Source organism: Hordeum vulgare, chromosome 5H (genome assembly GCF_904849725.1).
Source record: "Hordeum vulgare subsp. vulgare chromosome 5H, MorexV3_pseudomolecules_assembly, whole genome shotgun sequence".
In the NCBI taxonomy this organism is placed as follows: Eukaryota; Viridiplantae; Streptophyta; class Magnoliopsida; order Poales; family Poaceae; genus Hordeum; species Hordeum vulgare.
In genome coordinates this window covers 560439642-560510866 of record NC_058522.1, presented here as the reverse complement: position 1 = coordinate 560510866, position 71225 = coordinate 560439642, and the positions used below count along the sequence as shown (strand labels likewise).

The 71225-nt window shown below is 47.3% G+C and overlaps 3 protein-coding genes, 1 non-coding gene and 1 pseudogene across 7 annotated transcripts; 3 read left to right on the top strand and 2 right to left on the bottom strand.

The window, feature by feature from the left end:
- Positions 1–33596: 33596 nt before the first annotated feature.
- On the bottom strand, positions 33597–38587 carry LOC123397303 (annotated as a pseudogene).
- Positions 38588–39833: 1246 nt separating this feature from the next.
- On the top strand, positions 39834–41774 carry LOC123452979. The gene has a single exon (XM_045129731.1). It carries the CDS (start codon positions 39863–39865, stop codon positions 41567–41569), a length of 1707 nt encoding a protein of 568 aa, XP_044985666.1. The 5' UTR covers positions 39834–39862; the 3' UTR covers positions 41570–41774.
- A 95-nt stretch (positions 41775–41869) lies between these two features.
- On the bottom strand, positions 41870–43547 carry LOC123452980 (germin-like protein 9-3). The gene has a single exon (XM_045129732.1). The coding sequence runs from the start codon at positions 42984–42986 to the stop codon at positions 42333–42335; it is 654 nt and encodes a 217-aa protein (XP_044985667.1). The 5' UTR covers positions 42987–43547; the 3' UTR covers positions 41870–42332.
- A 10554-nt stretch (positions 43548–54101) lies between these two features.
- Positions 54102–59565, top strand: LOC123452978 (putative pentatricopeptide repeat-containing protein At5g43820). Of its 4 annotated transcripts, XM_045129728.1 has the most exons (4): positions 54102–55937; positions 56646–57042; positions 58005–58056; positions 58904–59565. In XM_045129728.1, exon 1 carries the CDS (start codon positions 54181–54183, stop codon positions 55792–55794), a length of 1614 nt encoding a protein of 537 aa, XP_044985663.1. In that variant the 5' UTR covers positions 54102–54180; the 3' UTR covers positions 55795–55937; positions 56646–57042; positions 58005–58056; positions 58904–59565. The 4 variants fall into 4 exon arrangements, with proteins under 4 accessions (XP_044985663.1, XP_044985661.1, XP_044985664.1 ...); XM_045129726.1 differs by lacking the exons at positions 58005–58056; positions 58904–59565 and having other exon boundaries at positions 54102–55902; positions 56646–57122; XM_045129729.1 differs by lacking the exons at positions 58005–58056; positions 58904–59565 and having other exon boundaries at positions 54102–55929; positions 56646–57122.
- On the top strand, positions 58480–58575 carry LOC123400581. The gene has a single exon (XR_006610805.1). It is a non-coding gene; the product is annotated as a small nucleolar RNA snoR1 (small nucleolar RNA).
- Positions 59566–71225: the final 11660 nt, after the last annotated feature.

Genomic DNA, 71225 nt, shown 5'->3' with positions numbered 1-71225 from the left:
GGAGGTGACGAAGAGCTCGTCGTAAAGGGTTACGTCGATGCTAGCTTCGACACAGATCCGAATGACTCTAAGTCACAAACCGGATACGTATATGTGTTGAATGGTGGGGCAGTGAGCTGGTGCAGCAGCAAGCAAGAAGTCGTGGCAGCATCTACATGTGAAGCGGAGTACATAGCTGCTTCAGAAGCAGCTCATGAAGGAATTTGGATGAAGGAGCTCATCACCGACCTTGGAGTGGTTCCAAGCGCGTCGGGTCCTATGACACTCTTCTGTGATAACACTGGAGCCATTGCCATAGCCAAGGAGCCCAGGTTTCACCGGAAGACGAAGCACATCAAGCGCCGCTACAACTCCATCCAGGACCATGTCCAGAGTGGAGTGATAGATATTTGTAAAGTACACACGGATCTGAATATTGCAGACCCGTTGACTAAACCTCTTCCACGAGCAAAACATGATCAACACCATGATGCTATGGGTGTTCGATACATCACAATGTAACTAGATTATTGACTCTAGTGCAAGTGGGAGACTGTTGGAAATATGCCCTAGAGGCAATAATAAAATGGTTGTTATCATATTTCCTTGTTCATGATAATCGTCTATCGTTCATGCTATAATTGTATTAACAGGAAACAGTAATACATGTGTGAATGAATAGATCACAATGTGTCCCTAGCAAGCCTCTAGTTGGCTAGCTCGTTAGTCAATAGATGATCATGGTTTCCTGATCATGGACATTGGATGTCATTGATAACGGGATCACATCATTGGGAGAATGATGTGGTGGACAAGACCCAATCCTAAGCCTAGCACTAGATCGTATTGTTCGTATGCTAATGCTTTTCTAATGTCAAGTATCTTTTCCTTCGACCGTGAGATTGTGCAACTCCCGGATACCGTAGGAGTGCTTTGGGTGTATCAAACGTCACAACGTAACTGGGTGACTATAAAGGTGCACTACGGGTACCTCCGAAAGTGTCTGTTGGGTTGGCACGAATCGAGATCGGGATTTGTCACTCCGTGTGACGGAGAGGTATCTCTGGGCCCACTCGGTAGAACATTATCATGAGCTCGATGTGACTAAGGAGTTAGTCACACGATGACGTGCTACGGAATGAGTAAAGAGACTTACCGGTAACGATATTGAACAAGGTATAGGTATACCGACGATCGAATCTCGGGCAAGTTCTATACCGACAGACAAAGGGAATCGTATACGGGATTGATTGAATCCTTGACATCGTGGTTCATCCGATGAGATCATCGTGGAGCTAGTGGGAGCCACCATGGGTATCCAGACCCCGCTGATGGTTATTGGCCAGAGAGGTGTCTCGGTCATGTCTGCCTGTCTCCCGAACCCGTAGGGTCTACACACTTAAGGTTCGATGACGCTAGGGTTATAGCGAATTGTTATACGAGATTACCGAAAGTTGTTCGGAGTCCCGGATGAGATCCCGGACGTCACGAGGAGCTCCGAAATGGTCCGGAGGTAAAGATTGATATATAGGACGGATGGTTTCGGACACCGGAAGTGTTTCGGGCATCACCGGTAACGTACCGGGACCACCGGGACCACCGGGGGACCACCGAAGGGGGGCTGCGACCCCAAGAGGTAAGATGGGCTAAGTGGGGGTGGGAACCAGCCCCTAGTTGGGCTGGTATGCCTCCCCACTCAGCCCATGGCGCAGGGGAAAGGAAAAGAGGGGGGGACCCTAATTTAGGTGGGCCTTAGGCCCACCAGAGGGGTGCGCCACCCCTCCCCCTTGCCCTGGCCGCCACCCCTTCCCCATCTGAGGGCTGCCGCACCCCTTAGGGGTGGTAACCCTAAGGGCTGCGCCCCCTCCCTCTCCCCCTATATATAGATGAGGTCCGGGGCTGTTTGAGACACGGTTTTAATCTCTCTCTCGCAGCCCTGCTTCTCTCCCTCCTCCTCTGTGCCGGCGCTTGGCAAAGCCTTGCCGGGAGACCTCGTCTCTCCACCAACACCACGCCGTCGTGTTGCTGGTCTTCTTCCCCAACCTCTCCCTCCTCCTTGCTGGATCAAGGTGCGGGAGACGTCACCGGGCTGCACGTGTGTTGAACGCGGAGGTGCCGTTGTTCGGCACTAGATCGGAATCGCTGCGAGTACGACTCCATCAACCGCGTTCTAGCAAACGCTTCCTCTTAGCGATCTTCAAAGGTATGAAGATGCTCTTACCCCTCTCTCGTTGCTGGTCTCTCCATAGGAAGATCTGAACATGCGTAGGAAATTTTTTGAATTTATGCTACGTTACCCATCACCTTAGTCGCAGGCCGTTTTATCCAGATCTTTTTCGCATTCATTTCTGTCTGTCCGGTAGATCCATAATCTATCGCTTGTCAAGTAAAATCTGTTTATAATCTCATACTTCACCACCTTGACAAGTACTATTGATGCTCTGAAACACCTCTCCTTCAAGTAGTAAGAGTTTCATAAGTCGCCTTGGCAGCCTGACCCGGACCTTCGTCGGCGGGTCAAAAACCTCCCTTAGCCATCAGGCAAATTGTTTTGGCGAGTCAAATGAACTTGTTTCACCATTTTCAGTAGATGCCTGGCGTGTTGATTTACCCGTAATTTTATCCCTTTGTAGCATGGGCACTGTTTTCAAAAGTGATTGGCTCCCAACCAAGGTCAATGATGCTATAGTTAATGACTATGTAAAAACGGGGAATCTAGACCCTCAAGAGGTTATCGGTTGGCGCACTGGGTTAGGAGAAGAAGTCCCCAATCCGAAGGAAGGGGAGATAGTTCTTTTTGTTGAACACCTTGAACGGGGCTTTAAGCCGCCCGAATCGAAATTCCTCAGAGACGCCATGACTTTTATGAATGTCCGCCTCCAGGATTTAGGGCCCAACTCGATAAGCAATCTATGCCAGTTCCAAGTGTTTTGTGAGGCTGACTTGCAGATGGAACCCTCAGTTCCCTTATTCTGGTACTTCTTCCACTTGCATCGCCAAACGGAATTTCACAAAGGCCCCAGCCTGGAGCTTGGTGGTGTCAACGTTCAGCGCCGTAGGGATAGTTCATTCCCGTCACTCGCCATGCCAAGCCATCCCAAAGGCTGGGGCGAGTCTTGGTTTTACTGCCGGGAGACTTCGCCTGAGGGAGAAAACAAGCTTCTCGGTTATAGGGAAGATCGCCTTCCAACAAATTTTAAACTCCCAGACAAGCTCACCGAAGAAGAGGAGTCAGACTTTATTCCAGTATTGTCCGAGTTAAGATCTCTAACAAACAACGGCCTTACTGGGGTTGACTTGATCCACTGCTGGGTCGAATGGCGTATCCTCCCATTAAGTCGCCGGGACGGGTTAATGTGCGAGTTTGACGGCACCCTGGACCATCCTCAGTGCTACTTCCACACGGCTCTGACAGAAAATGATATTGTAACCATCATCAAGAAGTTGACCGGCGAACCCGCGGAAAATGCGGCTAAATAGGTCTTAAACCTTTCTGCAAGATTAACCCGGCACCAAAGGTAAGTAACTTAACCCGCCCTTCGTTCTTATTCCTTACGTCTTACTTGAACTTATGACCTCTTATAAAATATGCCATTTCAGAAAGGCGATAAATTTTGGTCCAAGAGGCCAAAAAAGTTGGCCATGAAGCAAGCTAGGCCGCCTCCAAAGAAGAAATCCAAGGGCAAGGGCAAAGCCGCCGTCACTGAGCCATCTGAAGCCGATGAATCCCAAGTCGGCGACGTAACTTCGGAGGTAAAAAATCCATCCTCTTTTAACTCGCCATCCATTACTGATAGTTTTGTGTTTACACCTCTGTATCTCTTTTGTAGAATGAGGACAATGAAAGCCAGGAGGATTCCGTAGAGGTAATTTCTGTTTCCTCCGACTCACCTTCTCCTCCACCTAAGCCGGCCAGGCGAATTTGCGGGAAAGTTCCCTTCTCACACCCAAATGCTTGTTTGGATCCAAATTTCCTTTTGAAGAAAACGCATCATGCTTCAAATCGAAAAACTCGGAGTCATTCTGGACACTTGGTGTCCGGGTTACCAACAAGAACCAAGAAAAGGAAAAATGAGGTATCTTTTAATAACACTTCTTCATGTCCTTTTGGATCGCGTTTGTAACCTGCTCATATCTTTGAAGTATTTATTTTTGCAGAGTTCTCCTCCCACATCCGGCGACTCAGTGATGTCGGCACTTCCACCGATGATCCGTGTCCCTGGGTAAGCCTTTGATAACATTTACCTTTGGTCTGATGGTGATAATATCCATCCCTTTAAACGCACTCCTTCTCCTTTCAGGGCACAGACAAATAAAAGGAAAATTGGTGGGTCAACTCCCATTACAACTTCGGAGCCTATCGAAAAATCAGCGCCGATCCAGGATAACCCGGACCAAGACAAACCTGAAGATCAAGTGGATCTCCCCAGCTCGCCTAAGGAAACCATGGAAGCGCCTAACCCGCCAAGTCCATTGAAAACAGCTGAAGACCCAGATGTTGTAGTTATCACCGGTACTTGCTTCTCTAAACTGGCCACAACAGTTTTATCGAAGCATGTATCATCATCAGCTCAACCTATTTTTGAGCATGAACTTTCCAAGGCTAAGCTCTCCCAGTATGAGAATCTCGAATTCAAAGAACTTTGATCTGGCTTTGCAACTCGCCTGGAGGCGAGTTATGAGATGGAGAAGAGTCTGCTTCGATTGCTGAAAAACAAACATGAGGTACGTCTTGTTGTACACTGTATTATCCTCATTAACCCCTAAGGGCCGGGTCATCTGTAAAAAGATGAGCCGGGTCTTTGATAATTGAATAAAAAACTTTCGACCTGTAACCCCCAAGGGTCGGGTCATCTGTAAAAAGATGAGCCGGGTCTTGATAATTGAAGAAAAAACTTTCGACCTGTAACCCCCAAGGGCCGGGTCATCTGTAAAAAGATGAGCCGGGTCTTGACACTATATAATTTAGCCCCCAAGTGTCAGGGATGTTGCTTGCAATAATTCTGAAACTTTCCCTTTGATTATATATTTCGACAAGAATCACTTATCCAAACTGAATCATCATTTGGCGACTTGAAGAAAAGTTTATCCAATCAGTAGGACCCCCGAGAAAAATCAGAAGAGAAGTGTCAACTGATCCTCTCTGAAATGAAGAAGCTAAAAGCCGACTTGAAAAGGGCTCAAGCTGATCAAGATGTCTTAATAAAGTGAGCAGAAAAAGCTGAAGCCAAATTGGACACTGTGCAACAAGAGCTGTCCGGCTTAAAGCGACATATCTCCAACATGGCGCAAGCTGTCTTTGGTAAAAAAACCAAACCTTGACCTTGCACTTTGTAAATAAATAGTTTTGTATAAATCAATAACTATCATTACCTCTTGCACAGGTCTGAGAGCCGGCAATCTTTAATATGATTGTGTCCTGATGCGGAAGGCGATTTATACATTGACGGAGCAACTGTATACCGGAAGTGTGTTGACCGTGAAAGCAGTGATGGGCACCAAGGAACCCATAACGTCAATAAAAAAGATGCTTGGCTGCTTATCTACTCTTCCTCCTCAAATTGGCGAGCTAACTCGGTCAGCCGCCCAGAAAGGAGCACTCACTACACTGAGTCGGTGCTTAGCATATGCTCCAGAAATAAACCCAGAAGAAGTAGCGGCGGGCTTTCCTCAGCTCAAGGATGACAGATCAGAATTTGCTGAAGAGGACTACCAGCGTGTTGTTAAAGACTCACGTTTGGCGGCGACTCAGCTTGCTGCAAGCTTGGATTTATCAAAATACCAAGCCGCCTATGACAACAAGAACAAGAAAGTTGACCCGCCAACCTTTGTGACGACCACCTTAACTCCGCGTCGACCCAAGAATCCTTTTGACTTGGAGGCGGATCTCTCATCGGTGTTGAACGATGAAGGTGAGTTCGCCGCATTATCCAAGTGTAACTGGGTACTGGGCGACTTGTAAATTGAAGTCAGCCAAAGCTCGTAGCAGGCTGATCCAAGGACATCAGCAGAATAAAACTTCATAGATTTGGCCATGAGAGCCATGTAATAAGTCTTTTTAGGAATCAAACTGCTTCTGTGATATCTCGAAAAATCCTTCTGTCGCCCTTAAGGCGTTTTGAAATGCTTGATCCGTCGTTTGAGGCGTTTTTATGATGCTTGACCCACCATTGAGGCGTTTTCATGATGCTTGACCGCCATTGCTAGAGTAATTTTGATCATCGGCCTGTTTTAAGCTTGAGAACATATATCAAACCATCTCAGTGAGTAATGGGTGATAATAAATAGCAATCAGCCCAAGATATTTTGAGGCGAGTCAGATAAAAGTCTGAAAAACCTTGTGGCAGTGCCAGGAAGGTAAAAAATACCAATTTCGTCGGCTCATCAGGTCACGATAGGATAGGGCGAGTTAAATAAACTCAAGCGCCACCCAAGGGAGACTTTTGTATCAAAATCTCAAGTATTTAGACCGGCTGATCAGGCACGAATCAAGCTTCAGTGAAGGAGGTTCAATGAACCAATGGTCTCTCTATTTTCCATGTGAGGCACTTGCTGGTACCAGACATGTTTTAACCAAGGCGAGTTCAGGGTCCAAGAGCGGAATAACTCGCCAAGAGTTCACGGGTCCATATGGCGATTCGGCCAACACACAGTCCAGTATAACCATTTGTAATGCGGTAATTTTTCGCAGGCCAAATGGGTAGTAAGGCTGATCTCAGTGAGAGGAAGCCCCCAAGTGACCTATGTTTAAGGGAAAGACCGTCATAGGATTGTAGAAGCGTATACGCTATTACCACAAAACGACTTGAGAACAAACTATCCTCAAGTAAGCCGGTCTAATCCACATAATCATACAAGGCGCCTATGTTTGAATCGCGCGCTTGTGGCAACTTCGATCCTCTTTGGCTTATCGATACCCAGTTTTGTAATAAGCGCATCGTGGTGACCTAAGCTCTTTGGTATAGATAGCCTCCATGCTTGGGCGACTTGTTGATGAGAAAATAAAGATCCATACCTTCCAATAAGATGAATTAGCAGGAAAGCACCCAAGTCGGGAGGCGTTAATTTTATTGCTTTATAAGAAATGAAAAACTTACAAAACGTAAAGCTAATAGCTCAAGTGTAATAAGGCCGCAAGTGGGCTATTTCCAGGGGCGAGTTGACTCAGCCTCCGTGGTTGGATGATCAGGCCGTAGATCCACCAGATAGTAAGATCCGCTGCGAAGGTTTTTGCTGACGACGAACGGTCCTTCCCATGGTTGTGATAACTTATGCATGCCAGTACGATCTTGTATCAGCCGAAGCACTAAGTCGCCTTCTTGAAAAGTTTGGCTCTTGACTGGGCGGCTGTGATACCGTCGTAAGTCCTGCTGATAAATGGCCGATCGGGCTGTAGCCAAATCACGCGCTTCCTCTAAGGCGTCCAAAGAGTCTTGACGCGCCAGTTCATTGTCCTGTTCCACATAAGCGGCAACTCTAGGCGAGTCATGCCTTATGTCAGTGGGAAGAACGGCTTCTGCTCCATAGACCAGAAAAAAGGAGTAAAATCCGTAGACCCGTTCGTGGTGGTCCGGATGCTCCATAGTACCGAAGGCAACTCCTCAACCCAACACCCTGGGGTTCGTTCCAAGGGAAACATGAGTCGGGGTTTGATTCCCTGCAAAACTTCCTGGTTCCCCCGCTCCGCCTGTCCATTAGATTGTGGGTGAGCAACTGCAGAAATATCAAGCCGGATGTGCTCACGACGGCAAAACTCCTGCATCGCTCCTTGAGACAGATTAGTGCCATTATCAGTAATGATACTGTGCGGATATCCGAACCGGAAGATCAATTTTTTCAAGAATTTGACCGCTGTCTCCGCATCGCAAGCTCCAACAGGCTCTGCTTCAACCCACTTGGTGAACTTATCAACTGCCACCAGCAAATGAGTTTTCTTGTTGGATGACATCTTAAAAGGGCCAACCATGTCTAAACCCCAGACCGCGAAAGGCCAAGTGATGGGTATCATCCTTAGTTCTTGAGCCGGCACATGGGCCTGTCGCCCGTAACGCTGGCATCCATCACATCGACGAACTATCTCCTCTGCATCTGCATGGGCCGTCAACTAGAAGAAACCATGACGGAACGCCTTTGAAACCAAGGAGCGTGACCCGGCGTGATGCCCACAATCTCCGGAATGAATGTCATTTAGAATTATGCACCCTTCTTCGGAGGAGACACATCTTTGAAAAACCCCGGAAGTGCTTCGCTTATATAATTCGCCATTGATGATCACCATGGATTTGCTTCGTCGAACGATTTGGCGAGCCAACACTTCATCCGTAGGTAACTCGCCTCGGGCAAGATAGGCCAGATACGGAAGAACCCAATCCGGCATAACATGGAGAGCCGCCATGAACTGGGACTCAGGATCTGGTATTGCCAACTCCTCCTCTGAAGGCAACCTTACGGAAGGATTATGCAGAGTATCCAGAAAAACATTGGGGGGAACCAGCTTACGCTGGGAACCAAGACGTGAAAGGGCATCAGCTTCTTCGTTAAGGCGCCGGTCAATGTGATCGACCTGATAGCCATGGAAATGACCTGCCACATCGGACATAGCCCTCCTGCAAGCCGCCATCAAGGGGTCCCGAGAATCCCAAGTGCCTGAAACTTGTTGAGCCACTAGATCAGAGTCGCCGGAACATGTGACCCGCGTAAGGTTCATCTCCTTGGCGAGTCGCAAGCCGTGAAGTAAAGCTTCGTATTCCGGAGCGTTGTTGGTACATGGAAACATGAGTCGGAGGACGTAACAGAATTTGTCTCCTTGAGGTGATACCAGCACCACGCCAGCCCCCGAGCCTTCCAACTGTCTAGATCCGTCGAAATAAATAGTCCAGTATGTAAGGTCAGGCCTGTCTTCCGGGATCTATAACTCGGTCCAATCATTGACGAAATCAACCAAGGCCTGAGACTTGATAGCAGTGCGAGGGGTGTATCACACGTGGTGCGGCCCAAGTTCAATCACCCACTTGGCAATCCGCCCTGTCGCCTCCTGATTCTGGATGATGTCCCCGAGGGGAGCGGAGCTAACCACCGTGATGGGATGCTCTTGAAAATAATGTTTAAGCTTCCGGCTTGCCATAAAGACCCCGTACACTAATTTCTGCCAGTGTGGGTATCGCGGCTTGGAAAGAGTTAGAACCTCACTGATAAAATACACCAGGCGCTGCACAGGGTATTCCTTCCCTTCCTCCTTCCTTTCGACGACCACCGCCACACTCACCCCTTTGGAGTTTGTCGCAATATATAAAAGCATGGGCTCTTTCTCAGTCGGGGCGGCCAAGACCGGCGGGTTGACTAGCTGCCATTTTAAGGCTTCGAAAGCTTCATCGACTTCATCTGTCCAAACAAAATGGTCAGATTTCTTTAGCAATTGATAAAGGGGAATAGCTTTTTCTCCCAGGCGGCTTATGAAGCGACTTAAGGCCACAATACGACCCGCCATCCGTTGGACTTGATTAATATTCGCTGGTTTCCCAAGGGAGGTAACCGCTTCGATCTTGTCCGGGTTAGCTTCGATGCCGCGCTCAGACACAAGGAAACCCAACAACTTCCCTGCAGGAACACCAAAGACACACTTGGTGGGACTAAGCTTCATCTGATATACCCGTAGATTATCAAAAGTTTCCTTGAGATCTTCCAATAGCGTTTCCCTCCATTGGGTTTTAACCACAATGTCATCGACATAGGCATGGACGTTGCGCCCAATTTGGCCACGGAGGCAATTTTGGATGCAGCGCTGATAAGTCGCCCCTGCACTCTTGAGTCCGAATGGCATGGCCACATAGCAAAAAGCCCCAAAGGGAGTTATAAAAGCTGTCTTCTCTTGATCTTCCACGGCCATCTTGATTTGGTGATATCCAGAATAAGCGTCCAGGAAGCACAAACGTTCGCATCCCGCCACCGAATCAATAATTTTGTCGATGCGGGGAAGAGAGAAAGGATCCTTTGGACAGGCTCTGTTAAGGTCCGTGTAATCAATGCACATACGGAAGGTACATTTCTTCTTGAGCACCAAGATCGGGTTAGCCAACCATTTGGGGTGGAAGACCTCTACGATGAATCCTGCGGCCAAGAGACGGGCTACCTCCTCCCCGATTGCCTTGAGTCGTTCATCATTGAACCTACGAAGATATTGCTGAATAGGTTTTGCCTTTGGGTCAACATTAAGATGGTGCTCAGCGAATTCTCTCGGCACACCAGGCATGTCAGAAGGTTTCCATGCGAAGATGTCCCGATTCTCACGGATGAATTCGATGAGCGCGCTTTCCTATTTGGGATCCAGACCCGTCCCAATAGTGAACTGCTTGGTTGAGTCGCCAGGGACGAAATCCACCGTTTTAGTGTCATCTGTTGGCTTGAACTTGAGGGGCGGCTCAGCGTCTGTCGTCAGCTTTTTTAGGGGTGACATATCAGCCGGATCAACATTGGCCTGGTGATATTTGAGCTCTTCTGCAGCACAGGCGACTTCTGCGTAAGCCGCATCCCCTTCTTCACATTCTCTTGCAATCCTCCTATCACCATCAACCGTGATGGGTCCTTTAGGACCATGTATCTTGAGTTTAAGGTAAAAATAGCATGGACGAGCCATGAACCGGGCGTAAGCCGGCCGCCCAAACAGCGCATGATAGGGGCTTTTTAACTTGACCACCTCAAACATCAGCGACTCACTCCTGTAATTAGATGTTGTTCCAAACGCAACTGTGAGCCTGACTCGGCCTATGGGGTACGCCGATTTGCATGGGACGATCCCGTGGAATACCGTGGTTGAGGGCATCAAATCTTTCTCCAACAGGTTCATCCTTTGGAAAGTGTCTGAAAGTGCGTTATATCGACTAGAGGTGGGGTGAATAGGAGATTTTTCGAATTTCATCACTGAGGAAATTCCTTTTGAGGAAATTCCTCACTGATGACTAACTTACAGCGGAAAAATAAAGGATCAGAAGTGCAAAGTTTCACAACATCAGTTTTTCAGAGTGAAGAATGTGAAAACAGATTGCACAGTGAGCAGGCACGCAGAATACAGATGAGAAATGACTAACATGAAGAATTTGGGGTTGAGGAAATTCGGAGAAAGTCTTCAGCAAATTCTTCAAACAGTCACAGTGAAAGTCATCAACACATAATACGGGGAAGTAAAGAGTTGAGGAATTAGAACCCATTTCTCAGTGAAGACAATCATTGATGACCCAGTTCCAACTGTTGTGACAGTCGTACATCTGGTTTGGAGCGGCTTGGTATTGAAACCAAAGGACACCCAGTCCCGGGACACACAGTCCCTACCGTATTCTCCTTGAGCTAAGGACACACAGTCCTCGCCCAACACTCGTGGTAAGTCTTCAGGGCAGACTTCCAAACCCTCACAAACTTGGTCACCCGGTGATCCACAATTGACTGCTGGAAAGCTCTAGACCATGACGCCTAACCGTCTGGAGGATGCACAGTCCTCAAAGGCAAAAGGCTTCAGTCCCACACAGGAACAACTTCTTCAATGATGCTCAATCACTAGTTTTGGTTTGTGGTTTTGGTGGGTGGTGTATTTCCTCACTGATGAATTACTCTCGAAGGCTCTGAGGAATTGGGTTGCTCTTATGACAAGTGTCAGTTTCTAACGGAGCAGCCAACCAGCTAGTGGTTGTGGGGGGTGGCTATTTATAGCCTGGGAGGGGGGTGGCTATTTATAGCCTGGGAGCATCCCGACATGATTTGACACTAATGCCCTTAAATAATATGACCGTTGGAGTGGATAAGACCAGTGACTTGGCGTGGTTATCGAAACGGTCGGAACCCTCAACTGTGAGAGTCCTCATGTCACTCATATTCCTCACTTGAGGCTTTTGGTAGGATTTGGCTTGGGTTGAGCATCATGAGGAAATTCATTCCATAGTGTAACTTCGACCCCCTTTAATAGTACGGTGTTCCTATTACTCAAATGCGAAGAAAGTAAAACAGAAAGTGTAAATCTTCATGCTTCAAATTCTTGAGAATGATTTTCTTCAGGAACCACCGGACTTCTCATTATCAGTATCTTCATGAGGAATATCAATTTCATCGCGGATTCCTGGCGATTCATTTCTTCAGCTTCAGACCAATTTCTTCAACTGAAGACATATATTTTTAGGGGTCGATATTCTTCAAATATCTCAAACTCCTCAATGACTTATAGATCCTGTGTACACTTATAAACACATTAGATACTTAACCTATAAGTCTTCAAACCACCAAAATCACTAAGGGGCACTAGATGCACTTACAATCTCCCCCTTTTTGGTGGTTGATGACAATTAGGTTAAGTCTTCAACAGGGATTAAATATATGAAGTGTAAATACTCATTTGAGGAATTTGAAAACAAGATTCAGAGAGACTCCCCCTGAAGATGTGCATATCTTGAGGATTTTGATTTTCACAGCAAATGCACATTGATGATTTATATCATGGAGATCTCCCCCTAAGTCTTGTAAATCATGCATACATATAACATATCATATGAAGAAAATGAAGATGCATGATGGCAAATGGTATTTGACGAATTCCAGCATGCGTGCATTAAAACTTGAGGAATAAGCATGCTAAGAAAAACGTTCAAAAGCGTCAGAGTACCATCGGGCTTAAGTTACAACTCATTACATAAAAACTTCAAAAGAGCCAAGAGTTTGTGACTTAAATATAGTTTATAAGCCCCAAAAATATCCCGCTTGAAGACTAACTCTCGAGTTTCTCCCCCTTTGTCATCAAGTGACAAAAAGGGACAAACTGAGGACTAACGCCCGTGAAGACTTCATTTCTTGGCGGTTGAGGAAGAGCCGTGATGCTTCTTGGGAGTAGTCTTCTTCCTTGGGCCGGTTGTAGTGTCGAGCTATTCTTCATCAGATTCAGCAGTGTGGAATGAAGAAAAGGAGCTGTCTTCAAGGTCTGGCACTGGAATGGGCCTGAACTTCTTCTTGGGAGGCCACGACCAGTCAAAGTCTCGCTCAAAGTTCATTTCTTCAAGCTCAGTCTGAGTCTTCAGATGTGCAAGTGTAGCCCAGGTGCGATCGAAAACCTCATGCAGATAGTGATGGTTAATCTTCACAGAGTTCTGTGTTTCAGTGAGGGTTTTCAGAATGGTACCAAACCGGCGTTTGACCCATTTGTGGTTGCGATCCACCTTCTGGGGAAGACTGAGGAGGAGCTCTCTGGTATTCAGTACGCGAGGAGGAACGGGGCTTGCTGGACGAGTCTGAGTATCGTCCCATGAAGAATAAGCTTCTGGCTCTCTGAACTGGCCATCAAGGGGCCTGCTGCCTTCTTCAATCACAGATTTTCCTTTTCTTTCAATGGGCTCGAAAGTCTTCTTGTTGACCCGGATAGGAGGCATATAACCAACATGGTTTTGACAATCAGCGTGAAAGTTGATGCCTGTCCTTGTCCTGATGAATCTCATGATCCATGGGGCATATATATTGTGATCAAAGGGCACATGGCATTGTCGGCCAAAGTCCTCAAGAAGAAATCATGGATATTGATAGGAATATCGTGAATGATGTTGAAGAGGATATTCTTCATGAGCCCTACAACATCTTCTTCATCGTCATGGCCTTTGATCGGTGCGAGCACACTGCAGAGGATTCTGTATACAGAACGGGGTGTGTACTTGAGCTCGTGGACGAGGAAGGTTGTTCTCGAAGATTTGCCTGCAGCCAAAGGCTTCATGAGAACTTCCATCATTCCATTTGGCAGCTCACGCTCACCATAAAGCTTCACTGCCCCATCTGAGGGAATTGGTACGGGCAGTTCTCTGAGGAGTTCAGAAGCAGGAGCCTTGTAGTGAGTGTTTTGTGACATCCAGTCAAACACCCAAGTGTTGATGTCTTCAGGGTTGCCAGATATGTGAAGAGTGGCATAGAAATGAAGAATAAGCTCGTTGTTCTAGTCTGGTATGTCTCAGCACATTGGGAGCAAACCTGCATCGTGGAGTACACTGAGGACTGGCTCCAGGCAAGGTATTGCTTCAAGCTCAACATGAGGAATATGCCTGTGATGGAATATCTCGTTTCGTCCACAGAGCAGAGAGGCATAGTAGTTCATCTGAGTCCTTGTCCAAAACTTCAGATGCCTCATTTGAGGCTTGTCATAAGGGTTCTCACCGATGAAGTACATGGGTTCCTCAAAGAAATTTTCTTTCTGAAACTTTGGACGCTTAGAGAATGGCTGACGCTGAACTGGCTGAAGATTTTGCTGAGGAATAGGGGAGGAGACAACAATAGCAGTCTCTGGGTTGAGCACAATGAATGCATTGTCTTGGGCGGGTACATTTTCTGCAGCATTTTCCTCAGGGTGAGGAATTTCATCAGCTGGTACTTCATGCTGAGGAGATGATGCTTCTCTGGCTGAGCTTCAGGCTGAGGAATTTCTGTTTCTTTCTCGGTTGGAGGAGTTGGGTCAGCCTGTTCCTCATCTTGAGGAGTCTTCTCAGAATGTTGAATTTCGTCAGCATGAGGATATTCAGCTTGTTTTTCCTCAGCTGGCTTTGTGGCAGACGCAGTTACATCAGCTGGTGCAGCTGATGCTTGAGCAGTTTCTGTATAAGGAATAAGAGGTTGAGGACTATCGTCAATCTGAATTTCCTCATCGGTGTGTTCCTCAGGGGCGACATCCTTCATTTCCTCATCTGCCTTTGTAGCTGGGTCATCAATGACGACCATCTCATAGGAAGGGGCGACATTGAGAGGCACCGGGTCCAGAGGAGCAGTTTCTTCAATTTCTTTGAGGCGCTTTGCCTCTGTTTATTCTACTGCTGAGGAGGCTTTTCTCTTCTTTGCTTCCTTTTCAGCAACCCTTGTTTTCTTCACGTCTGATGCAGACGGAATTATCTTCTTCACCTTTGAAGCTTTTGGTGAAGGTGTTCTCTCTTCAGTTTCTTCAGCTGGAACAGAGTCATCAGCCTGCTTTGATGAAGCAGCTGGATCAGGAGCAGTCTCATCAGTGGCAGCAATTTCATTAGTTGGAGTTTCCGTGATGATTTCTTCAATGGCCGGTTCATCAACACGGCGCTCTTGGTGTACTTCCTCAGCTTGAGGAGTTTCCTCATCATGAGGAGATGCATCTGCTGGCTCCTCGATCAAGGGCTGAGGAGTTGGTGCTGGGGGTGCGGTTCTCTTGTTGTAGTCATCAACAGCACTAGTGGCCAGCTTGATGAAATTGCTCTTGAGGTTTTTGCGATCTCACAGCTTGGCATACTTGTCAGTCAATTTCTACAGCTCTGCCTGTGTTGTCACCAGTGCATCAGGAGTCAGTTTGAGGAGATTCTGCCTGAGGAATTTCTCCTTTTTGATCTTTGCAACCTTTGCCTGCCTGGCCTGCTGTTCTTTCCACTTGGCTTCATTTATGAAAGTGGCCACCATGTGGCTGATGCCAGGGGGAAGCTTCAAATCATCAATAGGAGTGTTTGGGTCCTCATACCAGATATTGATGAAGTCAAGGAGGACCTTGGGGTCCATGGCCAGAGGAATAGCACTGCCTGATGCTTGAGCTACTCTTTCTTGCTTGTTTCTGATGATGGCATGCAGGGTTTCATCATCATATTCATCACTTCCCTATGATGCAGACGGGACTGCGATGATTTTGCTGGGGCTGGGCAGAGGTGCAATTTCAGAAGTTGCCAAAGTCTTCACAGGAGGTATTGAAGACTTTGTCTCCGAGCTAGTTGCAGCTGGGAGTGAGGAGCTGGAGCTGGCAGTCGTAGGCTTCACGACTTGCTTCTGTACTGGTTTCTCTTGAGGCTTTGGAGGTGGAGCTGAGGATTTTGATGCTGAGGAGATTGGTGTTGAGGGCTTTGGCGCTGATGGTTTTGGTGTTGAAGGTTTTGGTAATGAGGGTTTTGGTGCTGAGGGTTTTGTGACAGAAGCCTGAGCAGCCTTCTCTTGAGGCTTTGGATCCCTTGGATTTGATGGCACAGACTGCATTTGAGGAATTTCTGAGCGTGAGGTTTCTGCAGCTGAGGAATTAGCAGCGCCGGAGGCAGCAGCTGAGGATTCATTAAATTTCCTCACTGCAGCTTCTGCCTGCCTCTTGAGCTTAGCCAGATGTTTTTCCTTTTCATCTCGATAGTCATCAATGGTATTGAGGCTTGAGGGATGTGCTACTTGATGATCCTCAAGTGGGGCCCTTCTGCCAGGAGGCTTCAAAGCGAATTTCTTTGCATATTTGGGAGTCACAAACCTGTACTCCTTCCATTCCTTCGCCCATCGGCGTTCAATCTTCTGCAGCTGTATCTTTCTCTTGGCCATTGTCTCATGTTCATCAGGCGTGCAATAGTCCAAGTAAATGTCCTCAGGGATATCAGCAGCTGTGTTTTGCTCAAGTTTCTTTCCTCCCTTCTGTTTTCTGTCTTCCTCCATTTTCTTCAGTTGAGTATTTTGCTGATGATTTTGAACTCTTGAGGATTCTGATGAGCCTTGAAGAGTTTCTTCCAGAAACGCTGCAAATGAGTTAATGTGATGAGAACCAAGAGATTCATCAGCTGACATGTGTGTACCTGTGAACAGAGTATAGTTGCGAGGAATTTGGAGAGGTCATATGCGTTCTCAGATTTGAAGAAAATGAAAAAGTTTGACAGTTTGAGGAATATAACCAGTGGTTGAGGAATTTGCCTAAGCATACTGTTCTTGGGTTCCAGAGTTGTACAGATCCGAAAATTCGCACAATTGAGGAATCTCGTGATAATCTTAGATGCTTAGCATAGTTCATCAATGATTGTGGTGATAGGTAGTGTTTGAGGAAACAAGTGCGCATCGTATCTTGAGGAAGAACAGATTTCACATAGAAGATGTAAAATTTTAGATCCAACTTGCTGTAAAAATGGGATATATTTACCCTAAAAGTTGTGCACGAAGAACACAGAAAGTTGTGTGTGGAGAGGCTCTTCGTTCGAGTGTCCAATGCACCCTAGCTTGGCGACAGAGGACGTCTACGGCGGCGGCGGACGAAGATGGTCCGACTCCGGCGTGGTTCTGGCGATGAAGAGGTCGAGGCAGTGAAGCTCTTCCTCACCGGCGACGAGACCACCAGCGGTGGCGCTAGGGTTCGGTGGAGTGTGTTGTGGCAGGAGAGCGATGAGGCAAAGAAGAGGATGCCGAGGGGGATAAGGACATATTTATAGCCAAAAGTTACTGTTTGGCGCGAAAATGTCGGACCAAATAGTCCCTGCCTCTACGTCTCCGCGGGACACGTGTAGCTCCATACGATGCGGTGGAGATAGTGGAGATTGTGGTTATCCGATCGTGGGAAGTGGGGGTTCAGTTACTGTGTCTTTAAAGAAACAATTTTTTTTTTAAGATTTGAGGATTTTCGTTACAAAATCATCAGCTGACAAGGACGCAGTGAGGATTTTGAACAAAGTTTCAAATAGAACGCATATGAAGAATTGAATAGACTAGATAAGTATAGCATAGAGGGAAAGTAGGGTCCGATCACATTCCCTTAGCAGAAACATCAACTTGAAGAAATAGCAATAAGTGAATGCTGTTGAGGACTAGAAATCACAGTCTATCTAGTCAAATGAAAGTCATCAAGTGTTTTTGAAGATTTTGTAATATATCATCACAATGAAGAACAGCTGTTTTGAAGAAAAACGCATTGTGAGGAAATTGATCTTTTGAAGAAAATCATCTTGAGGAATTTCACATTGGGCGGTGGCGTTACCCACCATATAAGAATGTTGATTACAGACGCCGCGTACAATTGTCATAGGGCCCTGAGAATCAATTTCTTCGTTAATTTCTTCACATTCAGAGTGACATTCTTCATTAGTTGAAGAAAATCGATTCATCATGTGTTTCACATCTAAGTCATCAACTTTGCATAAGTGTTAGGATGTGTGCATGTTTTTACAAAACATTTGAAGATTCTAAGATATTTAGCTTACACCGCAACTTGCAAAACCTTTTCTCATCCAAGGGCTTAGTTAAGATATCTGCCAGTTGATCATCAGTCTTCACATGGTCGATGAGGATATTGCCCTTGAGGACATGGTCCCGAAGAAAATGATGACGAATCTGGATGTGCTTGGTCTTCGAGTGCTGTACTGGGTTGTATGCAATCTTGATAGCACTCTCATTGTCACAGTAGAGAGGTACATTCTTCATGTTGATGCCGTAGTCCCTGAGGGTTTGCTTCATCCATAGCAATTGAGCACAGCAAGAACCAGCAGCAATGTACTCAGCTTCGACAGTGGAGAGTGATACGTAGTTCTGCTTCTTTGAGGACCAGCAAACTAGTGATCTTCCGAGGAAATGGCATGTGCGAGAAGTTGACTTGCGATCCACACGGTCACCAGCATAGTCTGAATCAAAATACCCTACCAGATGAATATTGGAGCCCTTGGGATACCATAATCCTAGTGTTGGTGTGTGAGCTAAGTATCGAAGAATATGTTTCACAGCCTTATGGTGTTATTCCTTCGGTTTTGCTTGAAAACGTGCACACATGCAAACACTAAGCATTATATCTGGCCTAGATGCACATAGATACAATAAAGAGCCAATCATAGAACGGTATACCTGCTGATCGAAATCTTTACCATTTTCATCAATGCCGAGGTGGCCGTTGGTAGCCATCGGAGTCTTGGCACCTTTGCATTCGTGCATGTCAAATTTCCTCAGAATATCCTTGAGGTATTTCTCCTGTGATATGAAGATTCCATTGCTTTGTTGACGAATTTGAAGACCTAAGAAGAATTTCAGCTCCCCTATCATGGACATCTGATATTCTTCACTCATCATGTAGGCAAACTCATCACTGTATCTTTTGTCAGTACAGCCAAATATGATATCATCAACATATATTTGACACACAAATAGCTCATTATCATAGGATTTTGTGAAAAGAGTTGGATCGAGTGAACCAGGTTTGAAGCCTTTCTTCATGAGGAATTCCTTCAATGTATCATACCATGCCCGAGGGGCTTGCTTGAAGCCATATAGAGCCTTTTTGAGTCTGAAGACTTTGTCTGGATTCTTTGGATCCTCAAAACCTGGGGGCTGAGCAACATATACTTCTTCCTCAAGCTTACCATTGAGGAATGCACTTTTCACATCCATTTGATATAAGATGATGTTATGATGATTAGCATAAGCAAGTAGTATTCGAATAGCTTCAAGTCTAGCAACAGGTGCAAAAGTTTCATCGAAATCTATTCCTTCAACCTGGGTGTAGCCTTGGGCTACAAGTCGTGCCTTGTTCCTCACCACTTGACCGTCCTCATCTTGCTTGTTTCAAAATATCCACTTGGTGCCGATGATGTTGTGCTTGCGAGGATCTGGTCGTTTGACGAGCTCCCATACGTCATTCAGCTTGAATTGAAGAAGTTCGTCTTGCATAGCTTGGATCCACTCCGGTTCCAGAAAAGCTTCAGCAACTTTTGAGGGTTGTGTGAAGGATACAAAGGAAAAGTGCCCACAAAAGTTAACTAAGTGTGAAGCTTTTGAGCGAGTGAGAGGACCTGGCGCGTTGATGTCATTGAGGATTTTGTCAAGTTCTACTTCGTTTGCAATCCTCGGATGAGCTGGTTGAGGATTTTGTCTGGGTTGAGGAAGCGGTGCTGATGCAATTTCCTGAGGAGCATCTTCTTGGTTTTTATCAGCGATGGGGATCGTTTCTTCATCAATTTCCTCAGTTGGGACAATGTCTTCAGTAGGCTTGAGCTTTATTGCTTCCTCAGGAGACAGCTTATCTGGATCAGAAGGCAATTGCTCTCTTTGCGAGCCATTAGTTTCATCGAACCGCACATCTACAGTCTCAACAACTTTGTTGTGATAGTTGTTGAAGACTCTGTAAGTGTGCGAGTCCTTTCCATAACCGAGCATAAAACCTTCATGTGCCTTAGGTGCAAATTTTGAGCTATGGTGAGGATCTCTAATCCAGCATTTTGCACCGAAGACTTTGAAATAACTTACATTGGGTTTCTTGTCAGTGAGGAGTTCATATCAGGTTTTCTTGAGGAATTTGTGAAGATATACCCTGTTGATGATATGGCATGCAGTGTTGATTGCTTCAGGCCAAAAGCGACAAGGAGTCTGATATTCTTCAAGCATAGTTCTCGCCATTTCAACCAGAGTCCTGTTCTTCCTTTCGACGACACCATTCTGCTGAGGAGTATAAGGAGCAGACAATTCGTGAGTAATACCAAGTTCATCAAGATAATCATCAAGACCAGTGTTTTTGAACTCGGTTCCATTATCACTCCTGATATGTTTGATCTTGATGCCAAAGTTCGTCGAGGCCCTTGAAGAAAATCGTTTGAAGATTTCCTGCACTTCAGTTTTATACACTATGATATGAACCCAAGTGTATCTGGAATAATCATCAACTATGACGAAGCCATATAAAGATGCTGCATTGGTTAGTGTGGCATAGTGAGTAGGTACAAATAAATCCATATGAAGCAATTCGAATGGACGTGTAGTGGTCATGATGGTTTTGGAGGGATGCTTGGATCTGGTCATTTTCCCAGATTCACAAGCACCGCACAGATGATCCTTGAGAAATTTGATTGATTCGATGCCGATGACATGCTTCTTCTTTGCGAGCGTGTGCAAATTCCTCATGCCTGCAAGACCTAGTCTTCGGTGCCACAGCCATCCTTCTGAGGTTTTTGCTAGTAAGCAAGTGGCTAGTTGAGGACCTGTAGAGAAATCAACAATGTACAAATCCCCTCTTCTTACACCTTCGAAGACTTTGGATATGTCAGATTCCATGATGACTACACATCTATATCTACCAAAGATAACAATCATATCAAGATCACAAAGCATCGAGACTGACATAAGGTTAAAATCAAGGGATTCAACAAGCATCACTTTGTCCATATGCCTATCCTTGGAAATAGCCACTTTGCCAAGTCCCAATACCTTGCTTTTACCTTTGTCAGCATATGTGATTTGCTTCAGAGGTGACGGAGTTCGTGGCATATTCATCGGTAAGCTTTTATCACCAGTCATGTGATGTGTGCAGCCACTATCAAGAACCCACTCAGTATTCTTGGGTTTGTCATCCTGCAGATGAATTAGTACAGCTTACCATCTCATATGCTTCAGTTTTGAAGAATATGATACTAATTTCATCAGATCAGTAATTTCATCATAACAGAAATGTATGGACGTTTGAAATATTTCTATTTCATCAATCATTAGCTTGCGTCCTATCAAGCATTTCCTCAGGTCTCCAGCAAATTCTTCAGATGATGATTTTCATCTGGAGACCTGACCTGCAGAAGTGATTAGTTCGATTTCTTCACCACCCACATCTGAAGGGGTGGCAAAGCGTTCATCATCCTGCGAGCACCATATGAGAAAGGTGGCATTGAAGCCAATGCACTTCTCTTAACAGTAGGGGGGTTAAAGTACTCATATGAATATGCAGAGAAGTGGTTTGAGGATTTATGAACATAATGATTTGAGGAGTAACGCTCATATTCATATTCCTTGTAGTTTCCCTGCATGTTAGAAGCATAAGCACGGGTACGAGCATAGTTTTGACCAGTTGAGGATTTTGATCCTCTTGAAGATTTTGGTCCTCCTGAGGAATTTGATCTGGGGTTCAGATTCTGCAGTTGTGGTGTCATGAGGACATTCACTTGAAGATTTTCAAGACAGCTTTTGGGAACGCAGATTTTCCTCAGAGGAGGGCCATTCCTGCAGTTAGTTCCAACATATCGAGCAAATACTTCACCAAATTGATTTTTGAACAGTTTATAGTTGGAATCAAATGACTCATCCGAGGAATAGGATAATTCACATGAAAAGCCAGTTAGATGAGATGGATCAAAAGGAGGCCCAGTAGCAGCAACCCATGAGGTTTTGGGATACTGCTCAGGTTTCCAATAAGATCCATCAGCATTTAATTTCCTCTCGAAGGCAATTCCTTCTTTCCTCGGGTTCCTGTTCAAGATCTGCTTTTTGAGCACACCACAAAGGGTTTGATGTCCTTTGAGGCTTTTGTACATGCCTGTCACGTACAATTCCTTCAACCCTGCATTTTCATCAGTAACATTTGTGTTTTCCTCAAATGAGGAAATATACACAACAGGTGCAGTTGAAGAATTTGTAGCAATGGTAGCATTTGATGATTCTGGTGAGAAATTTGCAGTTTCGCGTTCAATGCATTTAAGACATGGAGGAATAAATTCAACTTGACTAGCGCTGATCTGTTGAGCTAGTAATGAATCATTTTCCATTCGAAGATCATCATGAGACATCCTCAGCTTCTCAAGATCAAGCTTCCTTTGAAGAAATTCATAGGAAAGCTTCTCATGATCAGTGAGGAGTGTATCATAACGATCCTGAAGATTATCAAATCTAGACTGAAGACTTTTCATGTCATCAGTGAGGATTTGGGTAAGGTTCATTTCATCATTCAACAGATCATCACTTTTGTCTAGCAGTTTCTGAAGCTTTTCCAGAGCAGTTTGTTGTTTAGTGGCAATGATAGCAAGTTTACTGTAACTGGGTTTCTTATAATCATTAGGTTCACAGTCACTTCAATCAGAGGAGGAGGCATTATTTGATACCTTTGAACCTTTTGCCATGAAGCAATAGGTTGGAGCGAAGTCATCAGCATAGTCATCAGTATGGATGGTGCAATCATTTTCTTCAAGATTGAAGATTGACTTGCTGACGAAAGTGGTTGCTAGTGCAAGACTAGCCTGTCCAGATTCTGAGTCTTCTCCAGGACCCTCTTCTTCATCACATTCCTCTGATTCTGCCTCGGAGCACATTTCCTTGCCAATAAGTGCCCGAGCCTTTCTGAAACTAGTCTTCTTGTGTGATGAGGGCTTTGAAGATGAGGATTTTGAAGATTTCTTCTTCTTCTTCGAGTCATCAGAACTGTCATCCTTGTATTTATTCTTCTTTGATTCCTTTCCCCAACGGGGACAATCAGCAATGTAATGACCTGATTTCTTGCACTTGTGACAGGTTCGTTTCTTGTAGTCCTCAGATGAAGATTCTGATTTCCTCATGTCTCTTCTTGAAGATTTACCGAACTGACCACGTCGTGTAAATCTCTGGAATTTCCTCACGAGCATTGCAAGCTCCTGTCCAAATTCTTCAGGGTCACAAATGTTGTCATCTGTGTCTTCGTCTTCAGATGAGGAAATTGCTCTAGCCTTCAGTGCACATGGTCTGGAATAGCTTGGTCCATATAGATCTCTCTTTTCTTGTAGCTGGAATTCTTGAGTATTTAGCCTTTCTAGTATATGAGCTGGATCAAGCATCTTGTAATCTGGTCTTTCTTGAATCATCAGAACTAAAGTATCAAATGAAGAATCCAAAGATCTCAACAGTTTCTTCACAACTTCGTGATCAGTGATGTCTCGAGCTCCCAGTGCTTGCAGTTCATTTGATATGTCAGTGAGGCGGTCAAAGGTGTCTTGGTAGCTTTCATTGTCATGTCTCTTGAATCGATTGAAGAGATTGCGAAGAATATCAACACGAGAGTCACGCTGGGTTGATACTCCTTCATTTACCTTGCACAGTCTCTCCCAGATCAGTGTTGCAGAGCCCAAAGCACTTACTCTTCCAAACTGGCCTAGGCTCAGATGGCCACAGATGATGTTCTTCGCTTGAGAATCGAGTTGCTTGAATTTCTTCACATCAGCCGCAGTGACACTGGCACAGATAATGGGGACACCATTTTCCACAATATACCAGAGATCATTATCAATAGCTTGTAAATGCATTTGCATTTTGTTCTTCCAGAAGGGAAAGTTCTTTCCTTCGTAGGTAGGACATGCTGCAGTCACCTTAAACATGCCTGCAGTCGACATAACTAAAACTCCAGGTGGTTAAACCAAAATCACACAGAACAAGGGAGTACCTTGCTCTGATACCAATTGAAAGTGCGTTATATCGACTAGAGGGGGCGTGAATAGGAGATTTTTAGAATTTCATCACTGAGGAAATTCATTTTGAGGAAATTCCTCACTGATGACTAACTTACAGCGGAAACAGTAAAGGATCAGAAGTGCAAAGTTTCACAACAGCAGTTTTTTAGAGTGAAGAATGTGAAAACAGATTGCACAGTGAGTAGGCACGCAGAATACAGATGAGAAATGACTAACGTGAAGAATTTTGGGTTGAGGAAATTCGGAGAAAGTCTTCAACAAATTCTTCAAACAGTCACAGTGAAAGTCATCAACACATAATACGGGGATGTAAAGAGTTGAGGAATTAGAACCCGTTTCTCAGTGAAGATAGTCGTTGATGACCCAGTTCCAACTGCTGTGATAGTCGTACATCTGGTTTGGAGCGGCTTGGTATTGAAACCAAAGGACACCCAGTCCCGGGACACACAGTCCCTACCGTATTCTCCTTGAGCTAAGGACACACAGTCCTCGCCCAACACTCGTGGTAAGTCTTTAGGGAAGACTTACAAACCCTCACAAACTTGGTCACCCGGCGATCCACAATTGACTGCTGGAAAGCTCTAGACCATGACGCCTAACCGTTTCGAGGATGCACAGTCCTCAAAGGTAAAAGGCTTCAGTCCCACACAGGAACAACTTCTTCAGTGATGCTCAATCACTAGTTTTGGTTTGTGGTTCCGGTGGGTGGTGTATTTCCTTACTGATGAATTACTCTCGAAGGCTCTAAGGAATTGGGTTGCTCTTATGACAAGTGTCAGTTTCTAACGGAGCAGCCAACCAGCTAGTGGTTGTGGGGGGTGGCTATTTATAGCCTGGGAGCATTCCGACATGATTTGACACTAATGCCCTTAAATAATATGACCGTTGGAGTGGATAAGACCAGTGACTTGGCGTGGTTATCGAAACGGTCGGAACCCTCAACTGTGAGAGTCCTTATGTCACTCATATTCCTCACTTGTGGCTTTTGGTAGGATTTGGCTTGGGTTGAGCATCATGAGGAAATTCATTCCATTGTGTAACTTCGACCCCCTTTAACAGTATGGTGTTCCTATTACTCAAATGCGAAGAAAGTAAAACAGAAAGTGTAAATCTTCATGCTTCAAATTCTTCAGAATGATTTTCTTCAGGAACCACCGGACTTCTCATTATCAGTATCTTCATGAGGAATATCAATTTCATCGCGGATTCCTCGCGATTCATTTCTTCAGCTTCAGACCAATTTCTTCAACTGAAGACATATATTTTTAGGGGTCGATATTCTTCAAATATCTCAAACTCCTCAATGACTTATAGATCCTGTGTACACTTACAAACACATTAGATACTTAACCTATAAGTCTTCAAACCACCAAAATCACTAAGGGGCACTAGATGCACTTACAGTGTCGAAGTACAAAATGTTGATGCTGCTGCCACCATCCATCAGTACCTTCGACAAGGTATATCCCCCAACTTGGGGAGCCACGACCAACGCGAAGTCGCCGGGGTTGTCAACTCTTGGCGGGTGATCCTCCCTACTCCATGATATAGTCTGCTCGGACCAGTGGAGGTATCTAAGGAGTGCCGGCTCAGACACACTGTATGCTTGGTGACTCACCTTTTTATCACGCCTGCAAGCATTGGTGGTGAAAATGTGGTACTGCGCATTGCTTAACTGCTTGGGATTGTTGCGGAAGCCGCCATTATCATCCTGCCCCTGCGATGCCCCATGTGGGGATGGTTGCTGAAAAACTCCAGACGGGTTATACCGTCGCTGGTGATGTACTGGATACTGGCCACTGCTTGGCTCCGAGCCACCCTGAGCCCCAGGTTCGGGGAAACCGCCGAAGGGGTTCTCGCGTTGATTAGGTGCGCCGAACTGTTCCTGCTGTTGGTCCGGGTCACCGCTTTGCCCTTTTTTGATCGCCTCCGCCCGAAATTCCCGCATCACGTAACAGTCCTCCCAGGAATGAGTCGCCGGTCTGTCTACCATGGCGTGGTGCGGGCAGGGGCCCTTGAGTAACTCATTATAGTTGCGCGACTTTTTGCCACTTTAACCCCTACTTTTCTTCTGGCACTGGTTGCCATTATTGGTGTTGGTGTTGGCAACTAAGTCCGAAGATTCTTCGTGTTGCCTTCTCTTGCTATTCGCTCCCTGATTATGGCGGGCGCGTCCCTGGAACCGGGTATGATTTTTGGATGACTCGCCCTTCCTTGGTGAGTTAGCTTTACCACCATCCTCGCCGGGATCTTTGGTGTCATCCGCCTCAGCGTACCTAGTGAGGGTGTCCATTAGCTCCCCCATGTCTTGGACCTTTCGCTTGAGTCGCCCCAACTTCTGCACCAAGGGCTCGTAGTGGCAATTCTGCTCGAGGATCAGCACAGCCTGAGCCGCCGTAATACCGTCTGACGAGTGAATGATTTCCGCGACCCGCCGCGACCAGTGGTGGGCCGACTCATCCGGGCATTGAATGCAGTGCTGTAGATCGACTATTGTCATCGGACGTTTGCAGGTTCCTCGGAAGTTTTTGACGAAACGCTCTTTCAATTTAGTCCAAGTCTGGATGGAGTTGGGGGCAGGTTCTTTAACCAAGTACGCGCCGTCCCTTCAAGCATCATTGTGAAGTATCTGGCGCAAACTGCTTCGCTTACATCGAGCATGTTCATGGCGATTTCATAACTCTCGACCCACGACACCGGCTCAAGGTCCGGAGTGTAGTTAGGCACCTTTCTTGGTGCTTTAAAATCCTTGGGCATTCGCTCGTTGCGAAGGGCGGGGGCCAAGCACGGCATCCCACTTGTCTACCGCTCCCAACAAGAGGCGCTGGGGCGACTTGGGTGTTTGGGTGATCCCGACCTGGTGGGTCTCGATGATCAGGCGAGTTGACCTGGGGAAAGGGTCGCGGTCCGCTGGTTATAGCGGGCTAGTCCTCTGGGCGACTCCTGGTGCGGCTTGCCTGGGGAGTGGAATGCAGCTGATCTAGGCTGTGTGAGAACTGGGCGTTTTGAACCACCGCTGTCTTCAACATCTCAATGGCATTTCTCGCCTCTATCTCGGCTGGAGTGTTGCCGTGAATCGGAAGGGATTCCAAATGGCGGGTTGCGGCAAGGACGTTGTCCACCGGGTTGGAAAAGTGACCTTGAGGTGTCTGGAATCGGGGAACGCGATCCACAGCTGGCTGAAACGGCAGGTTCGGTGGTTGGCCTGCCCCCCCCCCCCCCGGGGGGGGGGGCTCCTGCCCCGGGAGTTCGCGGAGTGTTGAACACGCGCGTCAGGTTGAGATCAGGAGGCAGGCGACCCTGGTGCCTCCGCTAATGGACGGCGTTAGATGCGCGCTGGTGCCTTTCGAGCCGCCAGTTGTCGGTATTCAAGCGAGCTATCTCAGCGGTAATTTGAGCATGCCGGGTCTCGATCCTCGCGGACTCCACCTCGGCATCCCGCTGAGCCTTTGCCACCCCTTTTCTTAGCTTCATCAATTCCGTGCTTAACGCCTCCTGGTTTTCCGGTGTGATGGGGGTCGCCATGAGCCTTGTTATTTCTGCTGCAAACTCCACCAAAATCGCGGTCGGGCTTCTAGACGTCTCGCCAGTTCCACCTCCGCCTGCCGGGTTTGGCGAGGGTTGAGTCGCCCCTGCCATGTAAACGGCGATTTGACGGCGAGTCCGATCAAGAACTTCGGGGTCCATGGCCAGTGACAAGCCCCCAAGGCAGCCCCCGTGTAGAGACTGGATTGAATCTGAATCGCCCATGGACGATTCGTCATCAGTGTTGACCGGTGTGGTTTCCTGGGTTGCTGAGTGTTCTGGCTCCTCAGATCCTTGCGTGAATCGAACAAAGACCGGGCGGGTTAGGTTTGGCGTCACGACCGGGCGGACGTACCTGGCCGGCTCAACGATGTCGGAGGAGGTGTCCGGCTCAGGCACGGGTGATCCAATCATGCCGATGAAGACGCTGATCTTTCCGAAGGGGACCCTGTAACCAGACTCGATCAAATCCGCCTCGGGCCCCTATAGCAAGTTGTTGATGTAGTACTTCCCGCGGCGGCTCCGGGTCATGAGCCCCGTCGCGTAGCTCCCAAACCCTGGTAGGGCTCCCTTTGAGAACTCAACTCCACCGCGCGCAGGCCCCACGGTGGGCGCCAACTGTCGTGGTTTTGTCACGGCAGATGTCCTCGTGAAAGGACTTAGTGTTGGAGCCATCGCACCTTGGTGGCGACTCAAAGGGGTTGAACGGGAGCGAGACAGAGATTTACCCAGGTTCGGCCCCTCGTGAGGAGGTAAAAGCCTACGTCATGCTTTCTGTTGTATTGATGGAGTTTTGATTACAAGGAGGGCATAACTCGCCTGACCTAGCACTCGATGATTTTTAACCTGCCCTCTTCTTCCCTGGGACTCGCCTTTATATACAGGTCGAGTCCTTAGGGTTTACAAGGGTCCTTTCCTTTACACAAATCGTGACTCTTGCGATCTCTAAGTCGCCATCTTTCCAAGGCTCGGAGACCTTCTCTATTACGGACTCCTTCCGAAGGTCTTGAACCGCCTTACGACTTCCGGCCTTACCGGGCCAAGGCCCAAACCACATTGAGATGAGTCGCCAGCTTCGGTGACCCGGCCCAACTAGGGCGGGTTATCCAACAGATAATATCCCCAACAGGTATCACCAAGTTTCTTAGGAGTTCCACCTTTGAAAGTGTAATTGGCAAGCATGGTGGAGATCTCAAGATCTGGTATCTTCCGTTTATTAGTCACGATATCTTTAATGTACTTGGCATACGGAGACATCTTGAGCATATCAGTTAACCGCATCTGCAGAAAGACGGGTCTTATCATCTCAACGAAGCGCTCAAAATCCTCATCATCCTTTTTCTTGGATGGCTTAGGAGGAAAGGGCATAGGTCTCTGAACCCATGGCTCTCTTTCTTTACCATGCTTCCTAGCAGTGGAGTCATTCTTGTCGTATCTCTTAGGTTGTGGATTATCAGAATTAACCGTAGGTTCAATCTCCACATCCTCATCATGGCTAGGTTGAGCATTATTATGAACATCACTCTCCATATTGCCACCAGGTTCATGTTCATCACCTGATTGTGTTTCTGCATCAGACGCGGAAATATCATTAGGTTCTTCAGGTGTGACAGTATTTGGTGAACTGGCGTGTAGGCTCCTATCATCCTTCTTCTTCTCCTTAGGATGACTGGGTGTATCAGCATTGATTCCTTGAGAATCTTGATCAATTCTCTTAGGATGACCTTCAGGATACAAAGGTTCCTGAGTCATTTTGCCTCCTCTAGTAATGACTTTGACAGAGTTGTCATTTAATTCATTGCGCAGGTCATTCTGACCTTTAAGTACTTGTTCTACCTGAGTAGTAATCATAGAGGCTAGTATCAACACAAGTACTAGAATAAGTATAAGCTTCATTGTTAGAGCAACAAGGCGTGGAAAGTAATTCATCACAAGATGTAGCAACATTGTGAGTAGATGAATTACGAGGACTAGCACATGGCAATATAGCTTTTTGACTAGAAGTAGTGCTAATGTCCACATGAGGCTCACTCGATGTTACCTTGGTAGTAATAGCCTCATGAGCTAATTTTAGCACATTATGGGACACTATAAGATCATCATGAGAGCTTGTGAGCATTACATGACTTTCTTCCAATTTCCCATAATTGCTAGATAGCAACTCGAGTTGAGCCCTTAGCTCAACATTCTCCTTTAAAATGGATGCTTCACAAGAAGTAGAATTAGTAGCACAAGCATCTTATTAACAATAAGAGGAGAAGGCAACTTGGCAAGCTCTTTAGCATATGAAGCTTCAAGTTGAGCATGAGACTCGGTGAGTTCGATGAGCGAACTCTTAATAGCCTTTGAGCCATTTTCGAGGTGCTCGTAGTCCTCAACGAGTTTAGGATGTGCAACTTCAAGCTTATCGTTTTTAGTTCTAAAATCATTAGCCACCTCGAGAGCTCTATCTTGGGATTCCTTTAATATAGATAATTCTATAGCAAAGGTTTCCTCAAGAGATTCCTTGGTGGTTTGTTCATTTTCAAGAGCTTGAGATAGCTCCGCGATCTCGTTAGCGTATTCACGCTCATGACCTTCCATTGTCTCAATGGTGGCCTCATGCTCCTCGAGATGAGCTTTCAACTCCTCAATGTATTTCTTGCCCTCAGTGGCAATAGACATGAGTTCCAAGAAGTTGGAACAAGCAAGTTTATTCTTATAAAGAGATTTAAAAATCATTTCACCCTTAATTTTTAAGGATGCAATATTATGACTCTCTTCATCATTATTCTCATCCCCATTATCATTAACATCATCATCATGAGATATATTGGGATTCAAAGTAGGAGATACCTTTGAAGCCTTAGCCATAAGGCAGAAGTGAGTCACAATAGATGATGATGTAGGATCCCTTGAAGCATCATTCAAGGCCACATCTTGTTCCATGGAGTGATGAATTTCCTCTACATTGTTAGCACAACAACTCGAGGAAATATATACATTTTTATCATGCCAACAAGATATAAGAAGCATATCATCATGAGATTTAGTCAAGCAGTTTTTACATGATATGCAAGGACTATCAACACAAGCATGTAAAACATTTAGAGTGCTCGAAGTGTTAATGCAAAAAGATGAAGCATTGCAGTAATATAGTGATGAAGGATCATCAACAATAAACCCACTATCATCGTTGCAATGATCACCACTACTCACCATATCATTACCTTGTGGCAATCCACATGTAGGTGAAGTAGATGAAGTTGAGAAGACCACACGACCGGAGATGGAGGGAGAACAATCATTCCCACAAATATTGGACATACCATATTTATCTTGAAGCTTTGTTCACAACTCATGAGCATCCCGGAATGGCATGAGTTGAAATATAACTACATTGCTCAAAGCATCAAAAAGCACATTAAAAGCTTGAGCATTGAGATAAGAGTTTTTCTCATCCTCTAAAGATATATTTTGAGAATCCTTTGGAGGAGAAAACCCCATATCTACAATTCGCTCTAAATTCGGGTCCAAGACCCGAAAGTGATTAAGCATGCGAATTACCCAAACATCAAAATTTGTGCCATCGAAACTAAGAGTGTAAGTGAAACCTAAACCCCTAGTCGACATCCTTACTCTCTAGGTGGTTAAACCTAATAAAGAGAGACCTAGCTCTGATACCAATTGAAAGGACGTGGATGTCGCCTAGAGGGGGGGTGAATAGGCGCTTTAAAATAATTTCGGTTTAGGCTTGAACAAATGTGGAATAAAACTAACGTTTAATTTGTCAAGCACAAAACCTACAACAACTAGGCTCACCTATGTGCACCAACAACTTATGCTAAGCAAGATAAACAACTAAGTGATAGCAAGATATATGACAATAAGCAATATGGCTATCACAAACTAAAGTGCATAAGTAAAGGGTCCGGGTAAGGGATAACCGAGGCACGCGGAGACGATGATGTATCCCGAAGTTCACACCCTTGCGGATGCTAATCTCCGTTGGAGCGGTGTGGAGGCACAATGCTCCCCAAGATGCCACTAAGGCCACCGTAATCTCCTCACGCTCTCGCACAATGCAAGATGCCGTGATTCCACTAAGGGACCCTTGAGGGCGGTCACCGAACCGGTACAAATGGCAAACCTTGGGGGCGGTCACCGATACCCGTACAAATTGCTCGGGGCAATCTCCACAACCTAATTGGAGACCCCGACGCTTGCCCGGAGCTTTACACCACAATGATTGAGCTCCGAGACACCACCAAGATTCTAGGACGCCAAAGCATCCACGAAGAACAATATCTAGGGTACTAAGTACCAAAGGTAATAAGCTTCTCAAACTTCACTTCCACGTATCATCGTGGAGAACTCAAACGATGCAACTAATGCAATGGCAAGGGCACACGGAGTGCCCAAGTACTTCTCTCCCAAATCTCACCAAAGCAACTAATGCTAGGGAGGAAAATGAGAGGAAGAACAAAGAAGAACACGAAGAACTCCAAGAACTAGACCCAAGGGGTTCCCCTCACTTAGAGGAGAAAGTGATTGGTGGAAATGTGGATCTAGATCTCCTCTCTCTTTTCCCTCAAAAACTAGCAAGAATCATTGGAGAGATTGAGAATTAGCTAGATCGAAGAAGGTCAACAATGGGGGAAGAACACGAGCTAAAGAGATAAGGTTCAATGAGGAAGAAGACCCCCTTTTATAGGTGGGGAAAAATCCAACCTTTAAGCCTCACAGCCCGCACAGAGCGGTACTACCGCTCATGGAGCGGTACTACCGCTCGGTAGGTTCACCAACCATGCTAAGGCCAAAACGTATGCAAAAAACAGTCCGACGGAGCGGTACTACCGCTCCTGGAGCGTTAGTAAAAAATTACTACCGCTCCGGGGGCGGTACTACCTCTCCGGGGCGGTACTACCGCTGGCACCAGGAGCGGTACTACCGCTGGATACTGAAACTGCTGTAACTTTCGCATACGGACTCTGATTTCAACGAAACCAAGTTTGTTGGAAAGCTAACGACATGGGATAACACAATCTTGATAGAAATATAAATAAGAAGAAAGTGAGAAAAGTCCCATAAGAAAATGGTGAGAACCCTTCTTGGAATAAGACCGGTAAAAACTCCCAACATCAAAAACATCATAGAAGATGCATATGGACTCCGTTTTTGATGAACTCGAGTTTGTCATGAAGATGAACATAAGCTCTAAAACTCACAAAGAGAAACACCAAACAAGAACCAATAAGTCTGATGCAAGGATGCAAATGGTTTGAGCTCTCAACGAACGATACGATCAAGCTACTCACTTGAGAGCCCCCCTTGACAGTATGACAATCTATCCTAAAACAGAAAACCTATCAAGGGAAAACCTATACCTTGCACCTTGTCCTCTTGATCTAGATGACGATGATCTTGGCTTCCTCAAGATGGACCACCTTTCTTGATTGCATTGTCTTGATGAAGACTAGTTGATTGCTCCCCCATACACAATATGGGTGAGCCACTCTTTAGCATATCTTCACAAGTTCATTGCCACCATCCTCCACCACTTTGACGTCATTTTCCATGGGTTGTATGAGATCTTCCTCTTGACGCAAGCCCATGGAAACACACCTAACCCCACAAAGAACTCTCACGAAGACCATGGGTTAGTACACAAATACGTAATGGACAATGCTTACCATACCATGGGATCACTTGATCCCTCTCGGTACATCTTGTACGCTTTATGTGTTGATCATCTTGATTTACTCTTTGTCCGACGATCTTGATCAACCTTGTGTCTCTATGACCATTCTTTGGATAATACCTTGAATACCACCTTGGTCATCATATAAACTCCTTGAACCCAACAGATGGACTTCAAGAAGTGTCTATGAACACATCCTATAAATATAACTTAAGGCAACCATTAGTCCATAGGAATTGTCACCAATTACCAAAACCACATATGGAGATATATGCTCTAACAGACGTATCACTAAGTTAAAACCTATTTTGAGTGAAGATATCATCCACACTCGGGGACTAGGTGTGAACCTGACTTCAAGTTTAAACCTGCTCCGAGTAAGGACAACATCCACACTCGGAGGCTTAGTTGTGAACCTGACTTCGCCTAACTTAAAACCTACTCCGAGTGAGGACATTGTCCACACTTGGGGACTTAGCTGCAACTTATCAGTCGCCTAAGTACTTCAGTGCTCCCAGCGAGAACCTGCCGAACACTCGAAGATTCATGAGTTGAATGAAGATAAGGCCAATACGAACTACATTCTGTTCAAAGAAAAAGCATGGATAGCAAGAGCCTCAGGATCACTCAAGTTTTATGGTTACAACAACCACTCGGCATATCGAGGCAAATCAAATTTATAGTTTTTTATTCGAGAATTACTCGAAGGATGATGGGACCACTGCTTCAACAATGGTGTCGAGGTCGATTCCGTCTCCCATCCGGGTGGCAGCCTCCATGAACATCGCCATGAAGTCCTGGAACTTCGCGTTCTTCGTGTTGACGACCTTGAGGTTCTTAAGTTTCTCCTCGTCCACTACCTTGCAATGGATGCGGAAGAGTGAGAGGGCAATTTCGGCTCGAGCTTGGGCTGCCGATTTCTTCCAGGATTACACTCAGCTTGGCACCTCCTTCACTCGGTCAAGGATAGATTACATGTCTCACTTTTGCAACAAGCTCACATAGCTAGGGCTTGTATAAAAAAAGTGGCTTCCTCGTCCGCGACGACATTGTTAGTCAAGAATGCCTCCTTGTCCATATAAATGAACATTAAAAAGTCTCCCCCAATCTAAGAACAACAATAATGAATTAAGCACATCAATGACAATTTCTGGTTGCCTAAAAACAATCCATTATGCCCACATCATATCAACACTAAATTATTAAACAAAATCTACAACACATCATATACTAACATATTCAACAAAATGCCCCAAAGGCCAAAAAAATATACCAACATATTGAACAAACCATCTATATAATCTAACAACTACACAAAAATCCCTAAAACTAAGAAATAATCTACTAATCTAACATCACCCATTCTTCACAAATACTCTTAAAATAAGATGTTAAACTAAAAATATGAAAGGATTGGGAAGATTACCTCAAGGATGCTTGGGGGGCTTGGATCCACACACTTTGGTGGAGGAGGGAGTAGATCACGGGAGGGGGGTTGTGAGGGGGAAGAGGGGCGGGAGAGGGTCAGATGCGTTTCTGGTGGAGGAGGAACAAGATGGACCGGGTAGGGCGGGACCAAGCGGCTGAGTCACTTAACGGGGGGCAGACGCCAGGGTGCGCGACGTCTAGGTCTGGCGACCAGGTGCCAGGGTCCCTGGCGTACGACCCTTTGCCACGTCAGCCGGTCAACGAAGGGGGGGATCGAGCGGGCACATACCAGACGCCACGGTCCCTTACGTCTCCCATGTAACCCAGACGTCAGAGATGTTGACGTTACTTAAAAAGGTTAGATTGGAAAAAAAATTAAAGTTAAATAAGATCTAAATTTTGTTAGCCTTTTAGGTCAAAACCAAAAAATTGTGCGGACTAGTGCCCAATAGGCATTTTCGTTTCTTCTTGTCATTAGAACACCTGATCACTCCAGCAGCAGTCAGCCACTCCACTCAGATCGAAGTGAACGCGGATTTTTCCTAACTCTATGCGTGTGTTTGGTTTCAGGATGAGGTGGAATCGGACGGGTTGGTTCCATCCCTATCAGCCATTCTCGTGTTTAGTTGGGTTAGGAACCGGAATTGGGTCATCCGCATGCAGGGAATATTCCCTCCAGATGCTTCACCAAGTGATTCCACCGATTTGAAGAAATCGACTCGTTATTCCTCCGTAAAAGCAAAGAAAAAAAATAACCAAGCAATTCTTACCGCGCTCACCCCCGCATCCGAACAAAAGTTTTTGTGGTTATTTTTTCGTGGTTATTTTTTCTCGTTTTCGTGATTATTATTTTTCGTGGTTATTTTTTCATTTTCGTGATTATTTTTCGTAAATATTTGGTATGTACTCATGATCATATATTTTTATTTGCATGTGTTGAAAATAGAAATAAAATGTTGTTGAACATTTAAATTATAGGCTTGTCAAATGCAAATAACTTTATTTGTTCAGAGATGTAATCTCATCATTTATACCGAAGAGGTGAGTGGCATCAGATTCTTCTCATTTCATCTCTTCAACTAAACACCGGGACGGTACCAATCCATAACATTTTTTATCATCAACTGAACACAAGGATGAAACTAACCCATAAATTTAGAATGAAACCTCGACATTTCATGACTTTCGGTTCTCAAACCAAACACATCCTAATGCGCGCAACCCGTATCTGCACCACGCATCCATCATGCGATCACATCACCGGGTCTCACTTCTCTGTAAACATAACCAAATCTATTGCACGTGATTTGACTGCCTGTGGAACCAGGCCTATAGAGTCTTTTTTTCACCAGGTTGTTCCCATGCCTCATATCCCTCAAGTGCAGATCACCTATACGTTTTTAAATGTTGTTGGTAATCACTGGTGCCAATAATTACCCTACGTGTGTTAAAAGAAAATGACCTTACAGGAGATGTTTTTTTCACAGACGCATAATGTAATGTGGCCAACTCATTCAACTTACAACAAGAAAGTTCTTCAAATTATTGAAACAAAGTTCTAACTCAAAAGACCTGTTTTTTTGGAGATGCTTTAAGTGCAAGAAGACCTGTCGAAGACGATATGAGTGTTGGAAATGGTTATATAAATTTCATAAATAGCCTATAATTTCTTCTAAATGCAAAAAAACTATATTTTTTTCTCTTTAAGCGAAAAGTTATTTAGCAATTTGTACAAATCACAAACTATGGAGACATAAAGTTCTATAAACTCCCATTAAGTATAACCAAAAAGTTTGTTCAATGAACCCACAAAGCTCTTCAGCAGTTTGTACAAAGTGCCAGCCATGTAAGCATGAAGTTATATTGTCAGAAGTTCGATATGCCAAGCAATTCACCAAGAAGAAAAAAAACTGAAGAAAGGAAAACATGCTCATGTACTAGAAAAGCTCTTTGGTTAGCACCAGAAACTTTGATTAGTGACCAATCTCGAAAAGAAAGGCAATGTCCATTGGGTAATGGCGTAGGTACGGAGCTCACGGGGTACAGTACATCCTAGGTGTACAGAGTTGTAGGGTAGCGGTGGTGAAAAGGAGAAATGACATCGGCCACGACCCAGTGGAGTGATGCGTTCGCATCCAAAGGCAACAGCAACAGTCAGGATATCGCGTTGCGTGCACATAGAGTTAGGAATCGCCATATTTTGACCAAAATCTTTACCTAATACTCCCTCCGTTCCTAAATATAAGTCTTTCTAAGAGTTTCATTAATAGACTACATACGGATTTATATAGACATATTTTAGGATATAGATTCACTCATTTTGCTCTGTATATAGACATCCATTGAAATATCTTAAAAGACTTATATTTAGGTATGGAGGGAGTAATAAAAAAGCTATCGCTTCCGTCGGAAAACCCACCCAGATGATTTTATAAAAAAGTCCGACATTAAACTCGTAGTATATATTAAATATTTTTTAAAATACTCATATCTTTTAAACCGTAACTCTAAATTTAACATATTATACATGGAATTTGATTAGAAAAATATGTAGAATTTAAATATGATATTATTTTATCTGTTAAACATTTAATAAAAATATTATCTAGGATGCACTCTTAATAAATAAGTCATTATTCGTCTTTCTTTCATACCGGTACTCATCCGGGTTGGGAATGAACACGTCAACAAAATCGGGATTAGAGATGAAACTGAAGGTCACTTGACTGATTCTTTGTACTTATTAAATCTACATGCAAGCCGTGTTAAAATAGAAGACCTGTGAAATTTTAAACTGCATTTTTGTAGGATAAGATCATCTTTATTTGTATCGTAACTATAAATTCTCAAATTATAGACATTTTTTATAAATTAATAGCGTGTGCCGTGTGGTATTTCTTTCTCCCGTTGCAACGCATGGGCCCTTTTGCTAGTGACCCCTAAAGGAAAAGAACTCATAGAGTGAACCCTCGGGGGAAATGATTTCACGCGTCTCACCCTTTTGTGTGGCGCCCGACACCTAGGCGCTACACTACACTGTGTGACGCCTAAGCGTTCGGCGCCACATGCCCGGTCACGCTGGACAGGCCGGCCCCACCCCCACACAGTGCGACGCCTAAGCCTCAGGCGTTGCACACTCTGCGTGTGTGGCGTCGAGCGCTTAGGCGCCACACTGTGACTTATACAATCCTGCCCTTCGAGCTGGCCAACGCCATGCCGCGCGCCGCCAGTCTCCACCGCTCGCTCTCCGCCGCCGAGGCCGCGCGCCTGCTCGGCCCTCTCTGCCTCGGCTCCCACGCCGTCCGCGCGCTCTATTGCTGCTCGTAGTGGCAGATGTAGTTGAACCCCACGAGCAGCTCGCACAGCATCGCCTCCGTCCGCTCCCTGTCGGCAAAATACAAGGTGGGCACGCACGCTCCGACTCCAGCTGCAGCTCCACGCGCTTCAGCCTCCACGATGCCTCTTTCCGGTGCGCGGCCCAGGCGCGTTGCCCCTCGTCCAGCTCCCTGCAGCACTCGGACAGCTCCGCCAGCGCTGCGTGACGAGCATCCGCCACCATGCCCGGCGCCGGCGGCGGCCTGGCGAACCCGAACTCGGCGCCGTCCTCCGCCATCTACTGCTGCTGCTGCATCCACGGCGCGCCGGCCGGGGGCGCGGCGACGGCGGAGGCGAGGCTGAGCGTGACGGACGGCGACGGCGGCGCATTAGAGACGGGCGCGCCGTTGGTGGCGGTGGGCGACATCCAGTGCGGGAGCATGTGAGCTGCCATGAGGTGGTGGTGCAGCGGCGCCGCCCCGACCTGTTGCCTCTCCTTGACAAGCTTCTCGGCGAAGTTCTCAAGCAGCCACTCGTACCTTCCCCTCTCGTCGGGGCTGGGCTCGGGCGGCGGCCTCCGGCTGTCCCTGATCTCCTGCTGCTGCTTCTTCTTGAACACCTCCCACCACTTGCCAAGCCGCTTGGCCGTCCGGCCAGGCACCTCGGTGGCGATCTTCTTCCACTTGTTGTCGTGCTTGGCCTGGAGGCGGATGACGAGCCGCTGCCCATCATCCATCCATACATGAAGGAAAAAATAAATATCAAAGTAGCTTCTTGCAAGTCAAAGATGTAGTCTTCAGAAAGTACAAGGAGCAGCGGCAGTGATAATCTTCAGGCAACAGAAACAAGAATGAGAGAGAAACGGCTGGTGGTTTATTAGAGCATGGTTAATAGTATAGCCAACTGCTGGCTATAAGGCATCTTATAGCACATGTTGTAGCTAGCTTGTACAATAGTTAGCTATAAAAGAGTACTACTTTTATCATATGTGGCTCACCTTTCATTCTCACAAAGCACCTAGGAGCACGTGCTAGAGCTGGCTCTTCACGAAGAGCCCGCTTCCCTTCTCTCTCCTCTTCTCTCTCATCCAACTCAGCAAAAATATAATATTTTATTTCTTATAGCCTGCTGACTGTACCTTATTTTACTTGCTCTTAGCTGCTTTATTCATTACGTTATTAATAAGGTTTCAGTTGAGGGATGCATTACTCTCATCTGCACCACACCTGTGTAACTACTAGCTAGAGGACTAGAGCTGCCTCCATAGGAAGCCAATAGAGGCAGCAAACACAGGAAAAGCGAGCCAGCATGGCGTGGCATGGCATGGCCAACTACAGTTGCGATGCGATGCGAGACTACACAGTGTGGCGCCTAATTGCTCGGCGCCACACTGCAGAGTGTGCAACGCCTGAGGCTTAGGCGTCGCACTGTGTGGGGGTGGGGCCGGCCTGTCCAGCGTGGTCGGGCATGTGGCGCCGAACGCTTAGGCGTCACACAGTGTAGTGTGGCGCCTAGGTGTCGGGCGCCACACAAAAAGATCAGACGCGTGAAATCTTTCTCCCGAGGGTTCAGTCTGTGAGTTCTTTATCTTCACGGGTTATTTTTGTCAATTTTACCCCATATTTGATGCCCAATGGGCATTTTCGTTTCTTCTTGTCATGAGAACAGCTAATGCTTTGGGAAGCCCACGACGAGACCGCCCTGAATGCCCAATGACCATCGCCTAATAAAGAAATCGATTATGCAGACTCCGTCCTCACTCCAGCAGCAGTCAGCCACTCCACTCAGGTGGTGTTTCTAGACTAAAAAGTTTCTTTTAGTCCCTATATATAGAAACAGGAGAGACTTTTTTTTAAGGGATTAAAAAAAAATTATTGGAGGGATTTTTTTTCTTTAATGACTGGGACTAAAAAAAAAAAAAGTCCATTCGCTGTGAAAGAAACACCACCTCAGATCGAAGAAGGAAGCTTGTTCTTAGATAGAAGAAGGAAAAGTTGCGTGAGAGCAAGCCATGGCCTTCGCTGACACAGCAGCGCGGAGGCTCCTGCGCGGCGCAGGCGGCGGTGTGGCTCAGGGAATCGCCGCCGACGCCGTCGGCATGAGCTTCGGCCTCGACGGCCTGTGGCAGCTCATCGCCGGCCTGTTCGCGGGCGTGGCTCACCTGCTCGTCCTGCCGTTCGAGGTGCTCGGGCACTGGCTGGCCGCCGCGGCCCATCTCCTCGTCCTGCCGTTCGAGGCGCTCTGGCACTTGCTGCAATCCGTCGCCGCCGGCGTTAGCTCCTGCTTTGCCAGCCTCTTCGCCGCGCTTGGGAGCGCGGCCCACGCTCTGGTGGTGCCGTTCGAGGCGCTCTGGCACCTGCTGCAGTCCGCCGCGGCTGGCGTCGGCTTCTTCTTCGGAAACCTCGTCGCGGCGATCTGGAGCGTGCCCCATGCTCTGGCGGTGCCGTTCCTGGCGCTCTGGCACTTGCTGCAGTCCGCCGCCGCCGGTATAAGCTTCTGCTTCGGCAAACTCGTCGCCGCTGTCGGTAGCGCAGGCCACGCTCTGGTCGTTCCATTTGAGGCGGTTTGGCAGTGGCTTCAGGCCGCCCCAGCAGCCATCAGTTTCGGCGTCCACGGTCTGGGGCAGTTTATACAAGGCTGCTTCGACAACCTCGTCGCTGCGCTCGGCAGCGCTGCCCACGCTCTGGTGGTGCCGTTTGAAGCTGTTTGGCAGTGGCTTCAGGCCGCCGCCACAAGCATCGGTTCAAGCTTCGACGGTTTGTGGGAGCACATGCAAGGCATCTTCGCCAACCTTCCCGCCGCGCTCGCCAGCACTGCCCACGCTCTGGCCGTGCCGTTTGAAGCGCTCTGGCGGTGGCTCGAGGACGCCACCACAAGCATTGGTGCCGGCTTCGACGGTTTGTGGGAGCACATGCAGGGCATCCTCGCCAACCTCCCCGCCGCGCTCGCCAGCGCCGCCCACAACCTCGTCCTGCCGTTTCAGGCCTTCTGGCGGTGGATACACAACACCGTCGCCGGTGGGTGGGACGGCGTTTGGCCGCTCATCCAGCGCTTTGTCGCGACGGCCGCGAGTACGGCCCGCGAGCTCGTCCCGGCATTTGAGGCGTTGTGGCGGTGGCTCAAGGACGCCGCCGCCGTCGCGCTCCCAGTCGTGCTGGCCATCGCCGCGGTCGTTTGCGTCGCGGCCATAGTCTGGTTCTTCTGGCCAGTCCTGTGCGTCGTCGCCATGGTGGCCGGCGTGCTGGTCGCGCAAGCGCTCCTCGTGGTCGGCGTGCTGGCCGCGCAAGCGCTCGTCGTCGTCATCTGCATCTGCGGGCGTTGCTTGTTCGTCGTCGCCATCGGGATCGGAAGCGCGCTCGCCTACCTGCTCCCCGTCTGCGGGCAGTACTTGGCCAGCGCTACCATGGCTGCCCCAGGCGTCGCCGGAGTGATGATATCACGCGCGGCGTTCAAGGCGGAACCGCGGATGTACTTCCAGATCCTCAGTTTGGCCGGCCCCCTCGTCGCCGCTGCTGTCTTCTCCACCAGCCCGCTCCCCTGGGCAGTGGGACTGTCGGTCGTCGCCCTTTTTAGCCGGCGATTTTCAGGCGGCCAAGAACCCACCAGCCCGCTCCCCTGGGCAGTGTGGACTCCCGAGGAAGGTCAGATGGGGATCCACGACGATGATCAGATGTGGACTCATGAACATGAAGAAGATCAACCTGTTATCGTAGAGTAACTTCTGTCCGTTACAGACAGGTGAGTCTTGTGGTAGTAAAACTTTCTTTTTGCGTTTGCACTCGAGAAGACCATTGTCATTCTGCCTGAGGAGACCTTTGTAATTTGTGCGTACTTTGTCTTGCTTGGCTGCTTGATGTATGCTTTCCGAATCCAATTTCTATGGATCATGTGTCAACTTATGCCATGATAATCTCTTGCTCAAATTCAGACTTTCTGTTCAGAAACGACAACACCAAAGGGTTAGGATGAACTTACAGCCAGGTTCAACCAACTCATAGTGCGATCCATACTCAGATGTGGACAGGTTTCAGAAAGGCATTAATTCTAGAACTTTTTTCGAACCATGATGGAGATCTGCTTGGCCGAATCATATATGGACGGCCTACTAGCACGATGGAATATCGTGCATCTTTTGAGGATTACTACTTTGGAAAAAGTGCTTTGTTCCGTTGATAAAATAGTTTCTTCGTCATAAAGATAATGTTCCATATTCGTTCGAAATGTCATGTTTTCATTAAAATGTTCCTTTTCAGGAAAATATGTTTCTTCTTGATAGAAACTATTCCCTCACGACATCTCGGTATTGGTACGGAAGAAAACTCATACTCCCTCTATTCACAAAAATACAACATGTCCTAACTTTTTTTTCTGATTTGAATATATATAGGATTCACAACAAGCGTATTATTCCATCATCACTCACAAGCTCATAGCCTTATTAGTTCATGGCGGCGTGGATACACTGAGAAACCTCACATGGATCACTTCTTGGGAGGTGGAGTGAGCGCCGCCTTGAGCTTCTGCACGGTGGGCAGGTCGGTCTTGAATGACTTGGCGAGCACAGCGTCATCAACGCCGGTGCCGAACACGGTGACGGGCACGGACACGGTGCCTGGCGCGGAACTGCCGAATGCGGAGAGCGCGACGGCGTGGCTTTGCCCCGGGTTGGACTGGTAGTGGACCAGGCCCTTGGGGAACACGAACATGTCGCCGGCAGCCAGGTCCTGCGTGTAGAGCTTGCCGGCCGTGTCGACGAAGCCGACGGAGAGCGCACCGTCAAGGACGAGCAGCAGCTCGGCGGCGCGCGGGTGTGTGTGCGGCGGGTTGACTGATTCGGAGGGGAACTTGAGCATGGCGTAGGCCACGCTCTGCCCGTTGAGCGCAGGGAATTCCATCATGGTGGCCTTGGTCACCGTGAAGTTCTGCGTCCCTGGCGTGGTCATGTTCATGGCGGCGCCCAAGCCGGTGTAGGTGAAGAAGTCGGCGGTGATGTTCATCGGTGGCATGCCGATCATGGAGGTGGGCACGACGAAGTCAGTGAGGATGTCGGGGTCGCCGGCCACGGCGGCCAACGGCGCCGAGGCAAGTGCAACCACCACCAACACCAAGGAGGAGTAGCGGTTGATGGACGCCATTGAAAATGAACGTAGCTGCAAGCTAAGCAAACAATTTAGATGTGCAAAGCGATTGCTTGACGGAGGCTATGGGTGGCTGCGAGACGTGGTGAGGATGTGGAGCGACTTGCTGTGTTTTCAATTTATACAGAAGAGGTGGTCTAGTGATGTGATGGAGAGTTTGAGAAACCAAGGACGATGGATGCACATTGTAGAACAGCAAGCTGTGACCAGATAGCGCTAATGGACAGTTTGACACGCATCTGAGGAAGAATTAACTGGCCGATGTTGTGCAGCTCTTGGTGTCTCCAAGCATATGGATATACCTACAATATGCAGCGTAGGATTTATTTCTATTCCCATTGCAATGGGAACTTGGACGTGTGAGTCTGTCTCGATCACTCTCAACTTGATCATTCGGAGCTACTGACTTGTTCACCAAATAGTAGCCTGCAAGTATGTAACGCTGCATCCATTTTTCTATCTATCTACTCCCTTCGTCCTATAATGTACGAGTGTTTTTGACACTATAATAATGTAAAAAATAGTATAAAGAATATTCTTATATCATAAGACGGAGAAAATATCTATTTATTCATTATCATAAAATAAAAGGCACATGAGCCGTCACATTTTTGTTCACATAGGCTAAATTATCTGCTCCATTTATCGTATGGCAGGTCCTAATTATAACAACAAAAATTTAAAATCTATGAGCGATCTGGAAGAAGAACAAAAAGCCTGAATTATGAACCAGAGGCTCACACACAAGCCTAGTCTACCGTCTCGGCTTGCATGACGAGAATGGGCCTTGAGCCTTGAAACATATAGGTAGCACCAGTAGCTAGTGAGAGGGCAGGATTAGGCAAAATGGCTAGTTGACTCGACTCGCACGCGAGCTCTCTCTTCCTCCTCTCCCCCGATCCCCTTCCTGGAACCGAATGTGTAGCTCGAATTCAAATTTCCCATGAATAAGTAGAGAACACCTTACAATCTGGCATCAGAGCTGTTCAATCCAACAAATTTTCTAGCCCACTAGAGGCACACCAGGCTCGCTGACAAGTTGCGCCGGGCAGCGATGGATCGCATCCCACAGGAGACCAAGGCCACCTACGACCTACTTCGTGCTGACTTCGAGAAGGCCGACCGCGTCCGTGTTGACAACACCGTGCTGGCTATCGCCAAGCTCGATGCCAAGTTCGACCTCCTCTCTATCCGCATCGATGATGTCAAGGTCTACATCGATGAACCGCGGCAAGGGTTAGATCAATCTGCACCGCGTCCTTCCAACTCTTTGAAGCGCGTGCCGGCCTTCCCCATCCATGGGCTGAGCAGCGGATCTAACGGCTCCGATAGCCACCGCATCGACAACGAAAATCAGGGGTCTGGCCATAAATTCTATGTCCCACCTCCGGTCAGAGGTATGCATAGCGACCAATCCATACACAGAGTTCCTCTTAGTCCGATCGATTTTTTTTGACAGAATTCTGCTGATGTTTTTGGTTTTGGGCCTCGAATCGAGTTACCACATTTCGATGGGAGTGGGACCGATCCGAAGTTGTGGCAAGCCCAGTCTGAGGATTATTTTAGATTCTGGAGCACACTTGTTGGTTAGTGGATTTCAGCCATCGAGACTTGGCCGACCTTGCTTGTGCTAAAGATGTTCAGGCATTTCCTTGTTTAACGGGGTACTATGGCAAGTTCATCCGTCACTATGGCATCATTTGTCGTTCGTTAACATCTTTTCTAAAGAAGGGGGTCATTTTCTGCTCGTCTACCACTGAAGAAGAGGCATTTCAAGCTCTAAAAAGGGCCCTTGTTTCAGCACCAGTTCTTGCACTCCCCAATTTTTCTAAGAAGTTTGTGATAGCTAGTGATGCTTGTGATGTGGGCATCGGTGCAGTTTTGATGCACGACGGCCACCCTTTGGCTTATGTTAGCAAAGCCTTGGGGCCCAGAAACCGTTCCTTGTGAGTCTACGAAAAGGAGTTCTTGGCCATTCTAATCGCAATTGAGCATTGGCGCCAATACCTCTTGTTTACAGAATTTGTAATTCAAACAGATCAGTGAAGTTTGAAAAGTGTAACTAATCAACGTTTGCATACAAATTGGCAGCAAAAGGCAAGGACAAAGCTCATGAGACTCCAATACACTATACAGTACACAAAAGGTGTTGAAAATGGCGCGACTAATGCGCTTTCACGCAGGTCCCACGAGTGAGTTGAACTATAGGTCATTCCCACCAGTCAACCAGATTGGTTTCCACACATTATTCGCAGTTATCAGCAAGATGATGTTGCTCCCAAACTACTTCAGCACCTATCCACTTCTCCTTCGTTTGACAGCAAATTTACTCCGAGTAATGGGCTAATATGCACCGATAATTGTATTTGGGCGGGCAATGATTCAGGTCTGGTATGAAAACATTCATTAAAATGCCAGTTCAAAGATGCTTGACCTGCCAACAAGCCATACCTGAACAAGTACCTTATCCAGGTCTGTTGCAACCCCTTCACCGACTTATGACAGGCCTTGGGCCCTCTCCCCCTAAAAGACTAGCCTGTTAGGAGGGGACACCCTCACCTTTATAAGTCGTCTTATGTCTCCTCCCACAACCGATGTGAGACTAAACCCAACACTTCCAATACCCGAACTTCCTTGGGAAATAGTCACAATGTATTTTATTGAAGGTCTCCCTCCATCTGGTCGTTACAATTGCATTCTAGTCGTGATTGATAAATTGTCAAAGTATGGACATTTGTCTATAAACTGGACAGACAGTGACGGAAGCCTTCTTGGACTCTGTCCATAAACTGCATGGCATGCCCTCAATAGCATCTGACAGAGACCATATTTTCACCAGCCTATTTTGGAAAGAGTTATATTCCAACACACTCAAGGGATGCAATTAAGAATGAGTTCAGTCCGTCACCCCCAGTCGGATGGCCAGACCGAACGTGTGAATCAACAAATTGAATGCTATCTTAGGTGTTTTGTTAGTGCATATCCTAGCAAATGGTCTAAGTGGTTGCCACCGTGTGAATATTGGTACAATACAAACTCACACTCTGCCACACCAAAAAGTCCCTTTGAGATCATTTATGGACACCTCCCCAGGCATTTTGGCATTACTCCTGATTGTGCCATCGTTTCCTCTGATCTCAGTTTGTGGTTGGAACAGCGGAGAGTGATCCTTGAGTCAGTTAAGCAGCAATTGCTCTGTGCACAACAACGAATCAAAGCCCAAGCTGACAAGCACCACTCTGAAAGAACTTTTGAAGTGGGTGATCAAGTGTTTCTGAAGCTACAGCCTTACCTCCAAACATCTATTGCTCCAAGGGCTAACCATAAGCTAGCATATAAGTATTTTCGACCCCTATACAATCCTGGAATGCTTGGGTGAAGTGGCTTATCGTCTTGACCTCCCAGCATGAAGTGAGGTACACCATGTATTTCATGTATCACTCCTCCGGCGAGTCCTCAAACCGTCACATCAAGTGCTACCGAGCCTTCCATCCCCTGAGACTTATTTGCAAGTTACCGAGCAAGTTCTACAATGTCGTGTGATTCAGCACGGCGACAAGAAAGTGGTCCAGATACTTCTTTGGTGGTCATGTGACTCCGCAGATCTTGCAACCTGGGAAGATTTCAAAGAAATTAAGCAGGGTTTCCCTCGTGCACCGGCTTGGCGACAAGCCATTTCTAAACAAGGAGGGATTGTCAGGAACTTGGAAGAAGAACAAGAAGGAACCAGAATTACGAACCAGAGGCCCACACACAAGCCTCCTCTACCGTCTCGGCTTGTAGGCCCAGAATGAGCTCTCTCTTACTCCTCTTCCCCGACCCCTTTCCTTGAATCCAATGTGTAGATCAAATTCAAATTCCTCATGAATGAGTAGAGAACACCTTACAAAATCTAACAACTTATCTGTCTAAACGCGGGTTGCATCCTCTCTTGCACGTAGGCGCCACCTCCTACCTCCCCATGCCCCCTTCCCGAATTGGGATTTTGGTGGTGTCAGACAAGTGCAGTCACCATATACGTTAACCACTAGCTAATTGTTATCAAGCATGACTACAAATGTACTAACGAATTGTTATCATCTTAGTTGGTTAGCTAACCAGCACATAGTAGTCAAAACTCGATCGAGGGTACAAACATCTACTAGTTAGTTACCGATCATGAAAAGTATTAGGACCTACTCCTCTCTCTTAGGTAAAATAGAATAGAATAGAAAAACCCCTCCATCTCCATTATGGAGCACAGAGATTCACCGGTCTGCAAGGTGGTGACCAATCCTTTGGCCAGGGACTTTGTTGAGGAGGAAATACGATGATGATGTGGATAGAAGAAGTGCTATCTGTTAAAAGGTGTAACATATATCCGTGAAATATAAACAGTATATGATTGTGTTCAAGTTAGTTGTTAGAGATATGACTTGTATAGCAATCCAACAACTAATCTTGTAGATCTTTGTAACTACCTGGCCGGTGGCCTATATTAACACGTAAAGCGCCCCTGCAAGACGCAAGCGTTTATCTCATATTTTCCACATGGTATACAGAGCCTAAACTCTTCCAATCACATCTATGTCTTCATCCTCCACCGCCGCCGTCGCCATGGCCCTCCCCTCCATCGCCTCTCTCGGCCACACCATCGCCGAGAAACTTAACGGGGAGAACTTCCTTGTCTGGAGGGCGCAGGTGCTCCCTCATGTCCGGGCTGCCGGCATGATGGGCTACCTTGATGGTACCCTCAAGGCTCCTCCCGCCGAGCTCATCTTGGAGAAAGATGTCGCCGGGAAGAAGGAGCTTACCGCCATGCCAAACCCTGAACATGCTGTTTGGGTAACGCAGGACCAGCAGGTGCCTACGTTCTTGCTTGCGTCCCTCTCCCGTGACATCCTTCTCCAGGTCAGCAACTGTGAGACGGCTGCATCAGCGTGGAAGGAGATTCTCCAAAGCTTCTCCTCGCAGTCACGGGCGCGCATCATCCAGCTCCGATCTCTGATCGGGAGTACCCGCAAGGGTGACTCCTCTGCCGCCGCCTACTTCACCAAGATGAAGGGCCTCGCCGACGAACTGGCAGCAGCCGGGAAGCCTCTGGATGAAGATGACGTCGTCTCGCATATTCTCCAGGGGCTGATGCACGAGCCTGAGTACAACGGGTTTGTCTCCGCCATCACCACCCGCACCGTCACCGACCAACCCATCGGACTCGGTGAGCTCTTTTCCCTCCTCCTCGTAGCCGAAGCACGGATCACTTCCCAAACCAGCGTCTACACCGCCAATCTCGCTGCTCGGGGAGGTGGCCGTGGCCGTGGTGGCTACAACAACAACGGCTCTCGTGGTGGCTACAACAACAACAACACGGGAGGCCGCTTCCCTGACAGCAACAACAACACACCACGCCAAGGAGGAGACCGCGGTGATCGCGGTGATCGCAAGTTTGAGAACTGTCAAATTTGCAAGGAGAGTGGACATGGGGCATGGCGTTGTGCGAAGCGCTTTGATCGCAACTACAACAACAATGTTCACAATCCAGCAGGAGGAGGAGGTGCCGGTGGACGTGGGCAAAAATCCGCTAACGCCGCCCACTCCTATGGGATAGATACCAACTGGCATCTTGACACTGGTGCAACTGACCATGTCACTGGCGAACTTGAGAAGCTGGCTGTCCACAATCGCTACACTGGCAACGAGCAAATCCACACCGCCAACGGTCAAGGTATGAGCATTGCCCATGTTGGTCATTCAGTTTTATCTACCCCGCATGGTTCCCTCAGCCTTAACAACATCCTCCACTCTCCACAAGCCGAAAAAAGCCTTCTTTCCGCCGCGCAACTCATGCTTGATAACCATGCCTTTCTCGAAGTTTACCCTGAAATTGTTTTTGTTAAGGATCGGGACACTCGGAGAACCATTCTTCAAAGCAAGAGTAAGGGTCGCTTGTTCCCAGTATCTAGCCATCACGAAGCCCCACATCCACATGCTCTTGGCGCTGTCAAACCTTCCACCTCGCGATGGCACAAGCGCTTAGGACATCCAGCTTTACCTGTGGTCCAGAAAGTTCTTAGTAATTTTTCTCTCCCAGTGTCAAATAAAAAGGATCACTTATTAGTTTGTGATTCCTGTCAAAAGGCCAAACGCCATCAGCTTCCATACTCTCGGTCTAGTAGTGTGTCGCATTTTCCTCTAGAACTTGTTTTCTCGGATGTGTGGGGTCCTCGACCCGTTTTTGTTGGTAGACAAAAGTACTATGTGAGTTTTATTGATGATTTTAGTAAGTTCGCCTGGATTTACTTGCTCAAGAACAAGTCTGACGTCTTTGAGAAATTTCATCTCTTTCAACAACTTGTTGAGCGCCAGTTTGATCGCAAAATTCTAGCCATGCAAACCGATTGGGGTGGAGAGTATCAACATCTCAACACCTTCTTTGAGCGCATAGGCATTATCCACCATGTCTCCTGCCCTCATGCTCACCAACAGAACGGATCCGCTGAACGCAAACACCGACACATTGTCGAAGTAGGTCTTTCCCTCCTTGCTCATGCGTTCATGCCCTTGAAATTTTGGGATGAAGCCTTTACTACTGCTGTGTACCTTATTAACCGTGTCCCAAGCAAAGTCATCCATGACCAAACACCTCTTGAACGTCTCTTTGACATTAAACCCAACTACAATTTCCTTCGTATTCTTGGTTGTGCGGTTTGGCTAAATTTACGTCCTTTCAATAAGCACAAGCTTGAATTCCGGTCTAAGCAATGTGTTTTTATAGGGTGCATCTCGCTGCATAAAGGTTACAAATGTCTTGATGTGGCCTCTAGCAGGGTTTATGTGTCTCGTGATGTGGTGTTTGATGAGCAAATATTTCCCTTCTCGCAATTACATCCAAATGCTGGTGCCCAGCTTCGCAAAGAGCTTATTGTGCTGCCCTCACATCTCCTTCCACCATCCCTTCCCTCCCCACGCGGTGGAAATGATACTGATGCTAGCATGACAATGCCTCATACTACTACACTTGATCATATCTCAGCTGAAAGTGTGCAGGAAAACAGTGCAGAAATTGGTGTAGAAACGGCTGCCAACGACCGTGATTTTATGCTCTCCGACGGTGCAGAAAATCCGGCGGACTCCTCCTCGGGATCGGGCGCAGCAAGCAGATCCTCCTCGGGACTTGCGGCGCCAGGCGGGCCAGCGGCAGACGCGCTTTCTCCAGGATCTGCGGCGCCAGGCGGGCCAGCAGTCGGCGTTTTTCCTTCGGGATCCGGCGCGCCAGGGCCTGCCTCACTACGTGGCGCGCCCAACACGTCGCCAGGCGGGCGCACGGTTGACGGTTCCTCGGGCGCGGGGCTGGGTGCGGGGACAGGCGGGTCCCCCGCACGTGACGCTGCGCCAGCCTCGGCCCCCCAGACGCGGTCGTTGTCGGCCGTACCGACCGGCGCCAACTCCCACGCTGACGATTCTTGCGCCGACTCCTACGACGATCCCCATACAGCGCATGCCGCTGCTGATGCTGCTGACACCGCCGCCGCCGCCTCTCCACAGGATTTTTCCTCGGGATCCGGGTCTGCGTCGTCAAATCGTCTCCAACTGCAGCTCTCGCGCCCTGTGCCACCTCCACCTGCGCGTGCTCACACCAGGTCACAAGGTGGTGTCATCAAACCAAAGGTATATCACGATGGTTGCATTCGTTGGGGTTCTTTTTGTGCCACAGGTGAACCACAAAACGTGAAAGAAGCCCTTACCTCACCGAGGTGGAAAGAGGCAATGGATGAGGAATATGGTGCACTTATGCAAAACAAGACTTGGCGCCTAGTTCCTCCAGCTAGGGGCAAAAACATCATCGATTGCAAATGGGTGTACAAGGTAAAGAGGAAAGCTGATGGCAGTGTTGATAGGTACAAAGCACGCCTGGTTGCCAAAGGGTTTAAACAGAGGTATGGGATTGACTATGAGGACACATTTAGTCCTGTAGTTAAGGTTGCTACTATTAGGTTGATCCTTTCTGTTGCAGTCTCTCGAAATTGGTGCATGAGACAATTAGATGTGAAGAATGTGTTTTTGCATGGTGTTCTGGAAGAGGAAGTGTTCATGAGACAACCTCCTGGGTATGAGAGTTCTAACTCACCTGGACATGTGTGTAAACTTGAGAAGGCACTCTATGGGCTCAAGCAAGCACCTAGAGCTTGGTACTCACGGTTGTCCCCCAAATTGCAATCCCTTAGTTTTGCTCCATCGAGAGGAGATACCTCACTTTTCTTCTACCATAAGCATGCCGTTACTATTCTTATGCTAATCTATGTTGATGACATCATAGTTGCAAGCTCCTCTCCCCAAGCGGTTGAGGCTCTCTTAAAGGATCTTGGCAAGGAATTTGCACTCAAGGATCTTGGAGCTTTGCATTTCTTCCTTGACATTGAGGTAAAACAAGTACATAATGGAATTCTTTTGTCCCAAGAAAAGTATGTGCAAGAAATCCTTCAACGCATAGGGTTGATGGGCTGCAAACCCTCTCCCACACCACTGTCTACTTCTGAAAAACTGTCTCTTTATGATGGGGAAGTATTAGGAGCAGAGGATTCGGCAAAGTATAGAAGTATTGTAGGAGAATTACAATACTTGACTCTTACCAGGCCTGATATTTCATATTCAGTTAATAAAGTATGCCAGTTTTTGCATGCTCCCACTAGTGTGCATTGGACTGCAGTAAAAAGAATACTGAGATATCTGCAGGGAACAAAAAGTCATGGACTTAAGATTAGCAAAACTGATTCTATGCTAGTAAGTGCATTCTCAGATGCAGACTGGGCTGGATGTCCTGATGATAGGAGATCTACTGGGGGCTTTGCTGTGTTTCTTGGAGGTAACCTTGTTTCTTGGAGCGCTCGCAAGCAACCCACAGTTTCCAGGTCAAGCACTGAGGCTGAGTATAAATCCTTAGCAAATGCAACTGCTGAAATTATTTGGGTTCAGAACTTGTTGACTGAACTAGGTATACGCCATCCAAAGGCAGCCTCACTATGGTGTGATAACCTTGGAGCTACCTATATGTCTGCTAACCCTGTTTTTCATGCTAGAACAAAGCACATTGAGATTGATTATCATTTTGTTCGTGAAACGAGTGGTAGACAAGTTATTGAACATCAGGTTTGTACCAACTGGTGATCAAGTTGCAGATGGCTTCACTAAGCCACTCACCATTCGGCAGCTAGGAGCATTTAGAAACAATCTCAACTTGGATAGTTGTGATTGAGGGGGAGTGTTAAAAGGTGTAACATATATCCGTGAAATATAAACGGTATATGATTGTGTTCAAGTTAGCTGTTAGAGATATGACTTGTATAGCAATCCAACAATTAATCTTGTAGATCTTTGTAACTACCTGGCCGGTGGCCTATATTAACACGTAAAGCGCCCCTGCAAGACGCAAGCGTTTATCTCATATTTTCCACACTATCTCGTCTCTCCAACGTGCACTATAGCCTAATTGTTGCTGCAGCTCTAGAATATACTCCGAGGACACATTGTCAAAAGCTTTGGCGATGTCTAGCTTAAGCAGAAGGGCCAGTGTTTTCCGTCTATGTTGAGCCTTGACGGAATTTTGGATGTAGAGGAAGTTGTCATGAATACACTTAATTTGTTCGGAGGAATGCCGACTGAGACAGAGGGATCAGTGTGTCAATGACACATGCTAGTCGCATGGAAATCACTTTGGAGATTAGTTTGGCTATGGAGTGAACGAGACTGATCTGACTTGTAGTCGTTAATTGATGTCGTCCCATCTTTCTTGAGCAGTAAGGTGACGGTAGCGGAGTTTAGGACCCCAAAATTCCTACCAGCTAAGTTGTAGAACTGGCCAAAGGCCATCATGACGTCGTGTTTGATGATTGGCCAGCATGCTTGGAAGAAAGAGCCAGAATAGCCCTCCGGCCCTAGAGATCATTCCGCCGAGGAGGCCTTTATCGCGCGCCTCACTTCCTCCTCGATGAAAGGGTTGTCCAGCCCACCACCTTGAAGGCGAGGTAAGTCTAAAGCGCTCCAATGGATAGTGGCGCTGCGGCGCGCTGAAGTTCCAAGTAATGAGGAAAAGTGCTCATGGATCACCTTCTCCTTGTCTTCCTCTGCTTTTACTATCCCATCCGTCCCATGCAAGCTGTGGATGAGAGCCTTGCGTCTTCTATAGTTTTTTTGGCTTGGAAGAAAGTGGTTGGTGCGTCCCCAGCCCGCAGCCAGGTGATCCGGGAGGCCTGACGCTTCCGAGCATGGTCTAGTGCCGCAAGGCCTAGAATGCGTAGCTTTCGGAGTTTTAGAAGATGGAATTCTGCATCCGGAAGGACTCGACTTTCTTGGGAAATGTCGAAACGAAGAACTACTTCCGTGACCAAGTGCAGTTGAAGTTTTGCACCGCCAAAGAGGGGTTTGCTCCAAATCCTAAGGTCTCTGACGGCCCTACCCATCTTGGTATTCAGCCTTGCAAAAGCACACATGGGCGGCGTTGGACGATTCCAGGCGTTGTTAACTGTTTCCTGAAAGTGCGGGAAACGGTCCAGAACAATTTGAATTTAAATTTCGTCCGGACGCAAGGGTGCAGCCATCGCGGCAAGGAGTAGGGGGCAGTGGTGTGAGCAAGAAATAGTCTTGACGACTAGAAGTTGATTGAAATATGAAAAAAATAGAATTAGGATGAATATGCGGCAAGCGAATATGAATATGTTTTTGGTACATGTGCGAATATGAGGCAAGCGAGAAATAGTCTCGACGACTGGAAGTAGATTGAAATATGAAAAAAATTAGAATTAGGATGAATATTTTGGTACATGTGCGAAAATGTTTATGAAAATGATTAAAATGCTACTGAAAAAATTGGAATTTTCGTTTCTCAAATATGATGAGATGTTTGAATGGTTGAAATGATGCAAATGTTTTCTGAAGTTTTGATATTTGTATTAGATGATTTTTTTCTATTAAAATGTCACCGAGATAATTGGACGAATGTTTTCTGAAGTTTTGATTGTTGATCAATCTTGTTCGTCGATTCTTGATCCAATGGCAGGATTATTGACCGATCTCGTTCGTCAACTCTTGATCCGATGGATGTAATAAGTGGCTAATTCATGTCCAGGAGGAAATTCACCCTCTGCAAGGATAGCCCTGCCGCCGCTGCCGCTGCGGGCTGGTCGGCAGCCGGACCATTCCTCCGGTGTGCTTCCAAATGGCCCGCCGCCTTCTTCTCCGTCGTAGCCTCAGCAGCTATTCCACCTCCGCCGCCGACATGGTCGTCTCCTCCATCCGCCTCCTCTCCGCCACCAATCCCACCAAATCAGCCCCAACCCCGACTCCCCTTCACCCCGGTAACCCCAATCCTGATCCAGGAGCAGCTCCTCCCCACCCTCCTCCTCCCACCACAACCCTCCTCCTGTCCCCGGCGGACCGCCTCCGCGGGGTCTTCCTCCAGAAGCCCCCCGGCCGCGCCGCCCTCCACCGAGCCCTCTCCTCCACGGGCCTCGACGCCCTCTCCCCGGAGGTTCTGTCCGATGTGGTCAGCCGCGGCAACCTCAGCGGCTCCGCCACCGTCGACCTCCTCGACTGGGCCATCTGCAGCGCCAAGCTCCGTCCTTCCGTGCAGACCTGCAACATCGTCGTCAGGGCTCTGGGCAGGAGGAAGTTCTTCACCTCCGTCGAGCCTGCCCTGGAGGTAATGCGGAAAAATGGCGTCTTTCCGGACCTAACCACGCTGCAGATCATCATGGATACTCTTGTTGCCGCCAGGCAGGTCAACAAGGCCGTCCAAATGCTCGAGAGCGACCAATTTGGGATAGGAATCGAGAAAACTTGCCACAGAAAGGAGGCTTTCTCTGCTCTCATCGAATGCCTCTGCCGGAGGTCACACGTCGGTGTAGCCAGCTCACTCGTACAAGCCGCCCGTGGACAACCATTCCATCTTGATAAGCAAGTGTACAATGACGTGCTTGGCGGTTGGGCGAGGTTTGGGAGGGTTGATAAGTTGCAGCATTTCTGGGCAATGATGCTGGAGGATGGGCTAGTGCCAGATGATGTTTCGCATTGCCATCTTATCGAGGCATTGGGGAGGGCAGGACAGGCCGAGGAGGCACTCAGGGTGTTTGAGAAAATGGTGCAAGAGGGATACGGTCCAACTACAATGGCCTACAATGCACTTGTTTTCAATTTTATCTCAGTAGGGGATTTGGACAGGTCCATCAAGTATTACAAGGATATGGTGGACAATAATTGTCCTCCAAACAGTGACACATACTGCAAGATGATTAGAGCCCTTTTGAAAACACGCAGGGTGGCTGATGCACTTCAAATGTTTGATGACATGCTGGCTCAAGGAGTTCTGCCAGATACAGGCATAATTACATCATTCATCGAGCCACTTTGTACGTTTGGCCCCCCTCATGCTGCCTTGATGATCTACCAAAAGAGTAGGAAGGCTGGTTGTACGATATCGCTGAAAACATACAAGCTTCTGCTTGAAAGGCTTGCCAGGTTTGGGAAAAGTGGGACAGTGTTGAACATTTGGGAGGAGATGCAAGAGAGCGGGTATCCGTCCGATAAAGAAATATACGAGTTTATTGTAAATGGGCTTTGCAATGTGGGCAAGGTTGATGCTGCTGTTTTTGTGGTGGAGGAATCACTTAGGAAAGGCTTCTGTCTAGGGAGAGTTGTTTATAGCAAACTGAATGACAGGCTGCTGGAGATGGACAAAGTGGAGACTGCTTACAATTTGTCAAAGAAAATCAAACATGGACGCACACTTGCTAATTCACGCAACTATTGTCGTGCTAATGGTTGGCACTTGTGATTTGTGAACAGACTTGGTTGCTACGCAACTATTTGTTATGCTGATCAAAACAGTTCCGTATGTGTTTAAAAGTAGCCTCACTTGCATTCTGCGAAACAGTTGGCAAAGGTAAAACGCAAGTTTGGCTGGTGAAAGGTATAAGAGTATGTACTTATTCTTGAGTCTTGAGTGTCCATGTTTCTTACGTGTTTGGCTATTTCATGCATACCATGTTATCGTTTATATTTTGTACTTTTTTAGTTTTGGTGGGGTTATTCTGACTAAATCTTGTCTGATGAGTAGTGGATTAAGTAGCAGAAAGCTACATCACACAACGAGACAAATTAATCAAATCGGTGGAATAGAATGGATAGAAATGTACCGTTTTCGTGTGTCCTTCTGCTGCTCTAGAGAACTACAAACATCAGATGGGATCTGAAGTTTCAGAACTTGGGTTCCTCAGGGGAATGCAGAGAAACTATAAAAATAAATCTGTTGGATCTCAAATATCAGAACTTGGGTCCCTCTGGGAGTTGTAGAGAAAGTAGTCTGATGTATCCTTGAATATAACTGGACTTACAAGTTATAGAAAAACAGCATTACTTGAAAGTTGAACCGGTACTCCAGTAGGCCTGCCTTTAACTGAACTTGTTATATATGGCAAATCAAACTTCACATCTCCAGAATTCAGTTGTGCCAGTTATCCTGTTGCTGACTGCTTTTGTTTGACTGTTGTGAATTTTATAGTTTTTATTCAATCATAATTTAGTTTGTCACTAGCAAATTTCCCTTAGTGTTGTTCTCATTGTATATATGGCTTTGGTGTTACACTTTGTTCTGCACAGTGTAAGATTTTCAGTTCATTTTTGCAGGTTCTGTAGCTACCTATGCCTTTTGTCTCCACACAACGTAAGCTGCTCATTTTCATGAAGATGCTACCATGGATTTAGGGGATAACTCCCTAAGACTGTTGCTATCAGGTCTGTGGATTGATATATCACATGAGATCAAAGAAGGGAACTGGTTGACCAATTACATGAGAATAAAATGAAAAGGCAGGACATCTGGTTCCAGAAATGATAAAATCCGTGGGGCTTGCAACCATGTAATGAAATCCCATACCATAAATCCTCTGTGTTTCAATGTGATTTCTAGCAAAGAGTGGAGAGGATGAACTGCATATATTCTGTGTAGCAGCAATCTCGATAATCAATTGACACAAGATAACTACAGAGGTTCACTCAATGCTCAATAGATGATGCAATCAATGTATGTTCAGTCATTAGTTTCTTCCATGTTATCTAAAGCCTCGGGTATATGAAATGAAAACTACTTCCTCCATTCCTAAATATATGTCTTTTCAGAGATTCCACTATGAACTATATACAGATGTATATAGACATACTTTAGAGTGTAGGTTCACTCATTTTGCTCCCTATATAGTCCGTAGTAGAATCTCTAAAAAGACTTATATTTAGGAACGGAGGGAGTAGTTATTATTACTCGTAGGTCTGTGTATTTTCTGTTAGTTAAAATCTAAAGTTTTGCAGCTATGACAGGTACTAAATAAGCTATGGTCAACCAGTATGATTCAGTTGACCATGTCTGTTATCTTTTGATAATATTTGACAGGTTATGGGTTATAAATGCATATTCAGTTTTGATATCTATTAGCATTTGCAAGTTAGTGCCCTGCTAGCTAAATTCTGGTTAGTAATTGTCTGTGTCCGCCTTCCGCTGAAATTTGATTGTGTTTGGTTGGACTTAGACAGGTTTAGTTGTACTGCAACTGTATTGCATATTTGATATATTTATCCTTTTCCGAAGTTGAGTTGGTAAGTTTTCGTTAAGATGTTCAATGATATGCTGGTAAAAATTGATGCCGGAAGATGTGTATGGCTGTCAGAAAGAAGTCCATAGTGGAATTTTTAGATTTGGGGTTTTCAAATTTGAACCAAAATCTAACCCATACCTTTAGACTTTTTTGGAATTTTCGGAACATTTTGTCTGTGTGTTCCCTTTCACTCTTTGGGAACTTCTGACTTCAGAATGAACCTTTCCCCCTTTCCCCTTTTTTATGATGTATTTGTGCTGCTTAATTCCTGTATGTATGCATGTTTGTCCTATCAGGATTCTCTGTTTCTATAAACTAGTAGTTTCAGTTTGATCTGAATCTGGGTAAATTATATATATTGACAATTTGACATGTTCCACTTTCTGATCTGCAAAAGGTCTGCAACTTATCACATGGGACCATCTGATATTTGGATCCATCCATCAGAGGTATGCTTCAGTTAGTTTCCGCAGTTCGAGGTTTTCCTCCATGGATAGTATGGAAGTTTAGCCTTTGACTTATGTGTCTGGGTGTGTGCCATATAGCTGCATGCTTGACAATGGATACATGTGTTAGTGTGGATATTGGCCACATTAGAACGGCTCTTGAGGCCCCATTTAATTTTTGTTCATGTATCTATGCTCAGATTTGGTTAGTGTCTCATCTTTGGTATCAACTTGGAAGGCAAATTATTCATGGATATGATTCAGCATTTAACAATAGTTTCTTGACATCTTTATCAAAGACTATACTATGTTTGTAAAATGAACTATTGGATAATTGGATTTCTTGAATGCTTCTTTTACCAATATTGGGCTTTTATTCTTTGCTTGGATATCTTTGAGTATCTAGTGTTGTTAGTAAGGCGGCGACGTCTTGGTGAGCATTGCTTACTTCTGACACCTCTTGTATGAGACAGAACTTGCCCTGTTATCCCTTCCATGAGCAGATTAGCAACCCTCTGAGCTCTTGTTTATCATTGATCTAGTTATCCTGTTATTCCTTCCATTTTGTCGTGATGTAGTTCCTGTCCATGTTAAGATGGCCGTAATTTTTGCCAACAGTGGATATGCAGTTATGCACATGTCTCCTTTTTATAGCAGTACAGATTGTGAGGTAGAAACACCATCTTTTTGCTGTTTCTTTACCTTCTTTAATGTTTTCATGTGCTACTTATTTCTTGATGCTTGTGGGAGTGATTGAAGAACAAGCAAGTTGTTTATTTCCTGGAAGTCCTTTCAACTATTGTGTATATTCATATCCGAAAAATGAGGTTCTTTTCCAATTCATATACAGGAGGAAGGCACATTACAAAGATTTGGCTCCTTTCAGTTCTTTTACTTGTCCCAGTTTTGTTGGGATGCTACTGATTTGATACAAGAGCTAAGACCAGTCTACGATACACAAACTTGAAGTGTTCAGCAAATAATTTCTGCTGACTTGTTCAGGTCTAGCTTCACTGATCAATCAACGATATTACAGGAAGAAGAGAGGTAGCTAATTGGGCTGGGATTACAAGGCAGTCAGAAGGGGGACCGAGGGAAGGAGCCGGAGGTAGGAGAAGACATAAGCCACCGTGCCGATAGCCGTAATCCTAAGCGGATGCCTCGTCCGTCGCCTCGGCCCTCTCATACTTGTAATTGCCGCAGCAACGAGCTGGATGGGCCTAGCCCATCACTACCAGCCCATGATAGAAAGGGGGCTGACATGTTTTGAGAGACATTGTTGTCCTCGAGATATTTATGCCGAGCCAGTTTATTTAGATTAAGCTATCATGTTACCTGGTGCATTTTGATCATTTTTTGTTTCAGAGACCTGTGAGGAAATTTTGCCGAAAATAATCTCCATGTACTGTCAAAGCAATGCCCTGTGAAGTATTTTTGGTTGAGAAGTTCTATTTCTACCAAATTATGTAAACTATGCTTGGCAATGTCAGACAATTTATTTTGATCAAGCTATTCTGAGATGCCTTTTTGATTTTTGGTTATGTCAGATGTGAGGGAATGTTACCATAAAGTTTCTGGCCTTGATGGATATGTCCAGCAAGTTCTTTGTCTTGTATGTAGATACCGTGGAGCATGTACCTTCTCTGTGTTCTTGTTGCCCATGTAGAGCAGGTTCCCAAACAACAATTAATATACAGGCAAGTTATGTTGAAAAATCGTGACATCATTTGAGTAAAACAGAAAACTAAGTTACGTCCTGAATCCTCTGCTGATTATTCCAAGCTGCCAGCAAAAAAATGTCCTCTGCAGAAAAATCCTCTGCAGCTTATTCCAACCCTGAAATTTACATACACAGCAAAACTAACCTTTTGTAGAGCTCACCATGCACAGGGGGTTGATGCTTACAGTTACAGGCATGTGAGCACAAATTTCTTGTTTGCGCAAAAGGTAGCACATCATATATAACTGTAACTGTAAAAAGAGCAAATAATCTGAAGACTGGCTAAAAGGTTGACATAACAATAGAATCTCCTCCTTTTTTTCAAGGGAAAGCTATATTGATTCTCAAATATACAGTTTCATTACATCATCTACTTAGATGAGAAACAATAAAGTCCGGATGATCTCCTGTCCTACAACTACAAGCCTGGGATGGGATCCCTCAGACATTGGCAGCTAACAAATGGGCTACAATATCACTCACTCCCTTTAGCTTATGAGACAGCGCCCTTTGCTTCTGCAGTCGCTGCCGATCGAGTTAACTTTCGACGACGGCGGGCATGCTCCTGACGTCGTCCATGGCGACGCGCACCGTTCGGAGGGGGTCGTCGCGGGGGAAGTTGCCGTCGTAGATCACTTCGACGTAGCCATCGTCGTCTGCTGCGTCGGAGACGACGCGGGCGCCGAGCCAGAGCACGAGGCAGTGCCCCGTCGGCAGGATCCCGGCGCGCGTGCGCACCTTCACCGCCATCCCCTTCTTCACCCAGATCGACGAAGGGCGCGGCCGGGTCGCTATGGTTGGCATGGTCTTGATGCACTCTGCTCCGGTGGTGGTGTCAGCTCCGCTTGAAGCCGGCGGGATCGACGCGGATCGGCGCGTCGTGCCGGTGCACCTCTTCGCAGCCTGTCCCAGCGGCACAGAGGAGATCTCCTTGGCGGCGGCGCTGGTTCCCTTGGCCGCGCCGGCAAGCTGCTGCTTCTTGTCGGCCACCGCGACCGGCGCGTGCTGCAGGATCGACGCGGACGACGGCTTCTTCTGGATCGAAGCGGAAGCGGAACTGTGCTGCGCAGACGACTTCTTGGCGATCCCTCCTTTGGGCGCGGTCCCGGCGCCGGCGAGCTTCCTGCGCCGCTGGAGCTCGCGGCGGATCGCGCACAGCCCCGAGGAAGAGCTCTTCGCCATGAGAGCCGGCATGGATTGGTCTTTGCCTCTTTGGTGCCTGGTGATTGCGGTTGCGGAGGAGGAGGGGAGTCGATCGGCGAGAAGAAGATCAAGATGAGAAGAGGGGAGACGCTATGCTATGCCATTTATCAACCCAGCGTGAGGCGGCGGCGGGAAGGAGAGCTCGCCTCGGCGTCGGAGTGGGAAGGATGCGTAGGAGCTAAGCTGCAGCCTGTAGGGTGATCGAAGCCGAATTGGCGGGGAAGACGACTTACTACCGGATTCGATTTTTGAAATCTGGATGGATCCGACTGTACATATGTGGATCGCATGCGTGGTCACGACATTTCAGCCGTATGGCAAATTGGAGAGGGAAACGATTCGGCACGGCGCGCCGGCTGAACATTCCGTCTGGTCCCACGCGCGTCGTGCGATCTCGCGCGTGGACCCTCTCTTTCTTTTGTGCCGCGAGGCGTTATTTTTTGTTGTAACTGTTTTTTCACTACCGACATGATTTTTGCTGCAAACGTTGGTGATTGTTGCTACATTTTGTCCACTAAAAAGCAGTGTTTTAAATAGCGGGGGGCCTCTAAGGGGCTGTTTGGTTCCTAGCCACACCTTACCACACTTTGCCACAACTTATCTTAGACAAATTTGACCAAGTAAGGTGGGTGTTTGGTTCTACCCACACCTAAGGCAAGCATTTTTTAATGAGTACTCAACCCCACATGTCATAGACATAAAAAGTGTGGCAAGATTCCCTTAGGCAAGCGAATGTGTGGCCAACAATTTGAGCAACTCAAGTAAGGCAAGTGTGGCAAAAATAATATGGTAAGATATGGCAAAGATAGTCACAATCCAAACAACCCCTAAATCAGCTATAGCGGGCTATAGCGGCATATTTGTACATGATACCATTTAGCGGCACCCTGTTGAAAAGGCTATAGTGAGGCTATAGCCTGGCTATAGCGGGCTATTTAAAACTATGCTAAAAAGTTGCATCCAAGTTTAGTTGCAACCCGAGTTTGTCGATTTTTTTGCTACAATCGTGTTAATTTTTGCTACAACCGGTATCATTTTTTTGCTGCAACCGTTCACTAAAAAAGTTGCATATACGTTCGTCAGAGTTGCAAACCGAGTTCACCGGATTGTTTTGCTACAACTCACATTTTGTTTTGCTACCATGCATCATCAGTGTGGTTTTTTTTGCTATGACCATGTTGATATTTTTTGCTACAACCATATTTTTGATGCATCAATGTTGAAATTTGCTGCATCGTAGCCGAAGTTTGCTGCATCGACAATTTTTTGTTGCATGGACAAATCTAATGGTGCAGCCCGCGTGCAGCCCATGGATCGGGCAGCCCGCGTGCGGCCGGCCGAAAGATTCGGCCGGTGCGCCGGCGCAGAGCAGTGCCCAATTGGCAATGTACACTGCACGCCACCCTCCCCCCTTGTCTCCGCCGCCACGGCGTCGCACCCCTGCTTCTTCAAGCCATTTCTGTCGGGCCTTGGGGACTGGGGTACCCAGGCCCATCTGCCTGCGGCCAAAGACGCGGCGTGCGGCGCGGCTCTGGATGGCCCGTCATCAGATTTCACGAGCGGGGCCCTCGCGAGGATGCCCCCGCCTCATGAAGCGTGTGGCAGCGGGCGTTCGAAGGAACTGCGCGTTGCCTCCTCGGGAAGGCAGCCCCCGAGTTTGCTCTCGAGGCCTTCGCGAGGCGGGATAACCATGAGTGACCCGACGGAGCCGCCCGGTCCAGTACTGTCGCGTTGGGGGGGGGAAGCGTTGCACCAGGCGGTGCCAACAGGAGTGCCAGCACGCGCATGTGAGGAGGCTTTCCTTTTTTGTGTTAAGGGAGCAGGGCCACCGCCGGTTCCCAAAGCAACCTATAAAGCTTTCCTCTTCGGTGCAAGAAGATGAGGACCAGGGGCTCGCCAGGACTGAGGTTATCCCCGGGCCCGCCAGTGCGTCACGATAGGAAGCTTTTGGAGGCGAATACCATTTTAGTCAGGGTAGGACGCAGTCCTGTCCCCTTTCGAAATGGACGTTGTGGTAACCCTTTCCGTCGGGTGTGTTCTCGGAGGGAGAGGACCGGGGCCGATATAAGAGAGGGGAAACCGCCGCCATAGTGGGGGACGAACAAATGAGTTAGCAAGAACACACCATTGTATTCTCCTTCATCCTCAACTGATAAAAAAACAAGCAGGATGAGGGTCTTACACCGCGAGGTGGCCCGTAACTAGGTAAACTGTCGTGTCCACTGTTCCTCTTCCATAACCTCGAATACTCCGAAGTGTCTCCATGAGGTTGCGGTGTAGAGCAGAGGAGGAGAGCCTGCGCACCATAGAGTTAACCTCTTGGGGCCCTAGAACCCCGATTCCGACATTTGGCGCATCAGGTAAGGGTGTGTCGTTGCTCTCCTGCCCAGGCTCGACTCCAGCTTCGCCGACCCCATGGTGGACGTCCGCTGCACGCATGCGGAGCGTCGGGTAGTTCCGCCACCTGGGCCATACCCGAGGGCCATGGCGGTCGCCTCCATCCGGACGGCGCCGAGCCGGAAGCTCCCGCTGACCCCATAGCCTGCGGTCAACAAATCTCTTCCTCACCCTCCTCTGCACACAAAGGTGGCTGCGTTGCCCCAGCGTTCCCCACTCGGAAGGTTCGCGCCGCCGGGCTCGTCGCCGCCCCTGGGGCACCCCCAGGACCATGCTCGGTGGCGTGCATCCTCGGTGGGGCCCATGCCCCCTCTGATGGCTACCACTCCAAGCCATCCTTCCACCGGGCGCACGCCGCTGGTCCGCGCCATCGCCCGATTTTGCGTGACGAGATATCACCTTCGATGCGAGGGACAATCCCAGTTCTACGGCCGCCGCGGGGTGCACACCCTATGTTGTGCACCCCCACTATCACCAACGTTGCGGTTACCAGGACCCTCATTGACGAAGGTGCTGGGGTTAACGTTATGTCCATCGCCACCTCCCAGACGCTCTATGTACCCGGCGACCTGCTGAGGCCCACTAGGCCCTTCTTCGGGGTGGCTGGCGGGATCACGAGCCCCCTAGGGTAGGTACACCTGCCCGTCACGCACCGCAACTATCACACCGAGCTCGTCGACTTCGATGTGGCGCACATCGACCTCCCGTACAACACCATCTTGGCTACCCGACACTCGCTCAGTTCATGGCGGCGACCTACCCGGGCTATAACGTCGTCAAGATCCTCGGGCACAGCGGCATCATTACCATCAAATGCGACGAAAGGGATGCACTCAGCGTCCTCAAGCATGTGTGCCATGTTGCTAGAGCCGCGCCGCCGGCGGAGGGAGGCGAGGCGGCTCCCCCAGGGGCAGTGTAATGCCCCAAGTGTAGAACCTACCCTTTTTGAACCTACTTCATGTGGGACCACCTTGTCAGAGATTGTGATGTTGTCATTTTAAGCCATGATTTCATGTGTGTCCCTTATTACTTGCTTCCCTTGCATGCATGCATAACATATCATTCCTTGCCATACCTTATGATTGCATGTCATGATCATGTTTGCATATGTTCTTACTAGGAGTAAGTATTGTGGTGTTATGATTGCATGTGATCTTGCTAGGTGTGATGTTGTGGTATTGTAATTTCTTGTGTTGATGCACATGTGATGATGGTGTGTGGAGTGTAGGAGTGAGTGCTATGTAATTTCAAAGCTCCTTGCTATTTACAACCCTTTTTCCTTTCCTTTTATCTCATGTTCAAAATTCCATCTTCCCAAAAGTTGTTCTAAAATGTCTTGTGTTTAGGGATTAAGGTGAGTGTGTAGTTATGCTAGTTTGGTGATTTTAAGAGTGATTTATACAGGTGGCAATGACACAAAACAGCAAACTTAATGCTGTTTTGTAAAATATTTGCCTACTCTAAAAATATTGTTCTTGTTTTATTTAAATAGGTCGTATTTTTATAAGACCAGGGGGTATTTACTTTTGAATTTATCCCAGTAGTTTTAGCTTGTGTTTTTTTTCCTTCCTGTGTGTTTTTCTAAATAGAAAACCCCCCAGCGTTTTCTTCTCTCCCCTGGCGCAACATGGGCCTCCTCCCTTCGGAGTGGCCCATGTTCCCTCTGTCCAGCGGCAGCCCAAGCGAGACCCCCCTCCTTTCTTTTTCTCTGACGCCGTCTCTCCTCCCCCGCGCGTCTCCTTTCCGTCAGGCCGAGAGAGGGAGGAAAGTTGACGCCGTGAGGTCTCACGGACGTCGAGGTCCCCCTTTTAAGCGCGTTGGCATCCGTGCCCTCTTCCCCTCATCTAGGGTTCCTCCTTCCCTCCCATCTCGCGCCGCCACCTTCTCGTTCCCCATCTCTCTCCCCCTCTCCTCTGTCAGGTAAGGCACTTGTAGGAGTAGCACAGAAAAACAGAAGGCCATCGCCGGCGACCGTCGCGCCCCCGCCTCCGTTCGCCGCCGTCGCCATGTCTGGGCGCTCGGGGTGGATCCCTGCGATCCATTCCCGGCGCTAGAAGCCCCGGAGATCGGCCACACCGACGACCCCGGGCCCGTCAAGGACGTGCCTGCGGTGTCTTCTTCCTCTCCGTCGGTTCGCCAGCAGGAACCTCTCCGGCCTTCTTCTTCCTCTCCAGGAGGCTCCTCCTTCCCTTTCGGCGCCCCCTCTTCTTCCCTAGGTGAGGACGTCGCCCCCCCCCCTCCTTCTTCCTCCCTGGTTCGCCCTAGATCCGAGATGGGGTCTTCGTGTTCCTCTGTGCGCTGATCGTCAGAGCCTAGGAAGTCGCGTGAGTGCTCTCTGTCTCGAGCAGCAGCAGGAGATCGGGCTGTAGGGGTGTGGTGTTCGTGGTGCATGCAGTAGCAGTAGCAGTAGGATGAGCTCCCGCGTCATAGCACAGCAGCAGCAGCAGCGTTCTGCTCGGCGCCTTCTCTGTCGCCGGCGAGCAGCAGCTCACGCGCAGGTGCAGAGAAAACCTGACGGGAGTGTTAGCTTACCTGTTTCAGACCTCCTCCTCTGTCAGTTATCCCTTTCATAGCGCAGTGGTAGTGAGCCCCGTGTTTTACCGAGAGGTGCAGGGATCGAGTCCCAAGTGGTGCACCTCCACCTTTTTTTGGGTTTTTCTTGCCTCTGGTCGATACCAGCAGCAGAGAGGTTATCTCGCCATGTACCCCTCCGCTGTTGAGTGCATGGTGATCAGTGGAGTGGTAGTGGTGCTCTGGGTTACCAGAGGGAGTACTGGGATCGAATCCCAGGAAGTTCCTTTTTTTTTCCTTTTTGTTTTGTTTTCTCTTTGCTGCTATACTGATTCATCTTTGCTTTGTAGTTCCTGTTATATCCATAGATGGCTTGGCATTTTTTTTCATCCTATGCTGCAATAAGAGGTGCCATATCAGGTTTGCATGTGTGTGTTCATATGAGAAGAGCATACATGTTGTGTGTGTGAGGACATACATATGGGTTTAGTGGCACTAGATTGTGTGTACGGTGGTGCTTCCTAGAAGTTGATCCTATGATATGATAGCAAGTGTAGTGGTAACATGTGTAGGTACTTCTTTGTTGTAGGTGCTTGCATTTGATGTTGCACTAGGTGGTGTGTGCATAAGTATAGTAGATCTTGTTCTAGTGATGGTTGCTTTGATTACATGAGTAAGTGTGTGGATTTGATCTTGAGCATGATGTGTTTGTGATTGTGTGTGCCCTAGATACTTGTGAGTGTGTGTGTGTGAGTGCTAGTGCAGATGCAAGCACAAGTGAGTGGAGTTGTGGTGCATTGTGCACTTGGTGTGTGCAAGTGTTGGCACCTTCATTTGTGCAAGAAGGAAGCCCTCATGTGCACCTAGATGAGGTTGTGGTGATGATATGCGTGTGGGTGGCAGCCCCACTTTGCAACACTTGTGCTCCTCCTCATGTTTAATATGAGAGAGAGCATGTTGTGTGTGTGGGGTTGGCTTGTGATAAGCATTGGAGTTGTTGATGTGCATGACACAAACATGGGGTTCAAACCCCCATGTCACTTTGTCATTGTGCACATGAACTCATCCTATGTAGTTGTTATCTTAGAAGGGTACTTTATGGAGTGCATATTCAGTTTTGTTGCAAGTTTGGTCTTTGATTCCATGGAATAGGTGGAGCCCAAGGGCATGAGTTTTTGTGTGATAGAAGTAGGGGTTTTGCTCTACACTATAGTGGTGTCAATTATCTCTTGGTGTTAAGTGTGTGCAATCTATGCCTAGACAAAGTGGGCATGTGGCTGGAAAATTCCAGATCTTTGAACTCTGAAAATTTCACCAAGTCTGGGATGCTGGAAACATTTTCTTCCCCTGTAGATGAGGATGTGCTGGTCATTCTGTTGAGAACTGGACTTAGTTCAGTGCTAGTATTTTGAACCTGATATGTTTTTGAATCTTACTGTCAATTTTAAAATCATTTGGAGTCCAGTAGCTTGTGTTTTGATTGCTGTAAAAAAGCTTCAGAACAGAAACAGAAACTCAGGTGCAGGAATTTTCACTAAGTCCCTGAGATCTGATGGTTTTGGGAAAGTTTGTGGCCTTGTATCTTCTAGAGTTTAATTCCTTTTGCTGTGATTCTTGCTGGGGCTTGTAGTGTTCTTGGTTGGCAACAGCCACATATATTATTTGTCATGTTTGAAGACCTGTAGCTATGTTGCATGTTGCTCCCAAACAGCTAAGATGCAGATTCTGGCAGATTATGTAGTTTTGCCATTTTGTTCAAAGTTTGAGCTTAATTGATGTTGTGGTGTTCTACCTTGCTCCATTTCATTCATGTTGGGTTATTACATGTCTTGTCAACCTGGGAATACCAGATTTGTGCCAATTGTGTGTGTGGTGTTGAATCTTTCACGTAGAGCTTCATATCTTGTTTCGTTGATTCCCGTTGATCCGTAGCTCCGTTTGCAATGTTCCTTATATGGTTTTGCACCGTTTTTACGAGCTGCATCTGTTCATGTCATTCTCATACCTGTCAAAATAGTTTAGTGCAAAGTTCTGTCCAGAAACTTGCTGTAGTTTATTTTTGCTTGTGCTAGTGATAGAAATAGTGGTGCATGCTCAACTTTCATCTCATGCATCATGTGATTGTTGCATCTTGTGGTGCTGCTGTTCATTGGCTGTTATTCTTATGTTGGGTAGCACCGGGAGCGGAGAACGAATACGTGGAGTCAGGAGAGTACGTGCAGGACGATCCAGAACCATTCCAAGCTGAGGATATCACATGTAAGATGATATGACCTTGATTCCATCTCTAGACTTGTTATGTTAGTTTCGATTCCATGTCATATTGCTCGCTGCCTACCACTTAAATTAAGTTGCCTCTTCATATGCCATGAGCCCATACACCGTTCCCCTTCAAAGCAAACTTGTGTGGCTAAGTAGGCTTGCTCAGCTACTAATGTTAGCATTGTTAGTTGCAGGTGTTGTTAACTCATGTGATGACATGAGCTTGATATCATTATATTAAATTCTGTTATTTATTTAATGCACCTATATACTTGGTAAATGACGGGAGGCCTAGCCTTTTGCCGGGTGCTTTGTTCCGTTATTGCCGCCTTAGTTACCGGTTACCGGTGTTTGATTCCATAATGATCGCTCCTAACACGTTCGGGGTTGTTATGGGGACCCCCTTGATAAATCGCGTAGTGTTAAGGCTTGTCCGGCAGGACCCAACTTTGGTGTTAATTTGCTAATCACTTAATAATAATCTGCATAGGGAGTAGCTACCCCGAGGTTTCTTAATCAACAACCCGGGCCAGTGCTCCTCATGAGTGTTGGTCCAAACTGGGCAGACTATGGGGCCACCACAGGGCAACCTGAGGTTTGGTATACCTGTAGTGTGACTCATCGGTGTGTCCTGAGACTGAGATACGCGGCTCTTATCAGGGTCGTCGACACGTCGGGAGGTCCTGCTAGCCTTGCCTTACCTTAGCGGTATATCTTGCGTATAGGAATCCTAGTGAAGCTTTGGTTTCACCCAGAGTTGAGGTTTTCCTCTAAGGAATCCGACGAGATCACGAGATTCGTGATAGAGGATGCCTTTGCGGCCTGTGTTCGTTTGTGATGGACTAGTTGGAGCACCCCTGCAGGGTTTAATCTTTCGGAAAGCCGTGCCCGCGGTTATGTGGCAACTTGGAATATTTTGTTAACATCCGGTATTAGAGAACTTAAACATAAACTAATAAAACTGCCAATTGTGTGCGTAACCGTGACCGTCCCCTCGAAGATCCCTCTTCGATCGGAAACACGGTGGGGTTATGAATGCCGTAGGTAGGTGTTCAGGATCACTTACTGATCAAGTTATCCCGACCGTTAGCGTAGACCACCTTCACTTCGCTTTTGCGTAAGTTAGCCACTTATTCAATCATAGGATGCAGCAGCCTGATACACTTCTCCCTTCCTTACCCAATAACATGACTAGTTCTCGCACCAAGGTCTTAGATTGCTGAGTCCCTGTGGCTCACGGATTCCTCCGAAACTCCCAGCAGGTACAGGTACCCCAGAGGCAGATGATCCCGACAGCACCCAGCTGGCGTGGCAGTACGACGAGGAGACAGACCGCCTTTACGTGAACTATCCAGAGGACTGAGCCGTGGTCGTGATCGTGGGCCTGCAGCGGGTAGCATAGCATTTTCCTTGTTTTGTAGTCCGTACCGGAACTACCTTGTTTGTATCTGCGTTGTACTCTGTATTATTATTAAGAAGACAGTTGAATCCCAAATTGTCTACTTGTAATTATTATTTTGTGCTATGTTTACTTGCTTGCGAAACGCTTAGATGCGCTTCTTTCCTATTCGGAACAAGTGACGCACTGCATGTGTGTCACTTGTCGGAATCCGAGATATTTTCCTTTTTTTCGTAGATCCGTATTTTTAAAACGTTTTATCTCTTAAATCGTGCACCCAAATCTCGAACCGTTATCAACGTTGACTTTCTCGCTCCCAGATGTTCAAAACTAGTTCTCATTTTGATAGGTTGTGATGAACTTTTTTTTTCACGAAAAAAATCGGACGGAAAAGTGGTGCCTCAAGCGATAGAAAAAAACAGAAAATCTGTTTTTTTACGTTTCCAAGAGACACGGCCATGCCTCTCGCGAAGGTAAAATTACGTCTTTTGCGGAAGCAAAACAATGGCTCTAAAAAAAAGACAGAAAACATATTTTTTTTCGTTTTCGACAGGCACGACCGTGGTCTCACAAACGCAGAACCATACCTTTCAGGAAAAAATAAAACCATGCCTTTCGTAAAAAAACAGAAAACACATTTTTTATTTATTTTCAAAAGACATGAGAATAATCTTGAAGACTTCTCAAACAGTGCTCGCTGACTAATTGATCATGCACATTGCCATACGGCGCTGGCTAGATGGATTCCCAGCCCGGCGCCCTGACCACACATGCAAATGCAATCCATGTACAATCGGATCCAAAATTCAAAAACTGAATCCGGTAGTAAGTCGTCTTCCCCGCCAATTGGGTTTCGATCACGCTGTAGGCTGCAGCTTAGCTCCTACGCATCCTCCCCAGTCCGACGCCGAGGCGAGCTCTGCCTCCACCGCCTCATGCTGGCTTGATAAATAGCCTAGCATAGGGCATCCCCTCTTCTCATCCCAATCTTCTTCTCGCCGATCGCCTCCTCCTCCGCATCCACCACCACCAAAGAGGCAAAGATCAAGCCATGGCGGCTCTCATGGCGAAGCGCTCTTCCTCGGGGCTGTGCGCGATCCGTCGCGAGCTCCAGCAGCGCAGGAAGCTCGCCGGCGCCGGGACCGCGCCCAAAGGAGGGATCGCCAAGAAGTCGTCTGCTTGCGCTTCGATCCAGAAGAAGCCGTCGTCCGCGTCGATCCTGCAGCACGCGCCGGTCGCGGTGGCCGACAAGAAGCAGCAGCTTGCCGGCGGGTCCAAGGGAACCAGCGCCGCCGCCAAGGAGATCGCCTCTGTGCCGCTGGGACAGGTCGCGAAGAGGTGCACCGCCCCGCCGCGCCGATCCGCGTCGATCCCGCCGGCTTCAAGCGGAGCTGACACCACCACCGGAGCAGAGTACATCAAGAACATGCCAACCACAGGGACCCGGTCGCGCCCTTCGTCGATCTGGGCGAAGAAGGGGATGGTGGTGAAGGTGCGCACGCGCGCCGGGATCCTGCCGACGGGGCACTGCCTCGTGCTCTGGCTCGGCGCCCGCGTCGTCTCCGACGTAGCAGCAGATGACGACGGCTACGTCGAAGTGATGTACGACGGCAACTTCCCCCGCGACGACCCCCTCCGAACCGTGCGTGTTGCCATGGACGACGTCAGGAGCATGCCAGC

Bases quoted from the DNA above. Each gene is read 5' to 3' on its own strand.
- LOC123452979 (XM_045129731.1), top strand. From the start codon at position 39,863: ATGGCCTTCGCTGACACAGCAGCGCGGAGGCTCCTGCGCGGCGCAGGC.
- LOC123452980 (XM_045129732.1), bottom strand. From the start codon at position 42,986: ATGGCGTCCATCAACCGCTACTCCTCCTTGGTGTTGGTGGTGGTTGCA.
- LOC123452978 (XM_045129728.1), top strand. From the start codon at position 54,181: ATGGCCCGCCGCCTTCTTCTCCGTCGTAGCCTCAGCAGCTATTCCACC.